Source organism: Cololabis saira, chromosome 4 (genome assembly GCF_033807715.1).
Source record: "Cololabis saira isolate AMF1-May2022 chromosome 4, fColSai1.1, whole genome shotgun sequence".
NCBI lineage: Eukaryota > Metazoa > Chordata > Actinopteri > Beloniformes > Belonidae > Cololabis > Cololabis saira.
Window position 1 is genome coordinate 16,533,155 of NC_084590.1, and position 72,089 is coordinate 16,605,243.

General features: G+C 40.0%; 4 protein-coding genes across 7 annotated transcripts in view; 3 read left to right on the forward strand and 1 right to left on the reverse strand.

The window, feature by feature from the left end:
* Nucleotides 1-19,310: 19,310 nt before the first annotated feature.
* dmac2 (distal membrane arm assembly component 2) lies at nucleotides 19,311-24,150 on the forward strand. Its single transcript, XM_061720242.1, has 6 exons — nucleotides 19,311-19,349; nucleotides 20,156-20,346; nucleotides 21,102-21,182; nucleotides 23,010-23,149; nucleotides 23,315-23,477; nucleotides 23,571-24,150. The coding sequence occupies exons 1-6, from the start codon at nucleotides 19,332-19,334 to the stop codon at nucleotides 23,731-23,733; spliced, it is 756 nt and encodes a 251-aa protein (XP_061576226.1). The 5' UTR covers nucleotides 19,311-19,331; the 3' UTR covers nucleotides 23,734-24,150.
* Nucleotides 24,151-25,034: 884 nt separating this feature from the next.
* sirt2 (sirtuin 2 (silent mating type information regulation 2, homolog) 2 (S. cerevisiae)) lies at nucleotides 25,035-37,437 on the forward strand. The gene is made up of 15 exons (XM_061719006.1): nucleotides 25,035-25,119; nucleotides 25,334-25,382; nucleotides 27,782-27,892; nucleotides 27,998-28,039; nucleotides 28,145-28,251; nucleotides 28,655-28,711; nucleotides 28,807-28,875; nucleotides 28,951-29,080; nucleotides 29,167-29,226; nucleotides 29,353-29,408; nucleotides 29,518-29,594; nucleotides 29,752-29,803; nucleotides 29,946-30,013; nucleotides 31,836-31,902; nucleotides 35,884-37,437. Coding segments are annotated over exons 2-15 (1,038 nt in total). The 5' UTR covers nucleotides 25,035-25,119; nucleotides 25,334-25,381; the 3' UTR covers nucleotides 36,025-37,437.
* Nucleotides 37,438-38,325: 888 nt separating this feature from the next.
* rinl (Ras and Rab interactor-like) lies at nucleotides 38,326-53,581 on the forward strand. Of its 2 annotated transcripts, none has more exons than XM_061719007.1 (11): nucleotides 38,326-38,555; nucleotides 40,713-40,878; nucleotides 44,321-44,432; nucleotides 44,906-44,978; nucleotides 45,124-45,206; nucleotides 45,305-45,387; nucleotides 47,040-47,253; nucleotides 49,714-50,379; nucleotides 51,294-51,611; nucleotides 51,705-51,839; nucleotides 52,690-53,581. In XM_061719007.1, coding segments are annotated over exons 1-11 (2,238 nt in total). In that variant the 5' UTR covers nucleotides 38,326-38,553; the 3' UTR covers nucleotides 53,076-53,581. The 2 variants fall into 2 exon arrangements, with proteins under 2 accessions (XP_061574991.1, XP_061574992.1); XM_061719008.1 differs by having other exon boundaries at nucleotides 51,708-51,839.
* A 15,272-nt stretch (nucleotides 53,582-68,853) lies between these two features.
* The window catches only part of meis3 (myeloid ecotropic viral integration site 3), a 14,164-nt gene continuing 10,928 nt past the window's right edge, over nucleotides 68,854-72,089 (reverse strand). For all 3 annotated transcript variants that reach the window (XM_061720245.1, XM_061720243.1, XM_061720244.1), the window contains 3 exons: nucleotides 71,345-71,403; nucleotides 71,181-71,267; nucleotides 68,854-70,096 (listed from right to left, as the gene is read on the reverse strand). In XM_061720245.1, the coding sequence (XP_061576229.1) occupies nucleotides 69,897-70,096; nucleotides 71,181-71,267; nucleotides 71,345-71,403 (346 nt within the window). In that variant the 3' untranslated portion in view covers nucleotides 68,854-69,896. The remainder of the gene's footprint in view (nucleotides 70,097-71,180; nucleotides 71,268-71,344; nucleotides 71,404-72,089) is intronic.

The following is a 72,089-nucleotide window of genomic DNA, read 5'->3' on the forward strand; positions in this document are numbered from 1 at the left end:
GAATCCTGAAGGGAAAATCAGCAAAGCAAGAATGATGCACACAATGTGGCATATTCACAATACAACAGACAGAAACAAAATATTTTTTAACCCACCTTCAGCTCAGACAATGTCTGCTGCCCATGTGAGCTAAAACACTTACACATGTTCTTTGTCTTTACTTTTTTAAATTTGTGTTCTGAACAAACTACTTACAATGTTTGTTTCCTCCCTTAAACCATTTTCAAATAATCAGTTGCGCATTGTTGTGCCTCATTTCCTGCATGTGTTTTAGACACCGGTCAAGTGGCGTTATTCTGTGTGAGCCTCCATTTGCTTTCAGTCACAAAATGTGAAAATAGGGAAATGACTGAAAGTCCCTATTATAAAACATTGAGTTGTGTAATTTGAACAGACCTAAGATCAGTAAACGCAGAAACCAGCTTTAAAGCTTTGTTGTGCACCTGAGATACAGAAAATTAACGATAAATTGAAATCAGAATTCGGTTTCGTGTAGAATAGTTTTGTGATTGTTGATGCCAAAGGTCATAGAGGAGGAAGAGGAGTTGTGGATCTAAATAACCTGCAGAATGTACTGAAGTCAAATACTAAATAAAGTACATACACTTTATCCAACTGTGTGGCCATGTTGTTTTCATTTCAACCAGCATAACAGTTGGTGGAGAAGATAAATTTGGGTTACTGAATAATTTTACTCTGATCTGGTTCTGTGATGTCACAGTCCTCTGCAAATCTGAGTGACTCAGTAATTGAGAAATATTCAATTTATTTCATAAAATGTTCTCTTTAATGTAATTTAAATTCTATTTCGTACAAAGAGCTTCTGCTCTCTTCTGTAGCGAGCCTGCTTAGTCTGCTATTAATTCTGATGGAAAAATTATTTCTGGTTTTGATCAAACTGATTCCAGAAGGTCTTGGGGAGTTTTCTGTGGATCTCATACAGCAATGAAGGTGGAGCAGTTGTCCTTGTATGTAAAAGTACAAATATGTAGTCCTGCAGATAACAAGGCTGCTGCAGGAGTGTATTCAATGTAGGATAAATAAATTAATAAAATAAAAAAAAGACACCAATAAGAGTGTCTTTTAGTACAACCAACTATTCGAAAAGCTTAATGCCATCACATGAACAGATAAATGACGCCATGTATCATGTCTGAAAATTACGGAAGAGTATAAGGGCCAGGCAGGAGAAAAATAAAAATGATATTTTAGAGGAGAAAGTTTTTTTTTCATTATGCACTTTGAGAAAAAAGTCGAAATGTCGAGAAAAAAGTCGAAATGTCGAGATTAATGTTGAAGTATAATTTCGAGAAAAAAGTCCAAATGTTGAGAAAAAAGTCAAGATTTTGTGAATAAAGTTAAAGTGTTGAGAAAAAACGCAAAATTTCGACTTTATTCTTGGAATCGTATTTCAACATTAATCTCGACATTTCAACTTTATTCTTGAAATTGTATTTCAACATTAATCTCGACATTTTGACTTTTTTCTCAAAGTGCACAATGAAAAAAATCTTCCCCTCTCAAATATTTTTTCTCCTGCATGGCCCTAATACTCTTCCGTAGAAAATGGAAAGTGTTTCTTTGTCTGAAAATGGCTTCTTTGTCAGGTCATGTTTAAAGGATTCAGATATGAAAGCAGATATTTCTTGTTTCTAGCATGAATTCCCACAGGCAAATCCCAACCTTGCTCTAGTTTTTTTAATGGTCCACATTGGTTGTGCTCATGCAGCTGGAGAGAACTGACATTTGCGTCCGTCCCTGCACATGCACGAGCCACCTACAGAGCCCACTGTGCCTGTTCAGTATCTCACGAAGATCTGAGTGAATAGCAGTGATTGTACACATATCAGCATTTTGCAGCTTTTATCCAATGGAATGCTTTGCTCAATTCATGCTATTTTTAGCTGATGTGCTATTCTGAGTTGCTGCTCCCGACAAGATAACGGTGCTGTATGCAGCTGAGGCTTTGCTGAGCAGGGTGTTCATCACCAAGAAAATTAATTATGTCATTGAAAATTCTGTGCAAATGTGTGGAAAAGAGAGATAACAAGATGATGATTACACACTCTTCTGCAGGCACACATTTAAACATACAAAGTACATAAGGTGCTAAAATGATAACTGAATGTACAAAAGAGGAACTACGTCAAATTAATAGACCAGCAAGGGCGTGCAGACTCTTAATATACTTTACAAAGGATGTGTATGTATGTGGGGTAAGCTCATTATACTGTGAGTAACTCAGCCTTCGGGAAAGGAAAATCAATTAAACTATGACAACACCATATCTTTTGATATAACTCATCAATCATCAACCAATTCAGCTTAAATCCTCTGACCAGAGGAGTCGCCACCTGCAAAACATAGTCCACACATCAATTTGGACCAATTTTACACCGGATGCCCTTCCTCACGCAACCCAACACATACATAAAATACCTTTTAATCCAACTAAATAGTGTAAATTTAAGACTGTATTTTCTTCCAGAGATCATTAAAATCAACATATATCATATATATGTTACAAAATATGAACTGTAAATATCTGAATTTCATTACAGACAGAAGCTTGTTTTTTTTTTTTTTTTTGTCATTGCACCCCCAATGATCTTCTATTCCCCTCAATCCTTCGGCTACTGTTTTTTTCTGTCAAGACTTTAGAGATTTACAGACTTATCCGACCTTATGGAAGCTTCTGAAAACAAACAAAAAACAAGGGAAAACACACGCACAGGCCTAAACAGTTTGTATAATGCTGCTGCACTCTGTGTTTGTGTGTGCATGCTGAAAAAGAAGAGAGGAGAAGTCAGGGATACAGAGTAAGAAACAAGAAGTTGCTAATGGCTTTTCCACAGAGTGGAAGTAGCCATGAGGAAACTTCATCTGCTTTCAAGACTGCTGAAGTTCTCCTGCCTGTACAAGTCAAATATAGTTTTCACAGTGACGGGAACGGAGTGAGTTAAAATTGTCTACTTGTAATTGGGATTCTGGTATTCTGCCCGAATGCTCATTGACAGTCGACCTATGAGGAGCGGGAATAGTGAATTTATTTCAGTGCAGCACTGCCTGACTTTCCAGCAGTGCTGCAAAATGAACTTGCTATTAATGGGATCATTATTTCGCAATGAATCATTTGATATCCTAAGATCTGGTTTCTCTGAGAGATTAAAACTTTCCTTATGGAGTTCCAGAAGAAGATAATACACACATTTAAGGTCAGTTACTATCTCGATATGCAGTCATGCGCATACATGACAGCATCATTTACTTGCAACTTCTGCCCTGCGGTACCAGTACTGTTTATGTTAACTGTATATTTCAATGCACTGAGGGCAGAGAGCTCATGATGAGCTCATTAGTTATCTCATACAAACGCAGATGAAAGCTTTGGCATACTGAAAATGTTAAAATCAGAAATAATTATGTAAATTAACAAAAATAGTATGATCATTAACAATTGTGAAAACTGTTTTGGTAAATTGTATAGAGCCTCATGTACATTTTCAACCATATTCATGTCATTATTGTCTTAATAACTTTGTTTACTTACCCATCAAATGCTCTACTTTATTACTTGTTTTGATTGTTTTTTTATTCTTTTTTATTTACTTTTTCTTTTATCTCTACATATTGTCCTTAATTTTTTATTTTAATTTCTTGTTTTCTTTGACGTATTCATTTCTATACATTATAATTTCATGATGCATTGAAATGCATGCATTTCTTCTTTGTATTTTTTTATTTTTATTAGTACATTATATTTAGCAGGTGTTTTTATCCAAAGAGACTAACTGTTATGGAAAATGTCCACTCAGGTCAGACCGGTACCGCATCTGTGCGGTTTGGGTTTAGTTGTCTGACACGGCTGCAAAGAGGCTGTTTTAAGATCTGCAGGTTATTTTGTCTAAAGAGCACCGAGCTCTGTTCTGTAAAACTGCTGTACTGATGTCTCTGTGTCACTACTGCATTGAAACTGGAGATGTAAGTTTTGACCCTTTTGCATGCAAAAGATAATGAAATAATTCACTGAGTCAAGCCATATAGCCACGTCTTTATTTTAGAGCGATTTAATATTATTTCAGTCTTACTCAGATATTGCTCTCACCTAGTGGATAAAATGTGTTTATACATCGGTATCGGATACCTTTTTCCACAACAGTAACAACAGGTAGAAACACTCAAGCCACACCGAACATGATAAATTGCAGAGTAAGTGCAGTTCAGTGGAAGTGGAAAGTTTATGCCACAAGGGAATTAGCCTTTGCAATTGAGTTCAAATAAGCAGGTGCAGGTGACAGTAAACATGGATGTATCGTTTAAAAATCTATTTATGACTTCACAACTGATTTCTGTAATCTCCACTTTATATCACTGAGGGTGTTTTATCTCCATTTCAGATTTCTGCATACTCTGTCTATGAAAGGAACCCTTTGTTATAGAGAACACAAACTCTATAATGCAGAGTTTGTGTTTCAGTCTATCACTCTCATGTACAAACGGCTTTAGTAGGGGCATGTGATGTGGAAAATGGTCGGGTTTATTTTAAAATACCATTAGATTGTAGCTGGGCCTGTAGGAGGTGAACAGAAACAAAAATTAGAAAAAAAATATAAATACATTATTCAGAGTCATCCAAAGCATTCACTTTCAGGTACTCACAGAGCTTGAACCATCCACTCATTCATAATCAGCCTATAATTAAATGTAAGAGGCAACATCTGATGAATGCCCTGTAATTTTGTTGGACTGGAGTCTTCTTTGTAATCCATAGAATCCATCCATAGGCAGAAAATCTTTGGGCAGCACATAGTTTGGGATGTCACGCCCTTGTGGGTCTTGACTGTATTGATATTTCATAATATAAGTATTGTGCCCTGTTCCTCTCTTTCAGGAAACAGGAGCTATAGACATAACATTTTGTTTTCCACCCACTGGTACTGTATTTTTACTTAGTTTCTGCTAAATAGATATTGATGCAGTGTAATGTGTATGTGTTCATCTGAGGGAATATTTATCCAGTTTTAAGAATACAAATTTGGCCCTGGATTCTGACCATTTTATTTGTTTCTCCTTTTCTTTTTCAACTTCCATCTTTAGGTCCTTGTTCATGCATGCAGGAGATACATTTTACCAAGCTCTGATGCTTGGCTATTACATTAAGAAAAAAAAGTATTGTGACATAAATGTGAGTTGTTGTTTCATTGTTTTTTTCCCTCACGGAATGCAACAACTGAATAAACATCCTCCAAGATCAGAGATTGATTTTTTTATAAAAAAAAATTCTCCCAGGGGTTGTAGAGTTGCTTTGGTAACTATTAACTTTAAGCTAATGTTTTATTCAAAAGTCTGGTAATGTCCAATCAAAAATTCATGAGTGTGAACAAACAGGCATAAACACAGCATATTAAACCACGTGTAAATGATACAAAAATCATATCAATAATACAGTAATGTGGGCACAAAGGAGAGAAGCCTTTGATCTGATTGCATGAATATTCTTTTGTGTTGATGTAAAAGTTAAACTCATAATGTTTATTGTGTTAGAGGCCTTAGCAATCAGAGGTACAGTACATGCAGATCACTTGTTTTCTGAAGCTCAAAGAAATAAGATTCTGACAATCAAGCTCAATGTAATCAAGAAAAACTTAAACACACACAACATTAAAAACAACCTGTTTTGAAGGAACCGTCGTCACAAGTGAATTTAAACATATTCAAGTTGCCTCCTATTTATGTCACGCAGTTTGTGAGAATTTGAGAAATAATTCAACATCTCATTGTTGTGTGTGCTGTGATTTTTGTCTCTCTGAATTGCTACCATGTTGCTGTTGTGTCACTTTCTAAATCAAGTGGTCTATTTGTTGGAACATTGGCCGTTGGAGATACCATTGCAGTGTATTTGTTTATAGAAAATCGTGGTAAAAAACAAGGATTTCGCTCTTTTTTTAAAGCCAGAAAGCCTTTGGATTACATGTTTGAGTCCTTGAGGAGAGAACAGAATTACAAGGATTACAGAACTCACATTCAGCATCGTCTCCCGGAGGTAACCGTAGCAACACTGGGTTGTCCTGGGTAAATTCAATCGGCCTATGCCCGTCCTCTTTTTAATTCCAATGCTACTTGTTTCAATTGTTGTTTTGGTGGCGATATCAGAAATCAATCCAAAGCTTTATTAATTAGATTCAATGAAATTTATTGGTCCCTGAGGAGCAATTTAAAAAAATCACACATACCGGGTCCATTGCATTAAATAAACGAACAGTAAAACTTACTTATAGAGCTGGTTTCTGGGTCTGCTCGTTCCTCCCAGCAAATGTGATTAAAATTCACTCAGTAATTGCTCTGGTTAAATGTATGCAAGTATGTATAATCATATCACATGATACAGACTACTCTTTAAATCAGACCCAGAAAAGATTTAGACTCCTTTATTGTCATTGCACCAAGTAACTTACAACAAAATTAGCTGTGCCCACCTACAAATACCAGACAAACACATTGAGCTCTTCATACACATGTAATGTGCTCATGTGCACACACACACATACACCTACACACAAACACACACTGAATTAGCACGCCCATATTACATATCTGAATGACAATAAAATCTTTCTATTCTCCTTCATGCATTGTTAGGTTCATACACTTAACATTCGTATCATCAAACTTTCTGGAGACAAAAGAGACACAAACACAATTAAAAATGGTTTGCGCAAGGAGAGCAGTGAGACGTGTAAAATCTCCAACCTACTCTAAATTCGTCTCTCTGCTTCCTTTGCTTTTATTCACTCTGGGTGTGCCCTAGGTTACATAGCTGACTGCGGCCCTAAAGGGGGGTGAAAGGGAATGGTCGCATATCAGTGGAAAGGTATAGATTTGTTCTTGTTCTTGTTTATTAGCAACAAGAAGTTTCCTCTTCTCTGGAGATATCTGCTTTATCCTGATAATCAGGAAACTTCTTGTGCAGCACTTTTTAATCTCTTAAAGGGATTGTGACATGAAAAACACATTTTTCTAGATTTTTTGTGTTTTGTTGGGTGTCTTGACATCAATTACACCCAAAAAACAACGAACTTTTAACATTCAGTGTATTGTGTGCTTTCTGGGATTTTCCGCATAACTATGCAAAAACGGCGCATGTGGTTTGGTGGCGGGCCGTGACGTCAGGGCCCGCTAAATCACCGCCCCCTCCACCCAGCTCCCTGCCTCCTCTCCTCTCCAGCGCACCATAAAGGCTGATTTATGGTTCCGCGTTACACCGACGCAGAGCTTACGGCGTGGGGTTACGCGGCGACGCGCACCATACGCTGAACCCTACGGCGTAAGCTCTGCGTCGATTTAACGCGGAACCATAAATGAGGCTTAACACGGAGCTGTTTAGAGCCTCTTTTGTTCTAATCACCGGAGGAAAACTGCTAAGAAGACCCGCGGCCACTGACTGGACTTAAGATAAGGGGACAGTGCTGCTTGCATGCCTTTATTTTTATGATTGTTTGCTGTGGTTCGCCCTCCTGCTTTTCCGTGCATGCTTCGCCTGTCGCTCCCGGCTTAACTCTCCGACGCCGCTGTGAGCGTATGGCTGGAGGAGGAGGAGGTTTGGAGGAGGAGCGGAGCAATGATTGACAGGAAAGGGGGGAAAGGAAGCATTTTTCACGGCGCAAAAAAACACTGTAATAAAAAGCCAGGAAAAGAGTACTAGAGTGAAGTTTTTCTTGTTACACTCTTTTAGACACATTTGAGGGATGTTGGCCAAGACTTTTAATAGTGTTAAAAGCATGTTAAAAATGATGTCACAATACCTTTAACACAGCATTGTTTTATCAGTGCGTCACAGGCGTAAGCAAATTATCATACGTTCTGTTAATAGCGAGCATAACTTACTACTTATTTACAATAATCCAACATGCATGCACATCAAAACACTACTAAATGATAAAAAAAAATAAAAAAATAAAAAGAAATTAATATAAGTGCATGTCCTCAGGCATTGTATAAATACAATATTACACAAGATTATTGAGCATTGATTTGGCACTGATTGAATATTTTAACATTCATGCATCCAGGTTATCACACAGTGTAGACGTTAGTTTGTATCATTTGATGATGCAGGCGGTGCCAGTAGAAGGTAGGGGTGGTTGCTAGATTTCAGTTTGTCGTCTGCTCTGTGGATGAAGCTGTGTTTCAACCTGCAGGTGGGGGCGGGGGGGCTGTAAAGGCCCTGCAGCCCCTGCCAGATGGCAAAAGCAAGGAGAGCTGATGAGCGCTGTGAGTTTCATCTTTCAGGGCGCTGCTGGCTCTGTGGGGTTGGTGTGTGTTCTGAAGATGATATCCAGTGCGGGCAATGACAGTCCAAAGACTTGTTGATGTTTTATTTCAAGCATTTGTGCAGTTTGTGTAATATGTTGCCATACATCACATCAGATATCGTCTCACAGCAAAGGAAAGAGCACCGAGGAGCTGGACTGGCACACTGGACTTACATCTGGATCTTAAGGCACAAATCTTGACTGATATCTGTCATATGACGCCCTCTGCCCCTCAACTGTAGCTTTTCTGTCTAATTAAATGTGAGCACAGAAAAAATGCCACGCATGATCTCATCTGCTAATTGTGTTTACCAGCAGGTGTAAGCAATCTGTCATATCACACTAATGGGACATGCGGGAACTCGATAACTTCTACGCATTGATGAGTGTGTGCGTGTGGTGTGTGGTGTTGGTATGCTTGTTTTTCAGCGATACCTCTGTCAGATTAATTATATTTCCAGCTGTTTGGTCCAATGTGGCGTTAGAGAAAATCCACAGAGTACTTGGAGAAAAACTGAATAATGAAGCCAAATTAATTCGGAGATGTGATGCAACATGCATGAGCAACAGCTGCAAACCTGGAGGTGGCGATTCGGCATGTCTATTTCTGTTTTCTGAAATCCCTACTTTCTATCCGAATGCAAGAAAAGAAACATTTTGAATAAGAAACAAACTAAATGATAAATAAATGGATTCAGTCAATATTCAATTAGTTTTACGAATCTAAACGGTGGTGTTTATGTTTGTTGTAGGGAGGTAATAGGTAAGGGATTTAATTGATGTATTCCTGCTTTAGTGAAATCGAAAGATTCACACTAGTTCTATCTCTGACTTCCCAGCCTATTTAAGTGTAAAATGGGTGACATCCGCTGCTGATCCAGGACACGAGAACACACATGGAGGCACACGTCGAGCACTGGAAATCTGCAAAAAAAAACAAAAACACAACAGACACGAAACAGGCACGGAACCGGCAGCAACACGAGCAGCAACCGTCCCAAGTCTCGAGATCCAATCACAACTAAGCTAAGCTTCCGCGATTAACTAACCCCAAAAACTACAGAGCAAGCATGCAGGTGAACAAGCCGATGTATATGTCTATATGAATGTGTGTATGTATATGCCTGTGTGGCTATGTGTGTGTGTGTGTGTGTGTGTGTGTGTACATGTCTGTGTGGCTATGTGTGTGTCAATCAACATTAAAATCCTCTTCTTTGCAAGACTGTTGTTGCATCTTCCCATTATATCTAGACTCACCAGCCACAATATATGGAAATATTCTTTAATTATATCAATACATTTTATTTAGCAGCGTCTTTCAAGGTAGTTTAACGACACTTTACAGCGAAATGAGAACATAAATAAAATAAATAAAAACAGACAGTTATGCTGTTTGAAACAGATGTGTTTTGAGTCTGGATAACACATATTTTTCCAACAGTCTCCTACATTTTCAAGTCACTTGAGTCTGAGTCTCGGCCAAATCTCTTCTAGTCTGTAAGGCTTTGGAACTCTAAGTGTTTTCCCTTGTGTGACTTCCTGTTGTTCCTGTCCAGGGGCCTCATTTATAAAAGAGTGCATAGGATTCATACTAAAAGTGTACGTGCGCTCAACAGCCGAAAATGGGGTGCGCACAAAAAAATCCTGATTTATAAAACCATGTGCACGCACATCTGCACACAATGTTCTCTTTATAAATCACAGTCCAGCTGGAAGGTTGCGCACGTGAATTCGCCTCATATCCCGCCCTCTACATGCCCACTTTCTACCATGAATGGTCAATGCAAAGTACTTGATGACTGTATTTGCATATAAATGAGCCTGCTGAGCATGTGCAGAGCTTTCCTGCAGTCTGTTTCTGCTGCGCGTCAGGATGAATGAATCATGTGTCGAGCCAGGCCACCGTGCCACTAAATTTCACGGAGACCAAGATTGACATGTTGTGGATGAGGCCAGGAAAACGACATTATTTGGTGGTCACAGTAGTGGCATCACTAACAAAAAGAAAGCGAGTGAGTGGCAGCACATCGTTGCTGCGCTAAACGCCGTGAGTGCCACGGACAGATCTGTTGCAGAAATAAAAAAGTGGTGTGATCTGAAGGTGGAGGCCAAGAGGAGTACTGGCCCGGCACTCATTTATTATGTCCTCAGTCACTCTACAGTTGGAAGCGGTGGGTGACGAGAAGGTTCCTGGCACGGCATGTCCTGCACCGCGGCTGCAGCACCAGCAGCACCAGAGCGTCCCAAGCGCATGGCGCACCTGGAAGTGGCCGTGTCCTGACTGATGCTGTGCTTCAAACACAGAGGGACACGATCAGTGCTATTATATTATAAGTCTGATATGTGATGACATTAAAGGTATGACTTCGTTTCACCACCTCACCGTCTGCGTCGCCAGTTCCCCATATCTTCAAAATGTTCGTGCGCTAGGATCAAAGTTTGTGTGTGTTTCCAGTTCTTTCTGTATACTGGTCTGACAATAGTTAGTATGTTGTACTGTATGATGCTGTAAAGCAACTACGCTACAGCACAAACCTGTCACAACCAGGCTTAGACACAGGACGCAGATGCAGGGTATCAGAGTCTTTAATAGTAATTCCAAGGCAGAGAAAAAGACTATGAAATATGATCTGTAACGTGCTTCTTCACGAATAAGCAGGGTTAATCTATACCAAAAATCAAAATCACTCCACGCGGAGGAAACAAAAGGCTATGCAAACATTAACTAGAAAATTCAACTAAGATATAAAACTTACAACCAAAAATCTCTCACTTGGAGGAAACCGATAAAAACTGTGGCAATGACTGTGATCCAAAACTGTGAAGACGTCTGGGGTGAACTCACATGAACAAAGAGGAACACACTGGCACAAGACAAGGGATGAGTGGAGGCGGGTGGAGGCGGGTGGAGGCGAGTGTAGGCGGGACGAGGCGGGACGAGGCGGGACGAGGCGGGACGAGGCGGGACGAGGCGGGACGAGGCGGGACAAGGCGGGACGAGGCGTGCCAAGTGGGGGAACGCTGAGTAGGTACTAGTGGATAAGCGCCATATATGAACACATGGGGGTAATGAGGAGCAGGTGAACACAATCAGGAATCAGGGAAGGCAATCAGACCGGTGACACATGAGGAAAGGCAAGTGACCTGAAACGAGAGGAGAGTTACTTCTTTCAAAATAAAAGAGGAAATGACAAGACAAAAAAGACCCAAGACAAGACAACCCCACCACGGTGTGACAGAACCAAAGCTGTTCATGTAGCAGATTGATCACAGTGTTCATGTGATCAATCTGGCCATCTCCTGTTGTCATGATGTATTAAGGAATATAGTATATTAGAAATAGAAATATTCCCAGCAGAAACAAACTATACCAGTACTTCTTGCATACGGCATGCAATTGTTCACATACTGCTTTGTATATCAGTACAGTAAAATGGTGCAAAAAGAACTATTGTCTTGCTTTTCCTTAATTCAGTCCTGATCTGCTGTGTCTCTTTTTATCCTTCAACCCATCTCTCTTTCTCTCGCTCTCTCTCTGGCCATCGTTCAGCCCTCTACCTGTTACACCTTGTGTCGCTTGTCAGTTTATGATCTTGCTCTCTGGTTATCCAGCTGCTTTTTATGCTTTCGGGTTGAAATAAAATGGCTTTGTTTATTACCCCACCTCTAGTATTCCGCAATTAGGTCCTAGGCCGTTTGTTTTTTGTTGTTGTTTTTTGTCTTACAAACAATTTTCAACCTTTACAATCTAAACCTATTCTGCAGTTTAGGTGTTTGAAAATGAGTTAATTCCCTTCACAGTGCAGTGAAATTATTGACTATATTCTATAAGAAATAGTTAAGTAACTTTAAAGGTAAAAAACAACCGTTTTCAGTCACAATGTTGTGTTTAGTTTTTTCTGTTTATTTGTAGATACCCAGAGAGCAAGCCAGTAAGATTAAACCATCTTCCTGTTGCCTGCTGTCCACTCTTGTGAGTCTACACAGATATACAAGTTATCACATTGCTATGGCAGGTTCAACTTGTATGGGTAAACAAGCATATTAAGCACCTTCAGCGTTTGTCTAACATCTTTTTAACCAGATTGATCAGCTGTTTCTTGACCTTGCTTGTAAATGAGAACTCTGCTCCTATCAGAGACAATAACTAAACCATGTGGAATTTTACTTTTATAGCTGTTGACATGAATGAAAGAAAATGTATGTTCTTAGCATCGAGTACATCTGGAGCTTCTCCTGCGCGGAACCTCCAGGAATCAGCTGCAGACAGAAGATGGTGAAGTGAAGTCAGCCTGTATGATGGAGTGAGCGCCACATCTGAATACTAAATACACTAAATGTAAACAGGAATTCTGCTAGTAACTACATGTGACCGAGCAGAGCGTCTGTGCCAGTACAGTTGTAGAGCGGTGTGTAAAACTTGGTTAGTGTCAACAACTAGAAAATAAATGCCATGACACTAGAGCAAAACAGTGACATGTTTAAATGACAAGGTGTTTATATAGTAAAAGACTCACTTTGATGCCATTATCCAATTTTCCTGAGCCTGGGTGGAGAGAATCCTCTTGAACCTCACAAGAGTCTGAAGTTTGGGGTCTGTGAGATCTTCCAATGTCCACATGTGGAGGAAAACTTCAGCTGGCTTATTTTGGTTTACAGCATTGTTGAGAGACTTGAGGGTATCTGTGTTGTGTGTCGCTGCTGTACATCGTCGGCTGAGCCTCAGGGCAAAGGCTCAGCATGTCCTCCTGGGATCTGACGTCATCTATAAACTCTGACTGTCAGCAGGCTCTGCAGGAGTTCATGTAGCAGATCTAGGCCTGACACACAAGCACAAGTCATGTGACACGTCAGCGTCACCGTCACAATCCTCTATGACAATTCAATCAGTGGAAACCAGATTCATGTGGATTGTATGTGATTTAATCTACGACAAGTGAAAATCTGAAAGATTAATCATCTTGTCGGTTTCCTGCGATCGCGTGTGTGGGAACATATGTGTGGAGATTTGTTCCTACTGGTGTGTGTGTGTGTGTGTGTGTGTGTGTGTGTGTGTGTGTGTGTGTGTGTGTGTGTGTGTGTGTGTGTGTGTGTGTGTGTGTGTGTGTGTGTGTGTGTGTGTGTGTGTGTGTGTGTGTGTGTGTGTGTGGCGGGGGGGTACATATCCTCTTGGTCCTGGTGAAACAAAAACACATCAATCAGCATAAGACATCTGTGTCTGGATCACAGCCGTAGTGGAAGCTAATCTGAAGTTATGCCTGTTGTGTTTTTTCACTTCTTTTTGCGGATTTTGATTGGAGGAAAGAAATCAGAGATCATATATCACTGCAGCAAAAAAGGAATGTGTTTACCTATAGTTTATGAACCTCATAATCTCAATGTTTTCTCTGTTGGACAAAGCAAATTAATTTGAATATTACACAACAGCAGCAAAGATGCACCAGCATGAACTCTTCATGAGAAAACATTCAAGTACAGTATTGACATTTATGAAAAATACTCTGAAGCTGTTCAGCAGTCTCCGTCAGCTGCCCTTTTTGTTCTTCTGCTTGGTCCTGTCAGGTTCACTTGTACCATCTGGCGCTCTACGGACCAACAGAGCCGGTTATTCTGCTCTAGAATTAGTTGATAAATCATCTAAAGTGATTGTTATACATGTCGACTCTATAATCTGCCGTTTGACCCAAATGACCAGAATACAGACATGAGTTCACAAGCAGAACTGCAGGTTTTCTTACCTCTGTTGCTGGTCTGAGCGCTTGGTCTGACTCTTTACAGAAACTTTTCTATCTTCCATTGAGTGAAGACCAAAACGGTTGGAAACACAAAACTACTCCAAGATTTTTCTGATTCCAAACACACATTGATTACCAGTTTCCAAGCAAACAGCATCTACAGCCAAAGAATCATCCTTTCAGTGTTTGTCAGAAATAAAATGATCACTTTGATCAACAACTGTTTAAATAAACACTTCGTCACTTTTTGACCAAAAACAGTTGACAACAGAGTTGTGAAGTCCTCCTAAAATCAAACAGCTTATTTTTCCTTTTGGATTTTTTTGCAAATTACAATTTTTACTGTATATCAGTTGGGAAATGTATCAGTCAGTGTGTTACGGTAGTCAGTAAGTTAGTGAAGATTCCAAAAGCAGATTTTACTGTCATGCTGCCAGTCTCTAAAAATATTGACCGAAAATGAATACTTGACCTTTATGGTTGAGGAAACACATAAATAACAATTTGGAAGCATCAATAATTCATGGCAATAGTCCATTAATAAGAATAATGTCCCAGTGGTTATCTAACGCTCTTAATTTGTTATCATTGTCATATCAGTTTGGATTTTACTCTTTGGTCACTCTGGTTCTTAACAAATAATATTGAAATTATATATATATATATATATATATATATATATATATATATATATATATATATATATATATATATATATATATATATATATATATATATATATATAAACAGAAAAACATTTATCTTTTATCTTAAACTTTTTTACTGATAAACACTTTTATCAGTGTATTATTGTAGTATATTACATCTATAAACGGCGTATCATTAAGGTGGAGCTTATTTCTTGTCAAGAGGTTTATTGCATTTATGATCAACATTTACTTTTTGTCTTTAAAAGAATTAAATGTTTCTGTGTAGAAAAACTAAAAGAGGGAAAATACATAATTTTAAATGAGAATGCAAATCCCCCAATAAATTGCAATACAGTTACTGATTTTTAAAACGGAAAACCAAACTTTGCCCAACCTCAATCGCTTTCTCTCATTGATGAAACATTGAATTTATTCCCTCTTGCATGTACAAAAAACAGTATATGAACACAGATATTTCAACAAACTACATTCAAAAAGATTTTTCAGTAATTTGAAATTCAAACAGTTTGTTTCCCTTCACACCCACCTATCTACATACAATATTCCACAATGACTAAGTGACTATATGTCTTTGGTGTTTTGAGTTCGTGCAAATTTAGCCTAAATAAGATGTCTTTTCTATGTCTTCAAAATTCACCTTTCACTTTTCAACCAAATTACTACTTGTTTTAGATGTATACTATCTCAAAGTTGTATTTTATGTGTAATTTCAACTAGATTTTACCACGAGGGAAGAGACAAAAAAATCCAGTAGATATAAGAATTCAGACCCTTTGTCACGAACAATGAATTGTTGTCTTTGTTGGGAGTACACTCTACATTTATCAGACTTAATCTGGGTACACATTTCTATAAATAGCATATCTGACTTGTTGTTAATCCATGACATCAAGAGAATTATTGGACCAGGCCAAGAAAAATATGTTTGAAACCACAAACAATCTTAAAGGATTTGGGTGCTTTGTTATGTAAGGGTCTTGTCAAAACAGCAGTTTGTGATTTGTTTGAAGTGAGATTGGAGTACCATTCAACTGCCTCTCACATATAAATATATATCCTTCCATCCATTTTCCTCCACTTATCCAAGGTTGGGTTGCAGGGCAGTAGCCTAAGCAGGGTAGCCCAGACTTTCCTCTCCCTGGCCACTTCTTCCAGCTCAACTGGGGAGATCCCAAGGCGTTCCCAGGCCAGGTGAGAGACATTCCCCAGGGTCTGCTCCCAGTGGGACATGCCTGAAAATCCTCACCAGGGAAGTGTCCAGGAGGCATCCTCACCAGATGCCCAAGCCACTTCATCTGGCTCCTCTCGATACAGAGGAGCAGCCGCTCTACTCTGAGACCCTTCCGGATGACCAAGCTTCTCTAAAGGAGAGCCCGGTCGCCCTGTGGAGGGAACGAATTTCAGTGGCTTGTATCTGTGATCTCCTTCTTTCGGTCACTACCCACAACCCGTGGCCATAGATGAGGGTAGGAACATAGCCCAACTGGTAAATCAAAATTGTACTGTATACTACGATGGGCCGATGCAAAGTCCACATCATTTGGGACACCACACCTAATCGCCTATCGATCTCCCGCTCCATTCTTCCCTCACTGGTGAACAAAACCCCGAAATACTTAAACTCCTCCACTTGAGGCAGTATCTGATCCCCAACCTGAAAGGGGCATTCCACCCTTTTCCAACCAAAGACTATGATCTTGGATTTAGAGGTGCGCATTTTCATGCCAGCCGCTTCACATTCAGCTGTGAACCGCTCCAGAGAGACTTTAAGGTCTTGTCCTGATGAAGCCAACAGAACCACATCATCTGCAAAAAATCGGTTACAAATGACAGCCTTGGCAGAGCCCAACCTCCACTGAAAACAAATCCAACTTACAGCAATGCGGAACAAGCTCTGACAGTGGGTGTAGAGAGACCGGACAACCCATATAAGGGATTCCAGCACCCCATTCTCCTGGTGAACCCCCCACAGGAGTGCCAGAGGGACATGGTTGAATGCCATCTCCAAGTCCACAAAGCACATGTAGACTGGTTGGGCAAACTCCCATAGCCCTTCCAGGTCCCTGCTGAGGTGATCCACCGTTCCACAGCCAGGACGAAAACCACAGTGCTCCTCTTGATTCCGAGATTTGTCTCTCCAGCCGACCCTCCTCTCCAGGACCCCTGAATAGATCATATATGGGATCTCAAAAGAACCCATATGATTAACAGAAACAGTGGTTACCATCTGCCCTTACTCTGACATAGGCCTCTTTCTGGAGCTAGGTTTGAGGGCGGGCTCGATGATGACCGCCTGGTGGCCAGGCCTGGACTCATGGAGCCCAGCCAGGCACAGCCTTTAAAGGTAACATGGGCCTCCGTTCCTTCTGGTAGCCATACTTGCCCCCTGGCTCAGTTCCTGTACATTGGGGTTCACACCGGTGAAAAAGAGGGTAGCCTCCGTTCATATGGGGGGGACAGGACCTGACATTTGTTTGTGGTTACTCACCAAACAGCAGTTCAGAATACCCACCCTTTTTGTAGTCCTTGGGTGGTGTGCTGGAGAGTGGCCCTGCAGGGGACTCTCAGTTCTGCTTAGGGGACTTTAATGCTCACGTGGGCAATGACAGTGAGAGTTGGAAGGGTGTGATTGGGAGAAATGGCCCATCTCATCTGAATCAGGGTGGTGTTTTGTTATTTGACTTTTGTGCTCATCACGGATTGTCCATTACAAACACCATGTTCAAGCATAATTGTGCAGTTCTTCAATGATCGACTTCAGTTGTGTCATTGGAGTTGCAGGCACATGTCTTGGACACTTGGTAAAGAGAAGAGCGGCGCTGTCAGCTGATCCCCACCTGAAGGTGAGGTACTTCTGATGGTGGGAGAGGATGCCAGTGAGATCTGGTAAGCCCAAAGATATTGTGAGGTTCGGCTGGGAGCGTTTGGGGAAGTCTCTTGTTAGAGAGAGCTTCAACTACCACCTCCAACAGAGCTTCAGCCATGAACCAGGGGGGACATTGTGTCTGAGTGGACCATTTTCCAAACCTGTCGTGTACGGTAATCCCCGAACACGTTGGGGGACACTAGTGGCTAGGGATGTGTTAAGCTGAAAAAGGAGTCCTTTAGGGCCTTTTTGGCCTGTGGGACTCCAGAGGCAGCTGATGGGTACCAGCAGACCAAGCAGAATACAGCTACGGCGGTTTCCGAGGCGGAGTTCCATAAAGCATTGGATGTTGTGGGGCTATCTGGGTTGAGACTCTTGTGCAACATTGTGTGAACATTGGGGACATTGCCTCTGGATATAAATATATAATGTTTTGTTAGAAAATGAATAAAGAAAGAAAAAAAGAAAACTTTTTTCTACATTTATGAGTTCGGAAACACAGTGAAACCTCAGTGTGTGTGTTGAAAAGTAGTGAACCACTCTGGCTGTTTAAAGATTGATGATATGAGTCAGGAGCAGTTTTTGATTTTACAGCCAGATGTCAAGAGGTGCACTGGGCCAGGAACTAACTTCTCAGTCTGACTCAGAGGGAAGGCTGAATGTAATACAGAGGCTGCCTTAACCGAAGCTTACTACACTAAACAGGTAGACATTTAAGAACCACAGCTTCTCTCATCACTCTGCTTTTTACTCATACAACACTGTAAATACAAAGTGCACAGATTAATACAGTTTTCAAAATGTCCCATTTGAAATATAACTCACACTTATACTGTGGAATCATTTGACTTGACACTAATGCTTATATCCCCAGAGACTATGTCTCAGGGGATCTCTAAGTCACCTGAGAGAATATTAAACTGGTGATATATAAGGAAAGTACCTCCTTTTTTCATCTTCATTTTCAAAAACCAGGAACTTTTTGTTTTGAAGCTAAGTTTGATTTGTTGTTGTTCTTGAGTTGAAGCATTACCAGTACCCAACAATTTTTCCTCTTTAACAGTATTGAATACTGGTCCATGTCAATCACAATGCCATTCAGTAAAATAATACAGAGCTACCAACCATGGACTTACAGTGACTATTTATTTAGTTGAATAACTTTCAACATTAATTTAAATTGAGATGTTGGTGAGGGTCCTAAATTTCAAATATTTTTGTAACACCCGTTGTTTTTTTCAGACTCCTTATTTAGGTTTAAACGGCGGAGGTTGTCAAAAGAAATGAAAGAGTTGTTGAACTTCTAATAAGAATCAAAAAAGTAATATCTACCACAACAATAAGATGTTGCTTACATATTAATATTATTCCAGTATTTCATCATATATATTATATAATATATGGAGTGCTGCGTGAATACTTCTCATCATCCATGATTTCTTTCTTTACTCACATACAGTTTTAAACACATGAGTTCTACTTGTTGTCACATATTTTTATCTGTGCAAGAGTAATTTTACAATTTTACATGAGTAAAGGATTGAGATGTTTTTACCTTTATTTTTATGTTTTTATCCTTTCCCTTCTTGTGTTTATGGTTGTATGACCAAACTATGTCTCAGGCTCCACCTCAGTGTCAGAGACGAGCTTTGAGCGCCACTCTGTGGTGGAGATGCGAACTGCAACTAAACCGCCGGAGGCGAAAGCACAAGATTTGTCCCACACGGCTTCCGTCCACGCTGCTGTCATGTCAGCCCCCTTGATGGTAAGTTATCCTTCAAATTCAACAACAATCTGAGAATAACAGATGGCTGAAATTATTGTTAGACACTTTTTAGGTACACTAGCAAACGTATCTAATTCGACAGGCTCATAACGTTTGTTATAGCGAGGATTTCTACAGAGAGCTGAATACTTTGAGCTAGTATGTTAGTTTAAATATATTCACATGTCTGTCTCGATATATAATATGTGTGTTTCTCTCTAGGTGTGCCGTAGGTGTGGTAATACATTGTTCAGGGATATAACGTTCACAAAAGTTCTTTATTTCAATGTACATTGGAAAACGTTGTGGCCTACTGTGCAATATTATTCACTGCAACCTGCAATTATGTAAATATCCGTCTGTTATCTATTTTATATACCAGTATTTTTTATTATTATTATTATTATTATTATTATTATTATTATTATTATTATTATTGTATATACCAGTACTGTTTATAGTGTGTCATACTCTGATATTATTGTATTATTATTATTATTTTTATTGATGCCTCTTGTTTTGCACTATCCCCGTTGCTGCTGTACACTGCGAATTTCCCCGCTTCGGGACTAATAAAGGAATATTTTATCTTATCTTATCTTATCTTATCTTATCTTATCTTATCTTATCTTGTCTTATTTTATCTTACATGAGATAAGGGGGGAAATAAAAAAGTGAGACATGAAAGCTTTCATGACGATCGCTTTTTCCCTTTTTTGCTGATATTTTCCATTTAACTACGTATTCATTAAGTACTGAAGAACAATAATCACGATTCCCATCCTCTGTTGTGTGTCTGTGCTCAGTCTCTACACAGATGCTGCCAGCGGTCAGCTCGCCTCCTTGTTGCTAGGCGACAGCTGGGCTCCAGCTCAGCATCTCCCTCTTCTCTTCCTTCAAGGCTCCTGCAGTTCCTCAGTCGGCGTTTCTATGATGTAGAAATGCTTCTCAAATGGGGGTCTCAGCTGAGCCGAAAACAGCTCCGGAAGAAGAATCTGTAAGAAAGAGATACAGCAGCAGCACTGCTGTTGGCAGAATACAGGACTGTCTCAGAAAATTAGAATATTGTGATAAAGTTCTTTATTTTCTGTAATGCAATTTAAAAAAAAACTAAAATGTCATACATTCTGGATTCATTACAAATCAACTGAAATATTGCAAGCCTTTTATTATTTTAATATTGCTGATTATGGCTTACAGTTTAAGATTAAGATTCCCAGAATATTCAAATTTTTTTAGATAGGATATTTGAGTTTTCTTAAGCTGTAAGCCATGATCAGCAATATTAAAATAATAAAAGGCTTGCAATATTTCAGTTGATTTGTAATGAATCCAGAATGTATGACATTTTTGCATTACAGAAAATAAAGGACTTTATCACAATATTCTAATTTTCTGAGACAGTCCTGTAGACCCTGAAAAGGAAAAACTAAATGTTACTGTTTGAAAAAACAAAACAAAACAAAACGAGACACCCATTTTCTTCATTAAAGCTCGGTTGCACAGCAGTGACATAAAGTTACCGCTGACTAAACTGATCCCAAAAAGTACACGTTGGATTAAAATGACTTAATGTATTAACATTGATGGATCAAATCATTTAAGTTCTTAGAATTGCCTGGTGTCTCTTTTCAAATTAAAATAAAAAATACAAATTAATATGTATTTGAATTGATTTTATGTTGCAGTTTGTCCGAGTGTAGTTCATGCTTGACATCAATTACTTTGTTTCTTTTTCTTGCTCTGTTTCAGTTACTATGGCTACACCGAGAGCTTTTACGGTCCAAATGTAGCATGTGCACATTATATCTTGAGTCTGGGGGGAGGATTTCGGTAAGTGAAGCTTCCCTTTTCCTTTACCAGTGCACTGTACATCATTTGTAGATACTCTCTTCATACTTTTGTATTATTGTGTATTCCATTAACAATTGTATTTATTCATATATATTTATCCATATATCCACAACAATGCATCTGCATTTGTCAATATGTATTCTGACTTCTACTTTTTTTGTAAATATCTGCTTATAGCAGAAATCTTCTATATGCAGAATATGGCCTGGACTGCCAATAATTTTTTTCTTCTCAGAATAGGTTTTTTTATTAGTATCAATATTATTTGAATCCTAAAACATGCCTTTGTTATTTAGTATGTTTTATATATGTTGCATATTAGTCTGAAAGTATCAAGGTCAAATCAAGAACAAATCCCTTGTGTGCAAGCAGACTTGGCAAAAAGTCTGTTTGCAAACACAAGGAAAGAAAGTTTACAGCTTATCTGAATCTGATTCTGAGATGGTGCAACCCCAAATATAAAAAAATCAGGGCTATAAAAAGAATGTCTCCAATAAATGGATTCTTACAACTTCTTTTAACCCAAGATATTTCTTTTTTTTTTCTTCCTTCACTGCTCATTTAATTTGTTAAATTACTTCAGTTTTAGCATTTCAGGCCTGCAAAATATGCCAACAAAAATAAATTTGATTTAGGAGTCATTTGGTGCTTGTTAGGAGTTAAAACAGATCATGACAACGGTGATTGTAATAAGGCTTAGTTGGGAAAAAAAACAGTATTGAAGTATACACAAAAGTCTTTGAGGGGCAACGGTGGGCAGAGGATCTCTAGTTTGTCAACAAATGCATGAAACATTTATTAAATTCTTTAAAAACAACAATACTTCCAGAAATGATTGAAAGAGGTTTGCATATTTCTCTTTTCTACAGTGTATAAATGTCATTAAATGATTCAGGGAATTTGGCTGACTTTTACCGGTAAAGTCTGTATGTTCTAATCCTCTGATGGCACTGCAACAGAAAACATTATTCATTCTTCATCAACAGCTGAAATAACTAGATGTGCCAGGCTTTGTCAACTAAACTTTACTTTTAAAAATAAGAAGCATTATATTAACCTAACCCAGAGGTGGCAGCAACATCTCTGGGCTCAGAGGCACCTGAGATGGACCTTCACACAGTGAAAGGTGAATTGCGATCTTTCAGATCAATATTCCAGATCTGTTTTGGAAAAAAAGGGCACCAGGTGCTCCTGACCAAAGACAAAAGAGACCTTTCAGAATGTTATCAGCAACAAGTTCAAAAGTCAGGCTTTGTGTTGGGTAATGTAGTGCCCTTACTTGTACTTTTGTGGTGGCAGCATTAATGTAGAAAGGTACACTGGGATTTTACAGCATCAAATGCTGCCTTCAAGATGCAACCTGACAAGAAAAGCTACGTCTCTTTGATTTTTCTAAATTATGAAAAATGTGACCATCTTCAAAACTGAAAAATACTTTAATATTAAGAGATCAACTTCAAATCTTTATCATATTTGTTTAGTTTATTCCCTAATTATCTGTGTTTTATCTATTTTTGCTTTTCAATCTTCAGTATTTTCCCATATCATCAGGATAATGTCTCTTCGATTTCTGCTTAGCTCTTGTTAAATCTTGTGTTGCACATGTATGAAAAGTGCAAACAAATTAAGTTGGATGGAATTCGGATGCTTTTGTGATTTAACCCATTTTTATTTAACAAAAGTCTTCAAAATAAGTTCAAATGGCCTCAACACTTCCATCATCTCTTTTCCGTCTCAGTTTGTAGTGTCTGTTTGTGTCCTCACCACTGTGATCCAGGTGTAATGTGGTATGTGTTGCATCCTCAGGTATGCTGGCCAGTCACAGTGGTTCCGTGCAGACCAGAGGGGGAGGTTCTCATGGGATTTCTTGAATCACAAAGATTCACCTCTAGAGGAAGTAGACATGAGCCACACAGTCATCAATTACACAGGAGTGCTTAATTTGGGTACTAAGCTTCAACTTTTGACTCCTCCCACTTCTTTTTCTTTCATCTTTTTCTCTATGTCAACCTTATTTTTAAGTCAATTGAATGTTTTCATATATTCTGGTATATTATTTAAGAAAACAAGATTCAGCATAATGGAGCAGTGTTTTTTTTGTCTCCCTTCAGCGGAACAACAGTCGTTGCGAACTCTGAAATTACAAGGGTGTCCTGAGGTGGATGACTGGTTCTTGGCAAGGCTCCATGTGTTCCAGGAGTCACTGGAGGAGCTGGACATCTCTGACTGTCCACGCATCACCACAGGGGGCCTACCTACTCTCAGGAATCTCAAGTAATAATGCAAAATGCTCATCATAGGCTAGTTAAAGATAACATTTCCAATGCTCTGACAAAGTTGTCCTGTTTTTCTGTTTGTTTGCTGAAGGAGACTTAAGCGTCTGAACGTGTCTTCCCTTCCTGGGATTTCGAGTCCCGGATTGGTGATCATCTTGCTGGAGGAGCTGTTACCACAGTGTCACATCACAGCTGATGGCTATGACCTCAACCTGAAAGAGGCAGGAGAAGAGGCCATGGATGGCCCAAGGTAGTCCAAGAACAGCACCAGCGCAGACAGAAAAAAAGTCTTCTGGGAGAGCTCTGTTTTCAGTTCATGTTTTTTTTCCTCAACTTTTGAGTTTTGCACATGTACCTTTTGTATGAATGGCTATATTACTATGAGAGAAGACAACATCATCTTAAAAAGAAAACAAAAGAGAGAAAAAATATGCTAACTCAATTATGTTGTATTACTTGGTACTAAATTTAGATATATGTTATCACAGTCTGTGTTTAAAATGATTTGCTTCACCCCTGAGGGTTTGTGTGTTGGTTGTATGCATTTGTAATGTAAACTGAACAGTAGCAATTTCTTGTCCCTTCTCAATTAGCTTGTACATTTTGCAAATACTTTATTTGTCGCTGAGTGAAAACATGATTGTAAATTTGCTTAATAAAGATTGTATTATTCTAAATCTATATTATTGTAAATGTTCAATGTTAAATTATCTTGTAAATGTAACAGACAATGCAAACCACTTGGCCACACATATAGTCTGCCTGTATGTATTTCTAATCTTCACTGAGGGAGCTTATGTGAGAAAACTAAACCCGCTAATCCAGCGTCACAGCGTGAGCCATGTTCCAGTAGCAGTTTTACACCCCACAGTGGGTTCAAGAAGACACTTGTAAGACTGTAACACAATAATGACTGCAGCTGAAAAAAGCACTGCTACTTTTCTATGTGAAGATTCCTTCTACGGTGATTTAGACCGGTTTGATGAGAGCAGATCATGATATATGTCTACCGGTAATATAATTTAGTTATTCCTCGTTTTCATTCTTGTTGGTTTGGGTTGTGACCTTGGTCAAATCTTTGTGTTTTTTTTAATGGTGATGGAGATGAGTATGCTAGCTTTTTGTAATTGTTTATTAGAGAAATCGGTCTCGAGCAGTGGGAACGAATTGTTTGTCGTGACCATGTCACGTGTAACACGGACGGTGTTTTTTGACGGACAACAACAAGACGGAACAGCTGAGACTCGCTGTCACATTTTATTTTAAATAAGAAAAGAAAAGGCGTCATTATAACCAATTGTCACCTGGACCCTAGTAGTGAAGGGCTCTGAGAAGACGGATAGATGTCTGATGCAGCAGGTATGAAGGCTGCCCGAGCCGTAACAGTCGCAGCGTGTTGGCTCCGCCGCGGTCGTGAGCTTTAAAAGCCTGATTTATGGTTCCGCGTTAAATCGACGCAGAGCTTACGCAGTAGGCTCTGCGTCGATTTAACGCAGAGCCTACTTCGATTTAACGCGGAACCATAAATCAGGCTTTAGCTGGGCAGTATCATCTTTCTGCTTTTGACGTGAATATTTGTGTCCGCAGAGCTTCCAAAACAACAACAAGAAGAAGAAGAAGTGGTCGCGCCTGAAACAGAAGTGAGATTAACTATTTGTTCAAAGTTAGTGAGTGTTAACACATTTTGATCAAGGTGCTTTTTAGCTAAAATAGAAACAAACGTCCGTCTGAACAGGGTTAGATGAGCAGCTAAGATAAATAAAGACAGCCAACTTGGTGTTATATTAATTGTATATACATATATTTATGTTTCTAAATGTATTAAAGCAGGTGATTTTATTATTTGTTCGGCAGGATCCGTCTGACGACAGCAGTGAGGACGAGGCTGCAGGAGACGCAGAAAGTACGTCAGAGTCAGAGCCAGGGTCGACCCCGTCCCTTAAAATACGGAATTGTTACGTAATTGGGAATTAAAAGTTGCGTTCCATATTGAACCAATACAGACACATATTATGCTCTTATTTATTAATGTCATCATATACAGGTGAAGGTCAGAAAATTTCAATATATTGCAAAACTTCATTACCGCGGTTGAATTGGTTTGATATTGGATATTATGAATTCAACACCCATAAAACTTGTGATACATACCACTGATTTTGGTCAAACCACTTGTGATGTGTTCATGGTCATCTAGACTAGGCCCTATATATCACAAGAGAGTAATTATTAAAAAATCATATTATGGGCTGATTTAATGAGGTTTAATGAATTCAACACCCATCAAACTTGTGATACATAACACCGATCTTTTTTCATTAAACCTCATTAAATCAGCCCATAATATGATTTTATAATAATTACTCTCTTGTGATATATAGTCTAGATGCCCATGAACACATCACAAGCAATATGACCAAAATCAGTGGTATGTATCACAAGTTTTATGGGTGTTGAATTCATTAAACCACATTAAATCAGCCCATATATATGATTTTTGAATCAGCCCATATATATGATTTTTATAATAATTACTCTCTTGTGATATATAGTCTAGATGACCATGAACACATCACAAGTGGTTTGACCAAAATCAGTGGTATGTATCACAAGTTTTATGGGTGTTGAATTCATAATATCCAATATCCAATATCAAACCAATTCAACCGCGGTAACTTCATTCTTAGTAAATTCAACTAAAGGTGAAACAAATATATTATTTCCCCTACATTCAAAGTGAAATATTTCAAGCCTTTAATTGTTATAATTTTGGTAATTATGACTCACAGTTTATGAAAACCCCAAATGAAAATATCTCTATATTATGAAATCAATAAAAAATTCAATCATCAAAATAATAACAAATAAAGGTTTAACACATCTTGCTTTGCGTGTAACTAGACTATGTAATATATTAGTTTCACCTTTTAAGTTGAATTATTGAAATAAATTAACTTTTACACCATATTCTAATGTTCTGACCTTCACCTGTAGGTTATATTCTACATCTGGGCTGATGGACGTACACATCATGGGAGGTTATTTCAGTTGCTAGTATGGTTGGCTGTCTGTACAGTCATGCAAGTTAAATGCTATTAAATAACTTTAAACTTTAAACCAAAGCATTTAGTTTTTTCATATAAAATAAATACATTTCTATGCAGTTTAGAAGTTTTGGGGATGTCCCTTTTTTTGGCGCCTGCGCTGCTGAAATCGGGGTGTCCCTTATTTCTATTTCTAAAAAGGTGGCAACCCTAGTCAGAGCAAACCGTGAAGCTTTCAGCCTTGTAGACGTGCTGTGTGCACAGATACCTGTGTGAACCCCTGTATTTATTTATTTTTCAAAAACAAAATTTTGCTATCATTGTGGCCCCGTAATATAACACAAATACACCATCAACAACAATATGCGAAGGTTTTTCATCATGACATTTATCTAAAAATGAACCAAAAGACAACACTTTTGGTGACCTATCCAGTGATTGTTAATATAACAACATGGAGGAAAGACATCAGCAATGGCCTTAGATAAATAATTCTATCTGCACATCAGCTTCGAAAGGGTTATAAAACGTGTGTGTGTGTGTGTGTGTGTGTGTGTGTGTGTGTGTGTGTGTGTGTGTGTGTGTGTGTGTGTGTGTGTGTGTGTGTGTGTGTGTGTGTGTGTGTGTGTGTGTGTGTGTGTGTGTGTGTGTGTGTGTGTGTGTGTGTGTGTGTGTGTGTGTGTGTGTGTGTGTGTGTGTGTGTGTGTGTGTGTGTGTGTGTGTATTTGTAATTGAAGACTTCATGAAAGTAGGTGCAATATATAAATATAATGGGCTATGTTATCTGAAAGAACAAAAATGCAATATATTTTGAATGAAGAGGCAGTATTAACTAAAAAAATCCACATTGCCAATACACAATTTTTTATTTTTTTTTATGTAGCGCCCTTCAAGGCACCCAGAGCGCTTTACAGAGACCATTATTCATTCATACACATTCTCACTGGTGGTGGTAAGCTACGTTTGTAGCCACAGCTGCCCTGGGGCAGACTGACGGAAGCGTGGCTGCCATGACGCACCAAACGGCCCCTCCGACCACCACCAAACATTCTGTCATTAACACGATGACACAATTTATGCAGCTACAAACAAATCTGTTCTTTGTCAGCTTCCACCAACCCGCTATCACTGTGCACAGCCACTGTCTTGGGGGGGGGGGGGGGGGGGGGGGTTAAGGGGGGGTTAAGCCTAAATAAGTGTACATATTGATCTTGTTTTGAAATTTTACCGTAACCTCATTCTGCTGGGTTTTTTTTAGTGGACTTCCTGCGCAACCTATTCTCCAGCACTCTAGGTCTCGGCTCAGCAGAAAAAGTCCTTGATGAACTCACCCTGGATGGAGTTGCACAATACATAAAGAGCGGCAAATGTGAATATTTACCAGATTAAATTTCCTCTAGCGGATTGATTTATTAATTACAAGGTTCAGCTATTTTTCTATGGAGTCACCAGCTTTTTCTCTGCATCCACGCAGGTAAAAATATCATCTGCATGGTTGGAGCAGGAATATCCACATGTTAGTACTTCAATTTTAACATCACAGAATAAGCGTTTAAATTTATTCCAAATTCTTTATTGATGGATTTTAATATATTTTTGTTTAATTGTACTCCCTCCACAGCTGCTGGTATCCCAGATTTCCGCTCGCCTGGAACTGGCCTGTATGCAAATCTGCAAAAGTATAACCTGCCGTATCCAGAGGCCATCTTCCAGATTGATTACTTTAAGGTTTGGTTATGTTCACACAAAGCCACCCAAAGACTGTAAGCTTGGAATTTCAGTTTGATTTTTTTTTCTCCCCTAAGGATGCTAATACAAAAAAAAAGAAAGGAAAAAAATAACATGCAAGAAACCTTTTACTTAAAAAGGGTGCAGGGTAACTAAAGTTGCTTCTTAGTGATTAATGAATATAACCTATGCCCATGAATATTGTCAAACAAATAAAACTGTAGTTGCTTGGCTTCTATGATCAATTAACCTCCTGGAGTCATCTTATATATATATATATATATATATATATATATATATATATATATATAGCAGTTGTTTATTTACAGTATTTGGCTTCAGAAAAATGTATCTACTTCACAGTTACAACAAAAAGTTATGTTTTCTCAATGTTTAATTTCAGAAACATCCAGAGCCGTTCTTTGCCTTGGCAAGGGAGCTTTACCCAGGACAGTTTAAGGTACAACACAAAACTTTTATTCCTTATCCGTCTGTTAGTTACCTTCCTATATGGAAATTCTTCAGAGTGGTCTCTACCCTTGTGTTTGACTTCAGCCGACAATCTGTCACTACTTCATCAAGATGTTGAAGGACAATGGGCTCCTGAAACGCTGCTACACGCAGGTACAGCTAACTTTTGGTCCACTTACTGAAGTCACTGTTATCTCCGTATTTACGCTGCTGTGTTTGGTCATGCAGAACATCGACACCCTGGAACGAGTTGCAGGACTTGAAGGAGACGACCTTATCGAGGCTCATGGAACGTTCTACACTTCCCACTGTGTCAGCTTCTGCTGCCGTAAAGAGTACAACCTGGACTGGATGAAAGGTAGCTTGTTGTTTGTGATTATTGTTATATTGTATTTGATCGGTTTTAGAAATTTGGGAATTTAACTTTCCCCCTTTGCTTTTTAGAAAAAATCTTCTCTGATGCCATTCCCAGGTGTGACAAGTGTAGCAGTTTAGTTAAACCAGGTTGGTGGATCCTGTCATTTCATTTTTTTCTCATATTAGTCCAGACCTCATATCATTTCCTCATTATCAAATCTAATCCGTATTAAATATTATTCAATTGTTTTGTATGTCCTTGTCTTTATCCAGATATAGTTTTCTTTGGAGAGAACCTGCCCGTCCGTTTCTTCACTTCAATGAAGATGGTGAGAGCACATCACATTTGTGAAACCTTTGGAGTGAATTTTGATGTCTCCACCTTACATAACTAACAGAATCTATCTAGAATCTAAAACGTATTACCTTTTCGGCCAGGACTTTCCCCGCTGCGATCTTCTCATCATTATGGGGACATCTCTGCAGGTCCAGCCGTTTGCAAGCTTAGTCAGCAGGTGTGAGACCAGAAAATAAACATTGCTGCAGTAATAAGTTGACTGTGTACCGTCATCTAGCAGTGAATCAGATGTTCCTGCGTTATGAAAGTCCTTTGTCCGGTCCACTTGGCAGATTGCTTTGGTGAAGAGGTTTTCTTGTGCTTTTGTCATTTAGGGTTCCAAAAAGTTGCCCCCGACTGCTCATTAACATGGAGAAAACAGGGCAGGTGAGCCTTAGTTTGCTCCATTACCCTTTGCACTTATTTTATCCTCATTAGCTTGTTTGTGTTAAATTCTCAGTGCAGCATTATAAGTGGCCACTTCTCTGTCTCTGTCTCTATCTCTATCTGTATCTCTCTCTATCTCTAGGCTGACCCGATGTTGGGGTTGCTTGGTTTTGGAGGGGGAATGGACTTTGACTCAAACAAAGCCTACAGGTAATACAGAGATTTGTTTCTACTTCTTTTTAATTGTTTAAGCACAGGAAGACATTTTCTGTGGTGTGTGTTTGTGTGTGTGTGTGTGTGTGTGTGTATGTATACACTGTATTTTGAGTGTAAGGCAAGGCAAGGCAAGGCAAATGTATTTATATAGCACAATTCAACACAAGGTAATTCAAAGTGCTTTACATTGACATTAAAAGCGGCAAGACATAATGACAAAGAGGTAAGAATAAGAAAAGAAGTAAAATAATAAAAAGCACAAGATGTTAAAAAAATAAAATAAGGGCAGTAGAGTACAGCAGGTTTAACTTAAGAGTACACTTCAGTAAACAGTAATGTTTTTAACCCTGATTTGAAGGAGCTGACAGTTGGAGCAGACCTCAGGTCTACAGGAAGTTTGTTCCACCGTTGAGGAGCAGAATAACTGAACGCTGCCTCACCTTGCTTGGTTCTGGTGTAAAGTGTAAACACTTACATGTTATGCCAGAATTTTGAACAACTATCTGTTCTTGTCTTGACAACACTGATTACATGTTTTTATCCATTCCACAAATTTTGACTAGTATAAAGTATAAAAACCTGTTAAATTACTCTTTGTACTATGAGATTGTGCATTCTGTTTTTGAACACTAGAGGGCGGCAGAGTTTCATGAAAAATACTGATTCAAGAATCCACAGTCTTCTTCCTCTTCTGCTCCCAGTTTTTCCCTGCAGGAGTCACCACAGTGAATCATTCTCTTCCATCTGACCCTATCCTCCCTATCTCCCACTAACCCAACTAACTGCATGTCCTCTTTCACCACATCCATACATTTCCTCTTTGGTCTTTCTCTTTGCCTCCATTTCCAACATCCTTCTACCAATATATCCACTGTCGCACCTCTGCACATGTCCGAACCATCTTAATCCAGTTTGTCCAACTTTTCACCAAAACAGCCAATCTGAGATGTGCTAGAAAAAATCTCATAGATCATTTTTAGGTAAATGTTTTAGTAGATGCCTTTTTATTCCACCTAATTCTGAATTTAAGGATAATTTAAGAAATATATGTTTAATGTAGTTACTGGGTATGACACAAACTCAGTAATCACCCACTCACGTAGTAGTCTCTTTTCACTCTGATGTCATTGGACATTCATTGTAGCTGTTTAGTCATCTCTGGTAATCACACTTAGCAGTTTCAATCCTAGTAGTAGCTGGGAGTAATAATGGTTTGGTACACAATATGTTCAATGTCATTCACACTTGTAGAAGAATCTATTCCATAGCATTTTGTTATATTTAATTGGTTTGTTATTTTTATTTGACCAGAAGAGCAAATAGTAACCAAACTAGGAGAGGTAGAGTTGGTCAATGATACTGGAACCTGAATGGTTAGAAATATCTATCATAGAAGGTTTATATCTATTTACTTGTGCATTTTTATTGACTACAAGTGATCTTAGCTGAAGGCATCGTATTCACTTGTATCCATGTTAGAATTCACTTTGGATATTTTTTTTCTTGGAAGCTACTAACATTGTGCCGTAACTTCCAGTGGTTTCTTTAGGCTGCATATTCAGGCTTTAAATATTGGTTTCTTACATCATAAACAACATAAACTGAACTGAACTGAAGGACTGAAGCCAAAAGTTGTATTAATTGATAAGCTGTGCACTATATATTCTTAGTTTACTTTCTTTAACTACATGCATCTTATAAGGATATTAAATTATTGTCAGTATTTAGAAGTGATATGTTTCATTGGCATGGGAAATAAAAACCTGCTTTAAAGTCAACTCCAGATTCTAATATGATGACTTTTACACCTCCCCAGAGATGTGGCTCAAATTAGTACATGTGATGACGGCTGCTTGGCTTTAGCTGACCTGCTGGGATGGAAGGTAAGTTCCATGTTTTTTTTACTCTCAGAAATATAGTGTTCATCTGTGGCGTCTTTGTATATTTGATTAAATTTTATATGTATATATATAAATTTGATTAAATGGACCGTGGTGGGACTGTTGTAGAAACACCTTTGTAGCATGGGTGACTATCTGGGCTGCATTAAGTTATCAAGAATAAAGACGTGACATGGTCCAGTTCAGTAGATCTAATACATCATTTGCATTGTCAACAAAAATCGATAATAAAAATAGTCGCCAACTAATTTTATTGTCGGCAAAAAAAATCGAAGGGTGAGGGATCTTTTCCTTTCCTAGCTCTGCTGAGAATTGCGCATGTACAATAGCGTTCAGCACCAGGTAAACAATATGGCGGCGGCCGATGCAACACCACGGTGACTGGCAGCGAAGTTCAATAAAAGACGTATTTTTGAAGTGTCCATTTTTGATGTCTTTAATTTGCACATCATTAAAACAACCTCAAAATGTAAAAGCTGGCAGCTACATAAGAGCCATTTAATAATTATGAGATTCATAATCCGATTAGTCGTTTTATCGTTTCAATAGTTGATGACTAATCGACTGTCAGGATAGTCATTAGTTGCAGCCATAATTTGCATGCAAGCAGGTCAAAACGTACATCAGGAGCCTCGATGCAGAAGTGACACAGAGAAATACAACACATAGTAATTTGAACAACAAGAATGATTAAGACTAAATACTAAATGTTTATCATCATCGGCCATCGCAACTGTGTCTGACAGCTGAGCCAAAATATGAAATATGAGTCTGCATGAGCTGTACTCATAAGGACGGTCACAGAATGGCTACGACTAAAATTTCCATCCATCCTTTAATTTGACTCAGTTGTGTACTTTGTTTGTTGGTAAGTGTACTTCTCCTTCCAAGTGTACCCCTCCTGTATCCCGTCTTTATGTTCAAGCCATAGCAGATACCTACTTTCTTTTCTATTGACTGCTATGGTTGAGTATCAGATCATACTTTCACAGATCAATCTAGAACCTGGCTTCTCAAAGTCCAGACTATGGTCTGCATGCAGGTCAATCTAGATCCTGCCTTACTGTCCAGATTCATTTTATGAATACATAATACCGTATAAGGAAGTGTGGTATTTTTATTCTTAAAGCAACAGTGTTGATGATGCTGAATATGCAACGTAGCTGTAGTTTACACCTGCAGCTGAGGTCACATTGAAACTTATTGCCCTGTTATTGACATCACCGTGGCGTGACAGGCTGACAGGAAGGAATTTAATTGGGCTTTCTTGCAGCTAGGTTCTTGTAGCTCACGTCAGGGTTGTTTTAAAAATATTTACACATGGCCAACACCACACCGCTCAATGTTTCAAGATTCAAGAAGCTTTATTTATCCCGAGGGAAATGATTGTGCAACAGTTGCAATATAAAGGTGGGAAAGTAAAACAGGGTTACAGTAAAAATACAAATAATAATAATAGTAAGCTAACATAAGATAAAATGGGGGCAAATGATAGAATAAGGCTTAACATAAGTCCAACTATTGACTAATTGTGACAAAAAAAAATTGCAGATAAATGTAGGTACAGTATATACAATATCAGGGTTTCCGCGGGGTTTTAAAAAGTATTAAAAAGTGATAAATGAAAATGGCCAAATTTAAGGCCATTAAAAGTGTTAAATTAACTGTCAGAGGTATTATTTTCTTTAAAATTGGTATTATTTTTGACCTTTTACATTTTAAGCAGTCTATTTTATTGTCATTCACAAAGTGAAATAAATGTGAAACATCTGGTCAACATCAATGAGTCTATAAATCTGTTCTGTGTTCTATAGGTCAAAATCTGTATTAATGTTAAAAGGTCCGTGATTAATAATTAATGTTGTCACAATCTGAAGGTAGTGAAAAAGGTATTAAATTGGTATTAAATTTAACATAAGGATTGCTGTATAAACCCTGAATATACATCAATACGAGCAGTGCAGTTCAGCAGCATGACTTGAAGTAAAATAAGTACAAACTGAATAAGTGATAAGGAGCGACTGGATGAGGTGGAACGGTGGTAAGTGATAAGCAGCATAAATTAACAGTATAACAAAGTAAAGTGATGAAGTTAAAAATGGTTATAACGTGATAGAGAGACATTTTCTCGTTGGATCAGTGAGCCACAATCAGGATGTCTTGAACATAGTAACCATGGCATCTGTAGTTCTGCCTCTACCTTCACTCCACTTATCTTCCTTCTTCTCAGACTACAGTTTAGTTTTATAAGTTAATCGGGATACATTTGGTTGAGTGAGAGAGGGAGAGGGGAAAAAAAGAGACCACAGGAGGTGATGATGAGAAGAGATGTCAGTTTACTTTACTGAACTCTAAATTTGTGTTTATTATTAATAACTTAGTTGGTTAAGTGACTTCTCGCTTTTTAAGTCAACTCACGTTTAAAGACTTAACAAGTTCTCTTGATGTGTTCTCCACAGAGAAGTAGGCGAGGAGCCGTGCACGTACCAGAACCAACTTGTTGTACATTTTTTCCTTTAATATTATTTGCTCCAATCACCACAACAAATTCTTTGTGTGTGTTAAACTACTTGGCAATAAACTTCTTTCTGATTCTGTACACAACCTAATATATTAGGCCTCTAACTCGTATAGACAGCCCCCTCCCCCCCAACTTTAACATCTAGATTTCTGTCTTTTGGTTGTAGTATTTTTTTAGCTCAGTGCACCTCAGTGTTGTTCTGCAACACAAGATCAACAAACAACAGCAGTTGTCCTGTTTGATTTTTGTCTTTGTGTCACATGTTCGGAACTACCAGAGAACGTGAATGTTGACGTGTTTAAAAGCCGACTCAAGACCTGCCTTTTAAAACTTTTAATCAATGTCCCCATTGTTTTAATCCTGTTTTAGACTTTTTATCTTAGATTTTCTGGTTAGCCCAGTTTTTATTATTGCGGATGTCTTATTTATTTATTTATTTAGTTATTTGTCTGTTTCTATTACTTTTATTATTATTTTTAAATCTATCTTTTGTTTATTTTTACATTTATTTATCAAACTTCTTAGTATTTGACTCCAGCGTGTCCTCAGTGCGAGTCCTCTGCATCGGGAGGGCTGTTGACTCTGGTTGCCGTAGCGATGGCCGGAGGTCGGCTCGTCCCTGGGCTGTGGGGGGTCCAGACATCCGCTACCCTGCCCACTAGCCTTGCCCCCACGTGTAGCAGCCACCTCCCAGTGTAGACGGCTACCTGCGATGGTGTGATAGTGGTTCAGTAATGTTTTCCATGTTATCATTTTTTTAAATCTTTGATCATTTTTTTTTTTTTTTATCATTAATAGGGATTAGAGTTTTTAGTGGAAACAAGTGGGTGGATGGACGTGATCAACATTGTTTTTACTGTTAAGCTCTTTATGCTGCATTTTATTGTACAAAAAGTGCCACGTAAATAAAGTTCGATTTGATTTGAAGAACATGGACACGTCAGACTACGTACATTCATGAGACCAGTGCACCACACACAAGAGGTCACACGTGAGATAGCTTATCAGCTACCAGAACAAACTAGCGAGTAAACGTGTCTGCAAATGTTTGAACAGCAGAGTTGAGACAGAGAAGCTGTTTTATATCACTGACTACATGGTTTGGACATGATATCCTGATAACAGCACAAACATGTGTCAAACGCAGACACCAAGCCCTCCAGTCAGCTACACAGGTGTTTTTCTCCATGCTTTCAGTATTAATGCTGCATTTAAAAGAAAAGTAATATTATCTCTGAACGTCTTAATGAATCTGTATTATTGAGCTTAAATGACAAACTGTTTACAACCATTGGGTGTCAAAGCTGCAGAAGTGTGAGCGTGCACGTGAGACACAAGTCCCGAGCAGGGTTTCCTGTGTTTTTGCTTTTTCTGCCTCACTTTGTTGTCTCTCTGTTCTCCGTCACTTCATGCACCCTTGTTTTGCTTCCACATCTCTCCAGGCGGACCTGGAGAACCTGGTGAAGCAGGAGCACGCGAAGATCGACAGTCAGGACAAGAAAGAGAAGGTCGGGGAAAGCAAAGGAGATGCTGCCAAGGCAAGCTCTGCTTCGGCGGGACCGCAGCCCAAAGCAGAGGAGTAGCGCACTAACGAGGCCCCTTACTGAATAGAAGCTAATGAAGCTACATGTGACACGTCACCGTTGACCCTTAAAGGGGGAGATGGGTACCGGGGTTTGGGAATGAAGCTTTGATGAAGGTGTCTGTCATGCTCTAATCTTTTATCTAAGAACATGTGATTCTTCTGGGGACACCCGATATCCCTTTGCTTCGTGTTGCTCATTATAAATATCATTTGCACTTTACTGACATTACCATTCTTTCTCTGAGCTCACATCTCTCTCAGCTGTACACAGCTTTCTCAGCAGCACGGCTCCAACCTTAACGCCTGTATATTGTTGCCACACGTTTGCATATGTGTGAAAGGTGATTGATGGCTTTGCCACGCTACACAAGAGCTGAAGTGGACGGGGCTGACATGCTCCGGCGCACTTCATTTCTCTTGAGAGTCTAGTTTAGATCAAAGATTTAAATAAGTCTGTATATTTTAGGTGTCAGTTTTCTGCCAAGCTCAAATGATTGGCCTGATGAAAAGTGTCAACCTAGTCCTGAGTGAAAACTAACTTCCTGATATGTGAGCTTAGTTGTACTTGTACATTTAATAACAACATAACTGCTTTTGTGGGCTGTTTAAACAGTCTTGATTATTTTAAAATGTTTTTCACATGAACCTTTTTGAGTTTCTGTATTTTATTTTGAATAATTTGTGAAACTAATCATGTAGAAATTAGTCAGTCTGTTCAGTCTCTCTTTTCCCTGATCAGTCGACGCCCTCGCTGCTTCTTCGATATGTTTTTTTTTTTTCATTATAAATCTTTAGGAGCAGCCAAAGTGCTGTGTGGAAACAGTGAGAAGAACAGAAAACAGGTGGAATTTAACACAGAAAACAGTTTCAATGCTAAACTGGGTGAGGTGTCAGAATATGAATGCTTATGTCACGGATTAAAAACTGTTGAGGTGGAAACTATACCTTGATTGTGTCTAACAGCTCTGGAAACCCATGCATAACTGCAATAAGATTTATAACTGATCATATTCAGTTTTGTCTGTGTTTTTGTCAACCTTATTATCTGTCACACATTCATGCTTGTGAACACATTAAGAGTGATAAATATATCCGAGGCTTCATACTGACGCGACAGGAACATGTCATACATATATGTCACATGTCGCACCTTGAGCTCCTTGCACCGTTTTCTCTAATGAAAAACAAGTTCCCAGAAATTGCGTTAATGGCCATAAAAGTAATGTGTTGACATTAGGAGGTTTTTTGTAACTTATTGCTAAATGATGTGAATGCAACACTTTGAAAGTCCTTGTGGTCATGAAGTCCTAAAGGTGGCTTCTTTGTCCACCTGGCAATGTTCAGCAAATGAAGTTTAGCTTCGATAACTCAGAGTTTCTGAGTCCTGCACAAATGTTGTCCTGAGGAATCCTTCTTTGCATGAGATGTAACTGTGTGTTTACGAAACTTAAAGCTGTTTGGTCTTTTTTCACTCTCTTAGCTTAGTTATAGGTAGAATCATATGCCAGTCAGCCAGCGAGTGATGCAGGAAAACCATCAGTAAATCTATAATCACCCCCCCAAAAGACATTTTTATTTGAACACAATCCGTCAAACAGTTTATTTTGAAAGGAAATTAAAGTCCGGACCAACAAAATGTGCTAGGAAACAGCAGAGAGCAGGTGCTTGTCTTCAGCAGCCACAGCTCAGGAAGAACTCTGTGGTAACAAGAATAATTTTCAAATTGCTCAAATGAGGCCGCACCTTCTTCAATTGGACAATAAAAGGAGATTCAACAGTGAACTTTGGCCAATGTGCTGCTGTGCTTGTAGCATTGTGCAGGAAACTGATGGCACCGGTGATACGACCATGCCTCATTTGATACAACAATGATTCCTCTCCCCACAGAAATGGTGACTGATCAATGACACCTCAGGCTTCGGTTTCCGTCACAGGCAGAAGTGTTGAAAAGCAAGCCATGCTGCATGTTCACGACAGAAAATAGCAGCAAAACGCCCTGAGCTGCCAAAAAGTCATGCGTCTTCTATGATAAGAACAGGTTCAACTTATTTATTGTTCTATGAGTTACTTCTGCAGGATCAAATGTTACATCTCAGACCAAAGACAATCTCTCCCCTGCCTTGTCTAAAGTTTGAAGATTATAGACGGTTTTATATGGAGAGTTAAAATAGTCACACAGCGTTTCAGAGAACATGCAATGTGCGCCGAGGTGGGTTAACCACGACTTGAGATCAGGGGAGGGCAGAGGCTGCTGTCATTGTTCATGTGGAAACTGAAAGTGCATTAAACATCAGCTTTGTGCAGGAGACAGAAGACACGTCGGCATCAGGCCCAATACCAGAATTTGGAAATGCAGAAAATTTGCCACCCTGCATTAGGAAACGTCTTTGGGAGCTATTTTGAAAACCAACTTCCTATTTTAGCCCGTATAGTATTTTGAGTGCTGCGCGGAAAGGAAGAGCTTAAGGGAGGGAACAGTGCAATATGTGCAGAAATTGCTAAAAGAGTGTCTAAGGAAGGAAGACGCATGTGAGTATCTTCTACTTTCATACCATATATAAGCTCATGTTAATGTGTAGTTGTAAACATTTTCCACATTTTAATATGTCGTTTTTGAATATTGTTGAATTTGATACTGAAATACTGAAAAATCTTTAACTTAGATGGATAGATGTTCTATTTTAGTTGAAGATTTTTTAGTATCTGAAAGATGTCATAAATTTATGTTTGTGTAAGCACTATAGAATAGACCCATTTTCTTTGTATGTATGTATATATATATATATATATATATATATATACACACAGTTGAGGACGATTTTATTAGCCCCCTTACAAAATAGTGCTTGTTTTCTAAGTGTTTTCCAAGTGATATTAACCAGAGCAAAATAAACTGAACACAGCTTTTTGTAGACTTCGTAGTTTTATTTTGGATGCTTACACTATTTTATATTCCACTCAGAAATGAAGATATTGTACAAAACACAAAAACTACCAGGGTCAAAATTATTAGCCCCCCACACCCTAATAGTCAATTGTGTATCCTTTTTGCTGTATTACTGCCTGCAGACGTTTGTTGTAGTTTACAACAAGTCTCTCACACTTCACTTGAGGAATCCTGGCCCATTCTTCTTTGGCAAATCTCTCCAGTTCCTCTAGATTTGATGGGTGCCTGGCATGGACATGTTTCTTTAGGTCACTCCACAGATTTTCTATTGGATTTAAGTCAGGGCTTTGTGCAGGCCATTCAATGACATTCACTTTGGTCGTCTGGAGATAGTTCTTCACCAAGAGGGAGGTGTGTTTAGGATCCTTGTCATGTTGGAAGATGAAGTGACGTCTCAGACCCAGTTTCACAGCATACTGCCTAAGGTTCTCTTTCAAAATAGCCAAATATTTTTCTTTATTCATGATTCCATCCACCTTGACAAGATTTCCTGTTCCAGATGCACTGAAGCATCCCCACAGCATAATACTCCCACCACCATGCTTCACTGTGGGGATGGTGTTCTTTGGGTTGAATGCCTGTCCTTTTTTTCTCCAAACGTAAGCAGTGTCCCTGTGGCCAAAGAGCTCTAGTTTAGTCTTGTCAGACCATAAGACACGCTTCCAGTATGAATAATGTTTCTCCAGGTTGTCTCGAGCATACTGAAGTCTGGCTTGAAGGTGCCTCTTCCTCAAAAGTGGGGTTTTTCTTGGTCTGCACCCTTGTAGGTCATTCCTGTGCAGAGCTCTAGTTATGGTCTTCTTCGAGACAATGATTCCTGATGTGGCCAAGTCATTTGCCAGCGCCTTGGAAGTTAATCTGGGGTCTCTAGACACGTCTCTCACCAGTTTCCTCTCCAGTCTCTCTGAAATCTTTCTCTTTCTACCTCTGCCAGGCTTGTTCTGCACTGTGTTGCTGTCTTTGGAGCGTTGAATGATGCCTCTCACTCCAGTCCTTGACACCTGGAAACGGTTGGATATCTTCGTATATCCCTCCCCTGCTTTGTGGGCATCTATAATTCTTATTCTGAGGTCCACACTGATCTCCTTTGTTTTTGGCATGTTGCTTCCTCAACTGCCAGCTCCATAATGAGGCTTTTATACCATGTTTTGGCTTGAGTTAATTAACTTAACTGAATTGAGTGCAATCACCTGTTTGACCTGATTCCCTTTATGCACATCACCTGTGAAGGTTAAGCACATCACTGCACAAAAGTGGCTTGTGTGATGACTTAATAAATGGTAATTTCTTAAAGGGGGTTAATAATAATAATGTCCCTGGTCATTTTAGCTTTTTCTTACATAATAATGTTTTGGTGCACAAATATAAATGTTTTGGCCCTTATAATGACAAATTGTATGTTCAGGAATGCTCTGTTAGAACCGCCTTGCTCTGCTAAAAAGGATCTTGCCAGAAACTTGAAAAAACTTAAAATTCCATAGGGGGGCTAATAATATCGTCCTCAACTGTGTGTGTATATATATATATATATATTTATGTTCATGTTCTGGATCTCTGGAAAGCGTCTAGAGACAACATCTGTTGTATTAGACGCTATATAAATAAAATTGAATTGAATTGAATATATATATATATACACACACATACTGTCCATACCTGTAAGTGAGTTTCCCCATTGAGGGAGAAATAAAGGATCATCTAATCTAATCTAATCTAATCTAATCTACGCTGCTGTCCAGGGCCGTTCACAGCTCAATCAATGGGACAACAGCCATCCCCTGGAGGAGCAGCAGGAGGAGGCTGACGCTCCTGGAGCAGCTGAGCAGGTGTCAGGATGCCTGGTCCCCCGGTGCTCCCTGGGACCGGGGGATGGCCCACGCTGCTGTCTCTGGGTCTCCTGCTGGCGTAAGTCTGACAAAGTCTTTCTTGCTTTCCTTCAAACTGAAGAACTTGTCATTTGAAATTGAAATCATTCTTCACGTTTCTGCATTTCGCTGACTGAAAAACTCCTGAAGATTTCAGGAGACTTTAAAACTACTCAACCTCAATGGTCACACGAATGCGGCCGATTGATCCATAAATTTAATGGGTCCGTCTTTATTTGTTTCTCAGTTTGCCAGATTGTTATGGGCCTCACCACAAACAACAGATTTTATGTAAATAGTCTGCACGATTATTACGCCAGCTGCTGCTCACTCAGTTAATTCAGCTTCACAACTTAGAGAAAGTTTAACTAAGTTAGTGATTTTTCCCTTCCTTTTGATTACTCGCAAACATCAGTGTGCAGTTAACAGACAATTAATTTAAAAAGAAAAATGATCAAACTCTTGATTATTCATGTTTTAGGTTTTTGAGAAAGTTTACTTAAAAAGCAACTCAAGCTTTTGTGTCCATCAGCTTTTGCTTTGGCAGCAAAGGTTTACTTTGTCTTTCTGGAAGTACAGTCTTGTGTCTGACAGACCAGCGAGGTCTGCCGAGTCGGGGTTAGTGGAAGAGGGACAGGGTGTGGATGTGTGTGCTGGAGCACCTTGGTTGTCATGTTGACCAGTGGAAGTGGAAGTATCCTCCAGAAATGATCAGCAGCCCATCGACAACATGACAAAGGTCCAACTAGCTCAACCTTAAAGACGAGCCCGTACCAGCACATCTCCTCCACCGTGGCCTGACCTTAAATTGTGCCCAGGGTTGTGATCGTGCATGAGTCCCTCCACCTGCTCCATCATGACCCCCTCTCATTTCATACGAGCGCTGATATTTGTTGACTCAGTCTTGATGCTTCAGCTTGAGAAACGTTATTTTTTTTTTACCTCGACTGACGTCTTTCTGGTGTTCCTGGACGCTCCGGGGAGGGTGCAGCTTTGGGATACGGTGGCATCGGTCCAGGCTAGGTTAGGATGGATTTTTTTCAGTTTGGAGGTCTTTTGTTTGGTGTGTGAATGTGCATTCATCAATCACCCCATGATTCCATGTGCGGTCCCTCTTTCTGATCCTCTTTATTACTTCCTCTATGCTGCTCTCATTTTCTACAGTGTACGTGACTCAGCGCCCACTAGTGCATGATGTGAACTCTTGGCGAGTGTGCTGCTCATCTTTTCACTCGGTCTAAATTTTAAAAGCCGGTTCTGTGTGCACCAAACGGACAGAGAAAAAATGCTGTTTATTTCAGACACAATGACATTTTTTGTTACAACAGAGGTGCTCTCAGCCTCTATCTCTGTGCTATTGGAGAAGTTCCTTTTTCTCTTTGACATCTTTTAACACACCGTGATGCTTTTGCACTGAATGCAGAAGTAGTGTTGAATAAAAGCATGAACATACCAGGGAAATGACACTACAAAATGGATATGTCTGCTGCAGAGAGAGACTGTGAGTAGCAAATCTATATTTGTTGGTTGTTTTAGAGCATGAAATGCAGATAAATGCCAAAAAATGCAGAATCTTTTCTGGCAGCATCAAATTACTGAGCCGTGATGGTGGATGAGCATCTTTTTGTTTCTGTAACAGAGAAGCTCTTGAAGTGTAAAATGATGTTGCAAAGACTTCAGTCTGACGAGTATTGCTGATACAAGTCTTTAACAAAACAAAAAGCAGAAAAAACATTTTTTTTGTTAGTTTCTTTTTACTGCTTTCATGAAAGATACACCGTACAGAGACTGTGGTGAGTGATAAACTTGTCTTTATTTTCTTTGCACACCGAGCCTGAAGCCTGAAAGCCACTTCCTGTGTGAGAGCATCTTTGAGTTCGGTTGTGTTGTTGCCACACAACTGGTTTACACAAGCTCAATGTGACTCAACCAACAGCTCAGTCTCCTTTTGCCTCCAGAAACGGCAGAAATGATCAGACTTGGTCTTTAAAAGCAGCATCTCAGTGTACAGATGAAATGTAAGATCCTCATTGGTGTGCAAAAAAAAAAGCAACTTCACCCTTTTGTTGCAGCAGACTTCTAAGTGAGCCGACTACCAAGAACAAGATTAGACCTACATAAACTTTATGTGTGAAGCTACAGCCTTAGCATTTGATGATGAAAATTAACTTAATCTCGGCATGTCCTGCTTTTTTGACTGAAAACTTTTTGGGGAGGGGGGTTGCGAGCAAGTCACTGCATCTTAATGATACAGTGACACCTTTCATGAGAGTGAAATAATCTTTATGAATAGACAGGAACGCGGTGCATGGAGTGCTGCTTGGGTATTGCAAAAAAGTGTATCCCTCAGGTGCTCTTCATTCGGGGAGATCCATAAAATGTTGTAGACAGAGAACTGAGGCACTCGTGAGGGTAAGATTAATTAAAATGCCTTTATTGGTGCATGGCTAATCTATTAAAAGCGTGTCAAAATCTTTATGAATGTTTGCAACATTAACTGTCATTAGTAAGAACGCCTGAATGCTGTGTGATTATAAAACGCTTACTTTTTTTTTTTTTTCAAGTGTCCTGCTTTAGTCAGGCCTGTATGAGAGCTGCGTCAGCTGTGAGAAGCAGAACCATCTTACCAGGAATATGCAAACTAAAAAAGTTCAAATACATAGCATGCAAACATTACATAGATTGCAGTGGAATATATATATATATATATATATATATATATATATATATATATATATATATGGACACACTTCCCAATTTGTTGAATGAGAAGGTGTGTCCAAATGTTTGGTCTGCACTGTATGTATGTATGTATATGTATATGTATATGTATATGTATATGTGTGTATATATATATATATATATATATATATATATATATATATATAACATCACATATTTTGGGGTAAGGTTTAACAGAGCTGAGGTTTAAGGTCAGGACTGGGGTGTAAAGTCTTCTCCCAACAGGAGGTTGTAACAGTTCATGTCAGGTCAGGCTGTTTTTAATCATGATTTTTAAAGTGGTTTTCAAGCATGTGATATATTTCTTCAGAGGGCGGAGTTGGCGTGTTTTACACTGAAATGAATGAATGGATCTATCCTGCTGGGGGATGCTGCTAACACTACAGAGTGGAAATGATGAGAGGTCCTGAGACAGAAATATCCCGGCTCGATAGACTCATACCAGTGTCATGAGGGGGCAGCGGCAATTAGCAAACCTCAGAAATGAGTTGTATGACTTCCTCTATCAAGATCAAACTAATACAGCCTTGTCAAGGAAATTCCGACACACGCTTAACAAAGAGCTCCCTGAACTTGTCAGATTTGTTTCATGTACCACTACGTGCATCTCTACTGGCTGCCTGGTTGCCATGGGACACCGCTGCATAACCTGCCAGCGAGAATGTATTTGTCTTCCTGCTCAACAGGCTTCTGACTGTCACACTTGTTCTGGTAAAATGAGTCACTGTGTTTCCCTGCAGAGTTTCCTGGTTGTGCGAGACTCCGTGACTTCGCAGCCCAGCCTGCTGTGTGTGTCTGCGGGGGGACAGAATGACCAGGTCCTTGACTACGGTATCAAGTGCACAGGCACAGGTATGCAAACGTGAACGTGCGTGACCCAGTCCATCCCAGTTCCCCCAGTGCCACTTTCGGTGGTTATCTCACTGTGCACCACTTCTGCTAAACTTGATATATCAGGTCAATAAGCAGTTTAAATGAGACAATAACATGCTGAGACAGATAGTCTCACTTCCTGCAGTCGGATTTATCTACCGTACTTTGTACCGTGGATGATTGACATGGTAAAGATGTTGGAGCAAGTCCAAGATGTATCTGCTAGAGACTAGAAAAAGAAAAGTAATCCAGTTTACTGTTTTGATGAGAACTCTGTTCAATATCGACAGCACAAGCAAACATTGTTGTCAGTGTAGCATGGTGGTAGTCACTCATCTGTAAAAGTCCCATCTCTGGGCTTCCTGTTTAAAGCCTCAGCACAGGAATGTGTTTTAACAAAGCGTGTAATGAGACTAATGATACTTCCCACTCCGTCTCCGTTCTCTCTGCAGTGCTCCAGCTGTCTGACTCTCATCTGTCCTTCTCCGACTTGCCCCAGCTGGTGTTTTTCTACTCTCTGACCAGGTAGGAAGTCGCTCCATCACTCACGTCCCCTGACATGTGCGTGTTTGACTTAACAACTCTATCGTAACTCTTTGTCAGTCGCTTCCAAGTCAAATCAGCAAGTGCGCTGACATAATCTATGTAAACGATGTAACAATGTGTACAGGGATGTGTTGGATGTCTGTCTGTCCGTCCCACACTGGATCTACAGCATGACCGATACGAATCGTCTCTCTCAGCTTGAACCCGGTGAGTATCTGCCTCTCTGAGTTTGACCCTTCGTCAGAAATATAAAGGCAGAGACGTGTTTGAAGACCGGTTTTGTCTTGTTTGATTGATTCCTGCAGAAACTTGGCTTTCCACACCGACCGAGCAGCAGACCGAAGAGATTAGCCACATGGAGCCGAACACCATGATGTGTTCAATACAGGTATGCTGCTTTGTGTCTGTCACAGCGAGATGGATGTGTTTTTGGAGACAAAGGAATTAAGTCCTTGTTTCATTTACTGAGGAACTGTTTTACATATTTTTTATAATACTCTAAAGAGAGATTATTGTTAGGTTTAGGCACTTTTGTATCATCAAACTTTCTGGAGACAAAGAAAGACACAAACACAATTAGAATTTGCTTGCAAGGAGAGCAGTCGGGACGTGTAAAATCTCCAACATACTCTGATTTGTCTCAGCTGCTTCCTTGCTTTTATTCACTCTGGGTGTACCCTAGATCACAAAGCTAACTGCGCCCCTAAAGGGAGGGGAAAAATGAGTGGTCGCAGTTAGCGGAAAGGTATTGATTTGTTCTTGTTCTCATTTGTTTAGCAACAAGAAGTTTCCTCTTCTCTGCAGATATCTGCTTTATGCTGATATCAGGAAACTTCTTGTGCAGTACTTTTTAATCACTTAACACAGCATTGTTTTATCAGTTCGTCACAGGCGTAAGCAAATTATCATACGTTCTGTTAATAGCAAGCATGATAACTTACTACTTATTTACAATAGTTCCAACAATTATATTGTTAAGTATAAAATGAGCAGAGACATGTTCCTGCAGCCACTTCTATATGAAAAACATAATTAATTCCTGACAGTCCTGATTTTCCCATATCGGGGCTCCAACTCCTCCCTTAAAGGAGCTTGAGGCTCCTTTTAAGAAATGAGACTCTCTAGCGCCACCCTTCACCACGACGGCCGTTGGGGGTACTGCAGCCAACAGTGAAGCCGGCACGGGAGAACGGGGAGAACGTGCATGCAGCGTCATGTGACGTCACATCCGCAGGACAGAGCGGGAAATTCGGGACCGAATTGCAGCACATTTTGCAGCACACAGCCTGTTCAAGGCAAAGGAGAGATACACTAGAGGAATCATTCTTTTGGGTTTGGAACGCTTCATCTGACATTATTACTAGAAAACTTAAAATGTATACAAATTTTTTTCATAAATCTTGCCACAATCCGGCCTCAAGCTCCTTTAAGTACTAGTGATCTCATATTTTCCATGACAACTAAGAGAAGAAATTGTTCAAACTTACACATCCTTGTTGTCTCCTGCTCAGCTTCTTCAGTGGCTCGTCTTTAACCTTTCTAGATTCTGGCTTTTTTTTCATCCATGAAACATATAATAACCTTTGCCAAGGGTCATTAAACTCTATTTTAGGGCCTGGGTGCAGCTGGAAAGCCCCGCGAGTGCTCTTATCCTTACCTCATGGTAATATATTCAAACGGACACATCCGGAGCTGATGTGGAATAGCTGGAATCGCTCGCTCGGGCCTATCAGACCAATCAGAGAAGACCTTTAGAAGACTGCTTATTTTGAGGAAACACAATCAAGGCAGAAAGCACACAGCAGCTCTCATCATTTCTTGGGAATTTAGCGTTGCTTCATGTCAACTGCAGTGCTATGTTGTCCCCAGTACCTTGCTCTCATAGTGTGGTCCCATTTAAAAGCAGGTAACATTCCAGTTAATACTTCAGAGTGGAAGCATGCATATAATTATTGTCAGAATTTCTACATGTATTGTGTAAGTTTATTGATCAGGGTGTCCCACCGTCCTGATCCTCGTTCGTGTCTATGTTTTTCTCAGCTGACCTCCACCAGTGGTGCCCTGTGCATCATCAATCCTCTCTACCTGCGTGAACACGGAGACGAGTGGCTGACCCACAGGACCGCCCAGCCTCCGACTTACAGACGAGAGCGACGTCTCAGCAGCACCCGGACATGGGCCGGGGCGGGCGTGCAGAGCAAACGGACCATCTCCCTGGACCAGGAAAGCTCCGCCGCCTGGACAGAAAGCTCCGGTCAGAACTTGATTTTTTTTTTTTTAACAATATCTTTATTGATTTTTTTATTCACACAAAGGATATTATTATAAAGGACATTTCACAACTTTTGACTTAACAGTCTTAACCCCCCCCCCCCCCCTCCATCTCAACCCACATCCATTCTCTCTTTACATCTCTCTTGTTATAAGATCCAAAATTTGTACAAAGTAACATATGACAGTATTGTAAGTGCAGTCCAATGGTAGCTCTAGCAAATTAAAGATAAACATAAACAAAAATTACACTTTTGCTGTCGCCCTCCAAGACCCTTCCCCTTCTGAGGTTCACCACTACTTTGATGTTTAGGTATCCTGCTCTGCATTTTCCTCCCGTAGAAGCCTATATCTCCTTTTTAAATTAATTGATTAAAAGGTTTCCAGATTTCCTCATACATCCCAAGTTTGTTTTTTAATGTATATAGTGCCTTGCGAAAGTATTCGGCCCCCTTGAACTTTGTGACCTTTTGCTACATTTCAGGCTTCAAACATAAAGATATAAAACTGTAATTTTTTGTGAAGAATCAACAACAAGTGGGACACAATCATGAAGTGGAACGAAATTTATTGGATATTTCAAACTTTAACAAATAAAAAACTGAAAAATTGGGCGTGCAAAATTATTCAGCCCCCTTAAGTTAATACTTTGTAGCACCACCTTTTGCTGCGATTACAGCTGTAAGTCGCTTGGGGTTTGTCTCAGTTTTGCACATCGAGAGACTGAAATTTTTGCCCATTCCTCCTTGCAAAACAGCTGGAGCTCAGTGAGGTTGGATGGAGAGCGTTTGTGAACAACAGGTTTCAGTTCTTTCCACAAATTCTCGATTGGATTCAGGTCTAGACTTTCACTTGGCCATTCTAACACCTGGATATGTTTTTTTTGTGAACCATTCCATTGTAGATTTTGCTTTATGTTTTTGCAGACTCCATCAGGTTTTCTTCCAGAGTGATCCTGTATTTGGCTCCATCCATCTTCCCATCAATTTTAACCATCTTCCCTGTCCCTGCTGAAGAAAAGCAGGCCCAAACCATGATGCTGCCACCACCATGTTTGACGGTGGGGATGGTGTGTTGAGGGTGATGAGCTGTGTTGCTTTTACGCCAAACATAACTGTAGCAAGGCTCGCTGCTACGGGGTCACCAGACAGGACAGCAGACACTGGGTTTCGAGGAGAAATTCTTATTTTATTTTCAATCACACAGACGTGCACTCGGACTCGGCCACAGATCTGCCCACAGCACTTTCAGCTCTGTCCTCGCAGCAGAGCTCCACTCTGCGTCCTTCCTCTCCTGTCTCCAGGGCCCGCACACTACTGAAATACACAGAGAATGATTAGACACACCTGTGCGCCACTCCCTCGCACTCCCTCTCTCCCCTGCAGACCACGCCCCAATCCTGCACCCTGCCACAATAACGTCTTGCATTGTTGCCAAAAAGTTTGATTTCGGTCTCAACTGACCAGAGCACCTTCTTCCACGTGTTTGGTGTGTCTCCCAGGTGGCTTGTGGCAAACTTTAAACAACACTTTATATGGATACCTTTAAGAAATGGCTTTCTTCTTGCCACTCTTCCATAAAGGCCAGAATTGTGCAGTATACGACTGATTGTTGTCGTATGGACAGAGTCTCCCACCTCAGCTGTAGGTGACCTCTGACCTCTGACCTCTGCAGTTCATCCAGAGTGATCATGGGCCTCTTGGCTGCATCTCTGATCAGTCTTCTCCTTGTATGAGCTGAAAGTGTAGAGGGACGGCCAGGTCTTGGTAGATTTGCAGTGGTCTGATACTCCTTCCATTTCAATATTATCGCTTGCACAGTGCTCCTTGGGATGTTTAAAGCTTGGGAAATCTTTTTGTATCCAAATCCAGCTTTAAACTTCTCCACAACAGTATCTGGGACCTGCCTGGTGTGTTCCTTGTTCTTCATGATGCTCTCTGCGCTTTAAACGGACCTCTGAGACGATCACGGTGCAGGTGCATTTATACGGAGACGTGATTACACACAGGTGGATTCCATTTATCATCATTAGTCATTTAGGTCAACACTGGATCATTCAGAGATCCTCACTGAACTTCTGGACAGAGTTTGCTGCACTGAAAGTAAAGGGGCTGAATAATTTTGCACGCCCACTTTTTCAGTTTTTTATTTGTTAAAAAAAGTTTGAAATATCCAATAAATTTCGTTCCACTTCATGATTGTGTCCCACTTGTTGTTGATTCTTCACAAAAAATTACAGTTTTATATCTTTATGTTTGAAGCCTGAAATGTGGCAAAAGGTCACAAAGTTCAAGGGGGCCAAATACTTTCGCAAGGCACTGTATGTTATTCTCTCCATTGACACACGGTCAGAACTTGATACTATTATTATTTACTTTGGAAACCGGTTCAGTCCAAATAGAAAAATAAAAAACTGTTTGGGCCTCATGTTTTACTGTTCTAGGTCTAACTCGAGCCAGGTCAGCTGATTCTTCCACCACCCCGAACACCCCGGTAGGGGTGGTCCTCCGGAGGCCCAGCCGGGACCTTGCCATGAACCCCCCCCAGAGAGCGACAGGGAGCCGGTCCACGCCCTCCAGCCCCCGGAGCGTCACGCCCGAGCCGCAGCGCCACAGCAGCCCCATGCCCACGTCTCCTCACAGGGTGTCCTGGATCGAAGATGGATTCTGGCTGCCCCCCCCCAGGCCGTCCTCCCTGCTCCAGCCCCCGGAGCTCGACTCGCTGTCCGTCAGCAGCATGGAGGACGAGCCGGACTCGCTGGTCCCCGGCCCCGCACCCCACCACACGTCGGCCAACCGCCTGGCCGATAAGCTGAAACACCGGATCTCGGCGGTGGGCCAGGCACTTGGTGGACTGGTGTGCCAGAAGAAAAAACTGACCAATCGTGTTAAGGAGTTGAGTGAGAAGAAAGGCGGGGCATTCGCAGAAGCTGTGAAAGCTTTTGTGGACTCGATGCTGAAGGCGGGGAGCGACCCCAGCGGGGTGACCGTGTCTGAGTTCCTACAGGACCTGAGGTCGTCGCTGACGTCGCTGAGGGAGACGCTGCTGGACACTACAGACTTCCAGGCATTACTGGACAGCATTACTGACTTCAATGACTCTGAGATCGGTACGTGAGCTGACGGTTAGCTATCACACTATACCAGGGGTCGGCAACCTGCCAATACCAGGGCTCTTTAGCGCCGCCCTAGTGGCTCCTGGAGCTTTTTCAAAAAAAAAAAGATTCCTTTTTTTTTTTTTTTTTTTTCCTTGTTTTCTCTTTTTTCCTCTTTTTTTCTTTTTTTTCTTCTTTTTTCCATTTTTCTCTCTTTTTTCCTTTTTCTTTTCCTTTTTAATCTAGACATTTCGACTTTTTTCTCGAAATTTTGACTTTTTTCTCAAAATTTTGACTTTTTTCTCAACATTTCGACTTTTTTCTCGAAATTTTGACTTTTTTCTCGACATTTCGACTTTTTTCTCGACATTTCGACTTTTTTCTCCACATTTCGACTTTTTTCTCGAAATTTTGACTTTTTTCTCAACATTTCGACTTTTTTCTCGACATTTCGACTTTTTTCTCAACATTTCGACTTTTTTCTCGAAATTTTGACTTTTTTCTCGACATTTCAACTTTTTTCTCGACATTTCAACTTTTTTCTCCAAATTTTGACTTTTTTTTCTCAACATTTCGACTTTTTTTTCTCGAAATTCTGACTTTTTTTTCGACATTTCAACTTTTTTCTCAACATTTCAACTTTTTTCTCGAACTGCATAATGAAAAAAAAAAATCTTCCCCCAGTTCTAACTAATATAGAAACATGCAGCATGTGTTGCCTTCATTCTAAGGCTTATACAAGACTTTTCATTTTTTTGCGGCTCCAGACATATTTGTTTTTTGTGTTTTTGGTCCAATATGGCTCTTTCAACATTTTGGGTTGCCGACCCCTGCACTATACAAACTGGATGCCAAGAACATCATTTATGTTCTTGCAGTCTATGGTCTGGTGTTAATCTCTCCTCACCTGTCTCTTGACCCTCTTGTAGACTACTTCGTGGAGCTCTCCCTCCATAAAGTAGCTCTGAAGCCCATCGCTGCACACCTCTACACCTGCATCCACAACTTACGGACCAAAGACAACACCTTTGAGCATCTCACGAGCAACCAGCGGGTGTTGGAGAAGAAAGGGGTGGAGGAGCTCGGGGGAACAGCCGGCGCTGGAGTACCTGATCCCGTCACCCTCGAGCGGATACATCACAAATGGACTAGTATGCATGAGACCTACTCCCCAAGCAAGAAGGTCCAGATTGTGCTCAAAGTGTGCAAGACGATTTATCACAGCATGAGTGCCAATGCCAGCTCAGGTAAGGTTGCTGCTTGTTCTCAGTTGTTTCCAGCCCGGCTGAAGTCGTCCATCTTGGATGGGGCTGGGGCTTTGCTCATACTCTCCTCTTCAGCAGGTACAGCTTTTGGAGCGGATGACTTCCTGCCCTGTTTGACGTGGGTGCTGCTCCGTAGCAACTTGGTCACCTTGCAGGTGGATACAGACTACATGATGGAGCTGCTGGACCCCACACAGCTGCAGGGAGAGGGTGAGGCACACACACTCACACTCACACACACACACACACACACACACACACACACACACACACACACACACACACACACTCACAAATTACAGCCCAAACGCGCTCCGGTGACCTAACCTTTTCTGCAGAGGTGTCAAAAGTATTCACATTCATTACTCAGGCAGAAGTATAGATACTAGAGTTTAAAAATACTCCTGTAGAACTTGAAGTATCAACTCAAGTTTTTTACTCAAGTAAAAGTATAAAAGTACTGGTTTCAAAACTACTTCAAGTATAAAAGTAAAAGTAATGTAAGTAAGGGGGAAAAAAGCCATTGAAAATGAATGCATCTTAGTATAATGCAAATATATTAAAGAACCATATATGTGTACTATTGAGCATTAACATGTGTTTCAGAGAGCAGAAGATATGATGACTAGTTGACTATAAGTATTGTAATGGTGCAAAAAGTCAAACTTCAGAGGCATGTTATCATTTATCCTAACCTTTATTGGAATGTACATCCAAGTTTAGTTGCAGGAATCTGAGGGAACGGATGTAAGAACAAAACTGGACAAGAACATCTGAAACAACCACAACCAAATTCACTCTATCCGGATGGAGCAATTTAACTGGATAGTTTTTTTTTAAAGGCCAAAATGAAATAGAGTAACAAGGTTGTTTTTAAAATGTAAGGAGTAAAAAGTACAGATAATTGCGTGAAAATGTAAGGAGTAAAAGTAAAAAGTGGTCTGAAAAATAATTACTCCATTGAAGTATAGATAACCACAATTTCTACATAAGTAAGGTAACAAAGTATTTGTACTTTGTTACTTGACACCTCTGCTTTTTTGGATTCCCTTTCCCGCAGGTGGCTACTACCTTACAACCCTATACGCCTCTCTCTACTACATCAGCAGTTTCCAGCCGCGAGTGGCCGCCCGTCAGCTCAGCGTGGAGGCCCAGAAGTCCATCAACCAGTGGCATCGCAGGCGCACCCTGCACTGCAACCAGTCCCGTCGCAGCAAGAACCGGCGGACGATTCGCAGGCTCTGCCGGGAAGCTGCAGTGCACAAGTCTGAGACAGAAACTGGGAATAAAGAAAACGCCACTGACGATGTTGACACGGTAGAGCAGCCGACAGGACGCACCACAGAGGATCTGTCGGTGTGTGAGGAGGAGACGGAGAGCGAACAAGAACTCAACAGCCAAACAGACACCACTGATGGTCTTAATGCAGCTGCGGGAGAGGACTAGTGAGGATTGTAATGAAGAGGAAACAGAGGGTTTAAGCTGGAGAGCATAGCTGCCTGTCAGTCACACGCATGGAGAATTCATCAAAGCATTTCCACTGAGTCAAGGAAAAACAACTGAAACTGTTCAAGTCCTCCCAATGTGAAGTTTTTAACACACTCATGTGGGCGTGAGGGCTGGGGTCTATCGGAAACCTGAGCTTGCCTTTACTATCATATATGGAGCTCCATAAACATGGTGTTTATGCAAATACATATTTAAGTGGTGCATATTTAAGCACCATATGAGCTTGGTAATTGATCACATTGATCAATCAGTATGTCGCCAGTTATTGGCTATGAATCCAATCTTATTTCAGCAAATATAAACATGCTTATATGTTACATCTGATGCAGGAAATGGTGATTAACTTAGAGCTTTTTTTTTTTTTTAATGGTAAAGTAAAATTGTATTTGTGCCAGAATAGATAATATGAAATTCATATTCTGTAATGAGAGTACGATAATAAAACTGCTTGTGTTTACTTTGAAGATCACTCCAAATTCTGTCAGCATAATTTCTAGCAGTCTGGCTAAAATTATCCAAAAAATGCAGCATTATTATTATTATTATTATTATTATTATTATTATTATTATTATTATTATTGTTATTATTATTATTGTTATTGTTATTTTTATTATTATTATTATCATTTTTAGTATTATTATTATTATTATTATTATTATTATTATTATTATTATTATTATTGTGATTATTATTAGTAGTAGTAGTAGTAGTAGTAGTATTATATCGTTATTGACAAGAAGATCAAACGTTTTCATGAAGACACTTGTCATATCACGGTTCTGGTATTGGCCTGCTGTAAAGTCAGCATTAACACCGTTATGGTAAACATTTTTGAATGAAAAAGTAACAATTAAATTAATGTATTTATTCTTAAAAACATTTCACTCAGCTGACCTGCCTGTCGTCAACACTGATTCACTGCAGTATACTCGTCTGTCATCTATTTTGCATATGTACTGTAGCTTCACTTAATCAGATGTTACATGCTGTCAGCCCTCGACATCATCTCCACTAGAGGGCAGCATTTAACTTCCTCTCACACCCTCAAACGGCACATGGCTTACATCAAGTATGTAATGCCTTACAGATTTGAATTGGCATTGATGTGCCAGCTGAATGTGAAGCAGACTACAGAAGTTAAAGGTATTTCACTACATTGACAAGATGACATAGCAACAGCAGTTGCTGAAACAGAAGCTGAAGTTAACACTAACCAGGATTGCACATGGAGCGATTCCAGCAACATTACATGTGTGAAGGTAGCTACAGAGACCAAGTGGAAACAACTGGGAGAGCCATGCAATAAACACAGTTAGTGAAGGCTGGAGTTGCAGACAAGTGAAGTTGCAGCAGAAGGTAGAATGCTAAAACATTAAATGAAAATGTGACTAATGAGAAGGCGTCTTTGTAAATCTGAAGGTTAAACATCTAAAGTTGCAGATGAAGTGAGAGGTCGGAGCAGAAGCTGAAGCATCTGCTTCAAATTCTGCTCATGAAGTGAAAGTGAAAACTGAGGTACTTAAAGCATATGGAGTGTAAAGTACAGTCATCAATACAGTCGTATAGGTTAGAAATCTGAAGTCGTTAACACAGAAAGAACTTGAAGTGACAATTTAATTTATTACTGGTGGTGAAACTGCAAAATTTAGATGTTTTTTTTTTCCATCAGTTTACAATCACATTGAGTGTGCAGCTTTTGTTGTCATTACTTCAAATTATCAGTCATAACTTGAACATTTTGCAGCAGTAGTTAATAAATGCACATATACCGAGAATGTACACATGTAAATAGTTATCAGGGGGCCCCATATGTAAATGTACACACACAGCATCATGTATGCACACATATGGAAGCTTCTCATCCCTGTATCCTAACCGACGGAGCCAATCAAATTTGCCTAATGAGACATCTGGCATTCTGCCTGCATGTGGATGTCAAGCCCAGAAACAGCTGGGCCCTTACACACACACACACACACACACACACACACACACACACACACACACACACACACACACACACACACACACACACACACACACACACACACACACACACACACACACACACACACACACATCAAGATATTCCCCTCTCTTCAGACATTTTGTGTGTGCTGCTGGAGCCAGTGGAAGAATTACAAAGAAATGCAGTAATAAACATTGACTCACTCATATTTGGAATATGCAAACACACAGACTTGCACAGAAAGATTTCAGCAACGCACTAAAGGAAAGAGTTGTGGTCCAGACTGTCGTGGCCAGTAGTTAATATCACACACAGACTCTCGCACATGCATTTCTTTCACACATGTGATATATTATGCATACATGAGTGTGTGTAACGCACTCAGCAAAGCCATAAATTAGATATATGGCAGTGGATGCAGTGGAGGAGGGGGTGCACAGAATAGAGGAGAGTGTATGTGAAATGGGGGCGGAGGGGGGCACAGATGGCCACGGCCTGAGGCATTTGAGGTACTGCAACAAACACATGCATGCATAAGTCTGTGTACGTGCGTGTGTGTGTGCGTGTTGGGAGGAAGGCCACATATGAAAAGACATGCACACATAAATGATATGTTCAATTGGAGGCATATACAGTACAAATGCGCAGCGGCTGGATTTCCAAAGTCCACAATTACACCGAGCAGTAAAATAATTACAAGAAACTATCAAGATCTGGAAATGAAAAAGAATACTGGGATTGAATTAAGCACTTTTGCCGTCCCTGAATGTTTAACTTCAGTCTTACCTAATGCTGCTATATGCTAATCCAGCTGCAAAGTTAAATATGCCATTATAGGCTGCACCAGCAGGCAAAAGGTCGTAAAATTATGTTGTTTTGAATTGTTAAGTGAATAGAAAGTGAAATGATTCACTTACGTTAGATGTGAAGCACTGTTTGTAGTTAGGTGTGTTTATTTTTATTTATGTCTTTGTTAACTCGGAGTGAAAAAAGCAATAAAAGCACCATGAAAAAGTTAAAGATTTGACCTTAGATAGTTGAGACTCATAAAGCCATGATAAGACGATCCAACTGGTAGCATTGTTAGACTGTGTTGTGTTTTTCTCATGATCAGGAGTTTTCACACTACAGTACTAATGAAGGAGAAGCTTTCACACAGCCAACACACCTGACACAGCTCCGGATCCATCCTACTCGTCTTCATCAAGCACTTGCACTCGCATAAATACTGCTCGCATAAAGCCTACAAAGTTCAACAACATTGTGCTCTGGTTTAATACTTGCGGAGTGGATTTGGCTTTGAGGCCATGTTCTTTGGGCTGATGGTATGGAAAGGTCATAATACACATTTTGAAGTCACATAAATACTTATGTCAAGGTATGTAAAGTTTAATAACCGAACACATAACGAAAAAACAAACAACTAATCTAATCCTTGCAAGGTCTTAACATTAGGCAAATATAACTTCAGACGAAAAACACATAAAACTGTTAAACTTGTCATTTAGTCAACAAAACACTGAGCCAAAATGCAGAAGCCATCTGTGAAAAATGTATGAAAATAATCCAATAAGGAACTTTTATGAACAGATGCCTGAAGGGTCTGAAACAGCATTTTCATGCTAACAATGTTTTTTACGGAGCAGAGCCTTTCTGTTGGCAACCCTGCCAAAACAGCCATATTTGTTCAATCTGGATTTTTATGGCCCTATTATGAACTTTAACATTTAAGATGTGAACTGAAGTCTGATGAGTCTGAGCTTTTTGAGGTTCTGAATATTTCCAACCTCAGATGAATCTTTCTCATAATAAAATTATGGATTTTTTTGTAAATGGTCTTATCACCCAGATTGATGGGCAGTGGGTGCATTTCCATTAAGCTTTTTGGCAAAACAAAGGCAAAAACTTGTGATAAAGGTAGCGCTGCAGGGCTCTGTGCTTCCAGTAGACAGTGTTATTCTCTGTATGAGCAGAACTCTCTGGACCGCCGTAACTCGTATCTCTTCCTGGAAGACTTTTCTTCAAAACAACAAAAAAATAAAATTTTAAAGCTGAAGATGATGGACAAAAACAACTTAAGTGTTTGGCAAATGCAATTGCTTCTATCGCTGTTGAGAAAATAGTTAGAAGAAGACGGCAGCAGATAATTTTTTAAATGAATACTCAGAGGTAAAGCCCTTATGTAATGCAGGCATACGTAATGATTAAGTAGTGTTACAGCACAACTACATCATATTAATGAGGCCAAAAACAGCTGGAAACTCGATTTTGATGACTTCATATTGACTTCACATCCAGAGATTTGCAAATGTGCAAAAAGCGTTTTCATTACACTTTCCTGATAAACTGGATTATCGAAATGACTGAAAAACCACTTTGTGAAAGCGGTAAAAGGCTTTTGCGATAGTTGGGAGTTTTTTCTAATTAGAGCCGTTTCCATTACAGGTTGTTTTGTTTTTATACATATTTGGGTTTTGTACAAATCTCGGTTTGATTCAAATGCAACAAGGGACAGTAGTTTCTATAAGACAGCTACTGGTGTCTTTCCTCCTTGGCGTTGCGTTAACAAACACCTGACTTATCCACACTGTCCCAAAATGTCTGCATCTCTAGGCAGGCTCACATTTGCCGAAGGCCCCTTTATCAAGTGCATTTGAGCAGTCTTCTTAATCCCCATGGGATCGGTCAGACAACACTTTCACATCCTGCATCTGCGTTTTGGTTTTGGTTTTGTTACATAACGATGTGTACTATGAAGTTCTTTTTTTCATTCGAAACTGCAGGTACCTAGTCTTAAGACGTAGTCGGGAAGAAATTACCCTTTTCTGATATGCATCACATTAAAATGTCAGGAAAGCAGACTGCAGCGGCCCTGCACAGCTCAGTGGGTTGAGCAGGCACCGTTTCCAGAGGCTACCGCCCTCGTGCAGGCAGCGCCGCTTCCAGCAGCCTGTCGCGCTGTGCTGCGTGTCTTCCCCCTTCTTTCCTACCATTTCCTGTCTCCCTACTTTCCCAATAAAGGCCACTAGTGCCACACAAAAATAGAGGTGACAGTATATCCTGCCTGGTTCAGCCATTCTCCATCATGTGTGTTTGGTTGCTATTTCCCTTGGTTTTGGTCTTGTATCTTTCCCTCCATCTCTTCAGTGCCTTTACTTCTGTTCATTTAGTTCTTGAAGTTCCTTTTAAACTTTTTACCAACAATCAGCAGCCATGGAGTCATGGTAGTAGCTGTTGAGCACTCGATAAATCAAAATAATTAATGCCCAAAGGAAGAGATGAGTATATGTAGTTTCAGTTCAGTTCAATTTCATTTATATAGCATGTATTACAACAGAAATTGTCTATATGCACTTTCCAGAGAGCCAGAAGCCCTCAAGCAATTATTACATAAACAATGGCAGGTAAAAACCTTCAGCCATGAACAAAAGTAGCATTAGTAGAGGTCACATTGAAGTGTAAGAGATTAAAAAACATTCTGCAATAAAAAGTCCCGTCGCTTGCAGAAGAGTCTTGGAAAGGTCCACCGGACTGATGTGATGGTTCATGATTTTATTCCGCAGCCACACTGCATAGATATCTCTCTCGCACTCATTTAGAAGAAAAGGGGCGCTCACCACAACCTGTTGTCTTTTTACTTCAGGTTTCATAAAAAAAAATAAACATTTGTACAACAGTGTTTTGGCTTTTGTTGATGCTGGAGAACGTTTCAGTATTAAAGAGTAATATCAAATGAAAAAACAATCTTCTGGATCTTCTGGACAGAGTTTCTATTTGGGATGCAGACCCCCACTATACTTTTAATATTAGCCTTAAAACATTTCCCTTAAACAAAATATATATTTAGCCCTTTCCAAATTTCCATTCATTATTTAATGCTGCGACAGGTTAAAGCTTCAGGTGGAGCTGGATTAACTGGGACCTGTCCCCATGTGGCTCTCTTTTAACTTTGTCATGTATGAATATACCAGAATTACTGATATAACACCCGTGTTTCTCTTTTTAACCTCTAATTTTGTTTTGTTGACATTTTCATTCCCACTGTTGCCTCCTGCGAGTTCAGGGGAACACAGGAAGATAGAGACTCTCTTCAGTCTGCTCGGCTTCTTAGAAAGGCTGTATTATTTATTTATTGTTATTTTGTTTCTTTTTTTCAGTTGCTATTAAAAGGAGTTTGAGTGAATTGTATAGGACAGGGGTCGGCAACCCGCGGCTCTTTAACGCCGCCCTAGTGGCTCCTGGAGCTTTTTCAAAAATGTTTGACTTTTTTTTCCTTTTTTCTCTTTATTTCTTCTTTTTTTCCTTTTTTTCTTTTTTCTTCTTTTTTTCTCTTTTTTATTCCTTTTTCCTTTCCTTTTCAATCTCGACATTTCGACTTTTTTCTCGAAATTTTTACTTTTTTCTCACCATTTCGACTTTTTTCTCAACATTTCGACTTTTTTCTCGAGATTGTACTTCAACATTAATCTCAACATTTAGACTTTTTTCTCGACATTTAGACTTTTTTCACGAAATTTTGTCTATTTCCTCGACATTTTGACTTTTTTCTCAACATTTCGACTTTTGTCTTGAAATTTTGACTTTTTTCTCGACATTTCGACTTTTTTTTTCCAAAGTGCATAATGAAAAAAAAAATCTTCCCCCAGTTATAACTAATATAGATACATGCAGATGTGTTGCCTACATTTTAAGGTTTATACAAGACTTTTCATTTTTTGCGGCTCCAGACATATTTGTTTTTTGTGTTTTTGGTCCAATATGGCTCTTTCAACAGTTTGGGTTGCTGACCCCTGGTATTGGATAACACATTGATGAGGATTAATTTGTTTTAATTAGAATATAACTGGAACACAGTTGGACTAAAGTGGGCAGTATTTAGTTGGACTACGCTGAGGCTTTTGTGCCTTGAGATTATTTTGGTTGTGGACTAGTGCGACACAAATAACTGAACTGAAGTGAACTTGCATTGAACTGAATTAGCTGTGCATGTTTGAGTGTGCAGCTTCTGTCTAATCTCTCCATCAAGCTGTCGGTGTGTACTGTTGTCGTACAGCCAGACATGCACAGCTCTGTCTCCGCTCGGCAACCGTCTTGAGTCAGTTGGGACATCTTGCAGAGTCGGCCTGCACGTCCACTGTGCTGCCCCGCTTTGTCTTCGTCTGTCAGTGGTTCCCTTATAATGCATGTTTGTGTCTTTGTCTTTACTGTGGCCTTTCAGCGCTTGTCACCATCCAGCAGCTTGCCTCTGTCACGCCTCATTCACACACCCCCAATAAAACGTCCTCATTCTCATTCTCCTTTCAGCCCTCGCCCAGCTTCTACATTCCCTCTAAAGTCATTCAGTTCCTCTCCGCTCTCTTCCTCTTTTCCCCTCTGCATTCCTCTACTCCTTTCTCTATTGCCACCCCTACCTCTCCTTTACTCCCACCCTCTTTCCCTCCCTCTGTCCCCTTTCCCTTCCCTCCCACTTGTCTGAACTCTGACAGGTGTGTAATTGGATGATTAATGACCGCCAGAGTAACCCCCTCCACCCCCCCACCCCCCCACCCCTGCCAAACACATACACAGTTTATGTTAACAAGTGATTCTGCATATCTATATGCACACACACACCCACGTTCAAAGGCTTACACACACACACACACAGGTGTGCACATTTGCACATTACACACGTGTTCATTTTGACACAAAAGCCCACAAATTCAGATCAGCGGGAGCCTAGAAATGATGGAAACATCAGGGAAGCAGCGATGTGCTGACTGAATACATGTGAAGACACGCCGCACCGCTGACGTAGAGGCAGTGGCAGCGCAGCTCACCTGAAATAACAGCCAGTCAGTAACATTTACACAATTAAAGATTAAAGTTCTGTTTGCACCAATGGTTTTGAAGGAGCTCCTGTGTGATTTGTGAAACAGCAGCTGAACCCTGTACAGCCGGGCCACACACAGCATCCACCTGCAGCACGTATCCAACTACACAACACACGGGGGCCTAATTCACTCAGACACAGTTTGTCTCTCTGTTTTACTCTATTTGTCAGTAAAAGGTGTAATTCTCACCCTCTAATGGAGTTTGTGGTGGTGAGGGAGGAAACTGAGCCTACCTGAGCCAATCACAAGCGCCAACTTTGAATGATGCTGGAGATTGCATCCATTTTCAGAAAAAACACATTTAGGAAACAAAAAATACTGAGAAAAACACAACAAAGGTGAAAACAAAAGAGCATTTCATAAAAATGAAATGTAAAAATGAAACAGGAAAGACGACAAATATGAACTGAAGTAGCAATGCATTATATTGAACTGGATTTAGCTGTTTCTGTTTTGTAGTTTTATCCAGATATGTAGTTTTGTGTACGCTTGGCCAGCAGAAAATGTTTTGAGTAAAGTCATATTGTAAGAGAAAGCACTATTTCAGAGCTGATGAGCTGGTTGAGCTGAAACGACTGTAGATCAATGCCAATATCAACATTTCCTACAGCTTTCCCTTCTCCTACATCAGGGTGGAACAGTTTGTCATGAGCTTGTATGGATCAGTTGTACTTCAGGACCACCAGGGATGTTGTTTTAACTGGGTTTAGATCTTGTTCGTAAGCTAAGTTAACCCTTTACAAGTCACCATATTTGGACACTTCAGTAAACATACACCCAATAATTATTCTTTTTTTTTTTTTTTTTAAGTTTCAAACTAACAGCGGTCCTTTAATGTTCTTCAACGGCCAGAGTCGGCCGTCAGTTTTTAATTTACTGCCCTATAAAAGGTTAACCCATTCTGGTAATGGTTTCATCTAGTCGGCACAAAATAAGAACATATTTTCACAATGATTTAATTACAGTTTTGACCAGAACTTGTATATGAACCAGTATGTTTTCAGAGGAGTGTGGTCTTTTTTTCTTTCCCTTTAAAAATGGCCGTTACAAGTACAGTATCTAATATCAACTCGAACATTAAACTTAATTTGCCGTATAAAAACGACCTGCTGGAGAAAAAAAAAAGAATAACTGAAGAGATCTTAAATGAGTCATCCCTTACTTTTTGCTGTGAGTTAAAGCAACATGGTTAATGGCTTGAATTAACTGAATTAGGCACAATATCAAGCTTCCCTCCAGTAGAATGGGTGATTACTTTTTCATACGAACTTCAACAGGCGGTTTTGTCTTCAGAGAGATGAAAAATAAAGATAAATGCCATGATTTTCCCACAAGACGTTCTGCGGCAAAACAGAGTTTTCAGATGCTGATTCTTCTTTGGGGTCACGCTGAAACAAAAGCATCACTGCTTTACATGACAGTGTGGTGGAAAAGATCATCAGACAAACAAGCCCATGAGGAGGTGAAAGAGTAAAAGTGAGGCCAACATGGCGGAGGAGTGAGCGTGTGAAGGGACAAAGAAAAGAAAAGTAGAGGGGTGCTGAGGTCAGGACCTGGGTGCCAGGGAGAACAGCCATTTCCTGTTGACCTCCATGTGAACTCTGGCCCCTGACCCCCCCCCCCCATGCTCCAGGCAGAATGGGGGTAGGGTGAGGGTGTGGTGTCCTGGGTCTGCAGTGCGCTCGTGCTGCCGTGGACGGACGAGAGGTGGCGAAAGATGGAAATTTTATATGATGCTTGATGGCAAAAGTAAGGCCGAGCTGGAAGGCGGTGAGCATTATGGAAACAACATGTTCATCACCGGCTGGGAGGACAAGATTTACCTCCTGCAAAAATGCAGAAGTAGTTTTATGTGTTTGCACTTGTTGACGTCCCACTTTTGCCTCAATTAAAGTGATAAATGCAAACCCTAAGAAGGATGTGAGCGGTGGTCTGGGTTTTAAAGCATCCGAGGAAAAAAAAAACCCTAACTTCTTTCTGTGCTGTGATAATCCAGACTGTGACAGATCACCGCAGCTGCAGCCCGCGGCCGCCATCAGAGATAAACAGATCACAGAGGATAGAATGACATGACTTATGATTGTGAAAAAGGGGGAAGATTACACTATTTTTCAAGAGAAGGTCCTACTGAAGTTAATGGTGGAGATGGTTGTTATGAATGTTTGAATAGCTCCAGAGTCAAACACTTTACGAATGGTATGGAGAATTGTAAATCAGGAGCACGAAGAGCAAACGGTGAAAGGTGTCCCAGATGTTTGTTCATTTTAGTGTATATGAGATATGCATTGTTTGTGTTGCATGTATTGTTTGTAAAGTTGCTCCTCTACAGCAGCTGCTTATATGATACTGGTCATGGAGTTCCACATGTAAACTCCAACTTGTACTCTCACAAAAACAATTAGTTAAATACTAACTATATACACATCACAGTAAGCAAACTGAAATAATACAATCTTTTAAATATCTGGGTCAGATCATGGTTTACATTTTAAATTCAACAGCTGGTTCATATCCTTCAGACAAACGTGTGTTACAGATGGTTTTGCCTCTTAGGCACCAGGTGACGTGTACAACCAGCCGGCCGTGCGGCACTTTGATAAAATGACAAATGCCGTCATGCGGTTCTCGCCGTCGTACAGTAATTAGATGAAACAACGCTGTGCATATACCAGCACAGACACGTGTTTTGTTTGTGATAGCCTCTTGCTGACGCTGCCTCCTGCCTCCTCACTCATGTAAAACTGCTCTGCAACCCACAAGAGTGACGAGCCAGCGTGGACGTTCAGAACTCAGCTGTTTTACAAGCTCATACTTTAAAGTTTAATGTTTTAAGAGAATAGTTGTGTATATGATGCTGTTTAAATGTGCATGATGACAGTCTGATCGTTGGTCAAAGAAATCAAAAGCTACCAGGCCACATTTCATGAGTCACAACAGACTGAGGAAAGAAAACATTTGATCCAAATAGCTTTTTTTTTCTTTCTTTTTATGAATCCTAAAAAGAAGCTTTGGTATTTGTGGAGGATTAGTAGATGAGACACTGCAGGCAAAACCAGTGTTTTGGTGCGTAGGATTATGAGTGAGAGGGGGTGATGAGTATGTCTGGAGGGGACGTCTTGTCTGTCAAATACATTGTATTTATTAGTAGTTTTGTTCCTTTTATTTATTTTAAAGCACTGATCAGAGTGGCACCTTATATTTTATTGTGTTGTATTGATACACAATGACAAATAAAGCTTCTATTCTATTCTATTAGAGGATACTGTTTTTATAGCACGCCTTCCTTCTTCTGTGGAAAGATTTGGGTCTCGGATATTTTGTGTAAATGAGAAGTTATTTGATAAAATGTTATCGAATAACTTCTAAATAACAAGCAAACTTAAATCTGTCACATTTCAGTTTGCTTGTGATGAAAATAAACCCTTTTCCCAATATAAATTCCCAAAACGTATAGTTAACCAACAGCTGCTTTTATAATCTACATTGTTTAAAGATTGTCTTCAGAAATGTCTGTCCGTCTGCTGGATTTACACGCACACTTTTCCAGTCACGGTAGCGGACCCAGCAGCTACTGGAGCTTTTCTTCTTCTATAATCAGATTATCTGGACATGTGTCACAAAAAACAGACTTTCTATTGGTTGCTTTCTAGTGTTACACAGAGAATAGGATTTCTTTTTTTTATTTCTTAAAGTTTAATAATATTGAAATCGGAATAAATTATTTTCAATAATAGAGTTAGTAATTTTTATATGATATTGGTAAAAAAGTGAAATAAGTTGTTGATGAATTATTGAATGTATCTATCTTACCTTTCCTGCTTGTACACAAATAGCCAAATGGTTTTACTTTTATTTTATTCTGGAGATTTCTATGTTATGGTTGTTGAGTTCTTTTTTGTGTTTTTTTTTATTTTTTATCAACAGCAAATGTCCTGTTTTGTGGTGCTTCAGTATGTCTTTTGTTCCCATGGAAGATTACTCATCAGAGCTTTTGGATAAAGAAACCATGTAATTGATAATACATCTATTATACAAGAATACAACTTTAAAATCTAGAGAAATGAACTGAATTTGAAAATGCATTCAGGAAATTCATTTTGTTCTCAGGCATTTAAAAAGGTGATTCTGTTTTCCATCTTCTTTGCCCGTCGACATTTTCAAATCATTTTCAAAACGTCATTTTCTAAATCCATTACCTTCTCCATTCAGCTTCTCCTTTCCTCTTTTCTGTGGCACTTTTGGCCTTCGAGCAAAGAAAAGCTGGTCTGTTGTGAGAGGGAAAGGAATCATTATAAAGTGGTGGATGTTAACTTTCTCTATTTTTTCATTTTTAACTCCAATTCAAATTCAGATTGAAAAATACTTTATCAATCTCCAAAGGGATATTAATTCTTCATTTGTTTATATCAAATGTTCATATTCTCTGATTTGCGTGGTTGCAAAGTCCTTAGATTACTGTGTTACTTAGATCAATCGTTAGTGTTTGCCCCCTAACAGATTTCTTGTTTTTGCTTCTTTGTCTCACTTACATGTTTCAGAACATCAAACTATTCAGTATCAATGATAACATGAGTGAATACAAAGTTTTTAAACGATAGTTTCATTCATCAAGGGGTAACAGCGATCATTAATCTGGGGGATGGCTGTTGAAACGCCTGTAGAGGGATGGGATCATGTCTGCTCTGCTCTGGAGGGGCCCCAGGGTAACATATGTCAGTTTCAGCCCTCTACCACGCCAGGGGGAAACAAAATATCGCCAAAATCCCTTAAAAGCAGTTCTGATTTGTAAAGCCCTTCGGACCATAATCAGGAATTGGGGTCGTTTTGAATGGAAGTGAAATGGAGACGTGAACATTTGTTCACTTCAAATACCTCAACATAAATGATATCACTGAATTTGGTGGTAATTTTGGGGTCCTGGAAAGGTTGTAGAGCAAACGAAGATCATCTGATTCATCAGGAGCTCGTCTTTGCAGCCATGTTGACCAGAGCTGCTCCTGGCTGCAAAGGCCTCGCCAACAATTACTTTCAATGGACTGGAACAGCAGGTGGACATTGGGGGGCATTTTAAGGATCTTGACCAGGTTGAGCACCATATTTGTATTGGTTGAATGTACCTTTCACAGTCACGCCAGTTCTGGTCACCAAAACCCATTGCACAACGACACAATGTCCACACATTGACGTTGCCGGTGTACAGTGGTACCTTCAGATGGTGAACAAAGGTGGCTCATTTAAGTACCCGTGACACAGTAATCAGGTCCTTGAGGTGTACACCACAACCTTTAAATGGTGTCCAGTTCAAATACCTTTCCACCGCGGTATGTGAAATGAACAACTCCAAATAACTTTACAAGGCTTCCACTTTTAACACTTAACATTCAATGTAAACCTGTGATGAACGACAGCGTCCATGTGAAATATCTTACCTTTGGAACTTCACGTTTTCAGGATGGCAGGGCTCATGCTCAGTTATATCTTATTAGGAGGATGGCACTTGGGAAACGTCACTCCCTTTTTAAATACGTTTCCATCTAAAGCCGTTGTCTACTCCCAACACCCTGCCAAAGGTATGCACGAGCAAATCAAAGCACTTAGAAAATGTTGACCTTCTTACATGTATAAATGAGCAACCTTTTAATCGCTCTGCAACTACAGGACCAAAGTCTGTGAAGGTTCTCAAAAATCCCTCTTCTTCAAGGCAACTGGACCGCAGAATTGTTTCTTTTTTTCTGAAGACATTTCGCTTCTCATCCGAGTAGCTTCATCAGTTCTGAGAACTAAAGATTCCTCAAACTTGAAATGTTAGTATTTTCCTCTTCTCCTGAGTACCTGGAGGACCAGGTGAGTCATGCAAATGGTAATAAGGCATTTTATTAACGGGGAAATGAAAATAAATTTGATTGCAAATGAGTTACTTTTGAGCAAAAAGCAGAAGGTTTAACAGCATATCAATTTTCTGACCAATCGGAGAGCTTTGTTGTATTTTTTTAACCTGCTTTTCTTTGCTCAAAGCCCAAGGTGCCATGAAAAAACATAAAAGGAGAAGCTTAATGAAGATGGTAATTGGCTTAGAAAATTCAATTTTAAAAATGGAAAACCAAATTCATATTTAAATGCAGAAAATCTGTTTATTTTTCCATTTAAAAATGCATTTTCTAATTACATTATTTTATCATTAATTCATTAATAATCATGTAATTCCTTTTTTTGAAACTCAATAAAATGTTCAGTAAGAAAACACTTTATAAATTAGGTTATTTCCCAACTGAGGAACAAAATGTCTCATTACCATCTGCTGGTCCTCCCTAGCGGGCATCAGTCGTTCCCTCAAAATATGTGGAATTCTGATTTTACACGTTTCCACTATCGGTGCCGGTTCATCCCAGATTCCTTCTTCAACATCTCTGGACAAGGTTACCATAAGGCCTGTTTTTCTAACACTAATGTTTTAAATGTTGTTGGCCCAAGTAACTCCATGCAGTGCTTGACAAAGGTGATGTAGTGGCGTCTGAGCAATGAGAGACAAAGAGTCTGCAGCTCTGTCTACGCTCTGCATGCACTGACAAGGCTCCAGATTCCTTGAATATTACACCATATTATACAGAGTGAAAACATGCAAATCCATCGTTCTTTGGGGAACCTTGTTTGAAAACATTTCAATAGTTTCCAGAAGCAGTTGGTGACAACGCTGAGATCCTATGTCCATCTTTGCTTCTCAAAGTGTCATAATCAATTGTTTAAAATATCATCACTATTGTGTTTTTATATTTTCATTGCCAATGTGTTAAAGGCCCTAAATGCAATGAATGGGTGTGTATTATCAAATGACATTAAGTAGTTGAGGGTTTGTTTCCTGCAATAAAATAAAAGTATCACAATGTTTTTCTTCTTTCTTTCTTTATAAATACTATTTTTCATAATATAAATTTAAAAAAAAAGTTTTATGAAGGTCTACCCTTTGGAGAAAGTTTTATTTGACCGTTGTTTCACCGTAAGCACATAAAACTGAAGATGAATCTGAGTTATATGCTGTATCACTTGGGAGAACAGGCTGACTGATGTGCAGACTGAAGTAGGTGGATGAAATGATCAGTACCTTCCATTAAAGAAAGAAAGCCCCACTATTTTCTGACACTGGGCAGCACTTTTCACGCGAGAAAGCCTTGATAGTCTTGAGATTTCCTCGTACCCTGAGACTGAAGACACCCCTGTTACAGAGCCTGTGATCACAGAGCTGATGTGACTGAGTTTTGTCTCATCTGTCCGAAAGACATTCTCACAGAAGCTTTGTGGCTTGTAAAAATGCATTTTGACAAATTCCAGCCTGGCTTTTCTATGAAGTCCAGCAGTGGAGTCGTCCTCAGTCGTCCGTGAGCAGCGGATGGTGCGACCTGACACTGATAAACCTCAGAGTTCACCATGAATCTGCTTCGGACGTTTGGACGTCCTGGCTCTCTGGTTACCAGTCACATTATTCTCCTCTTCAATTGGTCATGGACACAGTTCATTTTTACACGTCAATATTGTCAACTTGTTGTTCTGCAGTAGTACTAACTAATTTCTCCAGTATTATTTAATTATTTTTTAATAATCCTGTTGAACCACAAAGCAAAAGCAGTGTCTGATCTTATTTGGTCAATTTTCAGTAACTTCTCATTTATTATAACGTTTGTCAGTGTCAAGTTACTTGGCTTCTGGGTATTTCTTTCTTTAATGAAAGGGAACCAACAACTGTCATCATCCAGCTGCAATTGACTTGATACATTTAAATTGATCGTAGTTTCTTTTAGAAATGAGAAATACCGTCTGACGAGATAAGATCCTTTGAAACCTGAGCTGTACGTACAAATAAATGAAATGGGACAAGTCTTACAAAAACATTTTAATATTTGACTTGTATTTCCCATCGTTATCATTCAGAAAAACGTCAGCGGTCCAGTCAGGGTGCGCGGGGAGCCGAATGTTTCGAGAGTCCTTTGGCTGCAGCTCCCCTCACGCGCCACTGCGACAGTCAACAATGCACTGGAAACACTAACGGGAGTTTGTGTGTGTGCATGTCTGTTGAAATGGCTTTCTCTGTGTTGCTTGTGTGCTGTGTGTGTGTGTGTGTGTGTGTGTGTAAGGTCTTAATGTAACGGGCGCCTGTTGCCATCTTAAGGAGGTCAGTGGTACAAGAGCGAGGCAGACTGGAAGTCATTCAGAGTTTGTAGCTTCATGCTGAGGAAGAGCACTAACATTTCAACAAGCTCACGTGAAGCTGCATCCGCCTGAAGTGGCACGCATAAATATAAAAATAGAATAAGAAAAACTCAGAAAAGCTTTAAATAAAGTTTGTGTCAGGTTGTGTGTGTTTCTTTTGACAGTCAACGTGTGCAGGAAGACAGGGAGAGGTAAAGATGGAGCCCCCGCCCCCAGTAACGTCCATAAGGAAGGGAGTCTGCGGATGAGCCTTCATCCGTCTCTCTGATCCGACTGGGGGTCCTCCCGGCTTTACAAGGGGCATGATGGGAAGTGGAGTTTAAAGCAAGTGTCTCGCCCACAGGACACAAAGGAGACATTTTTGGAGGAGGAAGCACTTCTACTCTGAAAGAGGTATGGCTTAAACCTGTGGGTCCCGACGGAGGGGTGTGAAGGTTAAATGCTTACATGTTGTCTGTTTGTATGTGTGTGTCAACAATGAGAACAGCTACATTAAGGTCAGTGTCTTCAGTGGGGAATGTAAACTTTAGGAGTTACGTGTCTTTCTCTTTTGTCTTTAAATAGTGTACCATATGAATCACTACACACACGAAGCCAGACACACTCGCACACACGTCTCCCCACATGCACATTCATACTGGGATTCTCTCTCACACACACACACTCACATACACACTCACACACACACGCAGACGCGCCGACTGAGCCCAGAACTAGTGCGCGTGTATGTCAAGTCCTTGGGCGAGGAGCGGCTCTGCGGGGTGTGCGTGTGGCGGAGGGTGGAGCAGCATGGCGGGGTGAGGGTGTGGGCCCGGGTACGAGTGCAGGGAGGGTCCGGGGTGCGGAGGGTAACCTGGCTGCGGCAGCAGAGTGCCCGGGTAGTCGCCCTGCAGAGAGGACACTCCCTGGAGACCTGGGGGGAAGAAAAAATGTCAATAAAGTGGCTCATTTTGAGGATGCAGCTCATCTGATGTGCAGAATTACAGCCTTTTGCAGAATGCACGTGTTAAATGTGGAAGACAGACTGGAGGGATTTTCTTTCTCAAATCTGTAATTTTGCTCTATAATATCATACTTTGACCGGCGCTGCAGCGCTCAGACCTTTAACATCTTCCACGCACTTTACACTAAAATACTGCTCAGAAAAACCAGAATTTCGTCTATAATCAACTTTAAATGTAATTTCAACTGTCGACATCATCATCATTGTATAGTTTTAAATGTACTGCACTGGCTTTCATCTTTGTTTCCATCTAAACCGACACATTTAAGACTCCACACATCATCTTCTGTAGAACTTTACCCAAAACTGAATATTCAAGGACAAATCCTTGTTAGTCATTTTATAGATCTCTTGAATACAAACAACTCTGCACACTTTGGATGGAGGTAGAATATAACTGGCCATGACTGGAGCACTGGAGGACTGCTGCTTTTTAAGCTTTTGTTTTCATTGATATAATGGATTTATACCACTTTACAATGATAAATCATTAAGTGTCCACCCAAAATTACCATCAGTGGTTTCAAAAACATGAGCAGAGATCTGCTCTTAACACATTAATAAACTGGTTGTGGGTCATTCTTTATTTATACAATTTAATGAAAACAATTATTAAACATATTTAGCATTTCCCCCTCTGGCTCCTACGAGAGCTATAACACCGTAAAACTTCAAATGTTTAACCCTAGTTTCCTCCAAAAATGTAAGTAGAACAGGAGTAAAGTAGAGTAAAGCACTGCATGTGCTGGAAACTATTTGCAGCCGTGGGTGATTCCCCGTGCTGTGGGCTGATGAGGGTTTCTACAGCAGGGTGGTGCTTTGTGGGGTCTGAGGGACAGTAAACTACAGTGTTTGTGTTTATGGTAATGACAGGATGAGGCCATTCTTAAACAGCCCAGTTCATCTCTGTTTATTTAATACCCTGGGAAAAGAAAAAAGAGGAATAAGATAGAGGAATAAGATAGAGGAATAAGATGGACTCGTGCTGCCGTACCTGCTGTCCGGAGGCCCAGGTGGGCCTGGCCATCAAGCCCGTAACCCCCGAGAGCTGCCCCCTCCGGGCTGTAGGGACCACCCTGACCTGCGGGACACCAACACACACTCAGATACGCACTCACAACAGACAGCAGATCATCTCCCCGACTAACCAACACCAACCTGAGCGGTTTGACTGGTCGATCATCGGCTGAACTATTCTCCTCCTGGCGTTGATGAACCTGGTGGCAGGGGCGAGAGACAGAGAGAAAACTGCTGTTAAGAGAGGGAGGCAAGGCCAACCAGCAGACTATTAACCTTTTCCCTTTTACAAGCACTTAACCCCTTCAGAGGGCAGAGTAAATCAACGTTTGGACAGAGCACATATTGATCACCCCTGTGATAATTGATTGATCTGCATTGATTGGGGCAGGAGTGTGTGCTACTGAAGGAACACACACAAAAAAAACATGTAAACTATGAAGTGGCCAGACTTCCTGTTTTAATATGCAACACTCGCAGAAAGTTGGAGGGAAATGTGTCAATGAAAGACTGATCAAGTCACACTAACTGGAGAGCAACTGTGCACGTGTATTTGTACGGCAAGCGCAGGTAAGTAATCCGATTACTGGACATTGATTTGCACTTGCGTGTAACGAGCGTGCACGAGCCACTGGGTTTTGCTGGGCTGCAACTGGAGGTAAGATGCTTCGCAGGCTCTTTCTTCCCTTGATGAGATGTTCCCACATGAATGAGATTATAATCCTCCCACAGTTGAGTTAGTATCTATTCACACTAAATGTGCTCAATAAATATGACACAAAGGATGTCTGAACCAGGCAATCACCCCGACAACCGACCGCCACGCCTAGACGCAGCCGTGACGTTAATTTGAGAGTTGATGCTTTTCATTTAAACAAGACAGCTT

Coding starts and splice junctions, on each gene's coding strand:
- dmac2 (XM_061720242.1), top strand. Junction 20,347..21,101: donor CAGCTCCGGAAGAAGAATCT/GTAAGAAAGAGA, acceptor GCTCTGTTTCAG/TTACTATGGCTACACCGAGA. Junction 21,183..23,009: donor AGTCTGGGGGGAGGATTTCG/GTAAGTGAAGCT, acceptor TTGCATCCTCAG/GTATGCTGGCCAGTCACAGT.
- sirt2 (XM_061719006.1), top strand. Junction 29,081..29,166: donor CAACCTGGACTGGATGAAAG/GTAGCTTGTTGT, acceptor TTTGCTTTTTAG/AAAAAATCTTCTCTGATGCC. Junction 29,409..29,517: donor TCTTCACTTCAATGAAGATG/GTGAGAGCACAT, acceptor CTTTTCGGCCAG/GACTTTCCCCGCTGCGATCT.
- rinl (XM_061719007.1), top strand. Junction 45,207..45,304: donor TCTCTCTCAGCTTGAACCCG/GTGAGTATCTGC, acceptor TGATTCCTGCAG/AAACTTGGCTTTCCACACCG. Junction 50,380..51,293: donor CTTCAATGACTCTGAGATCG/GTACGTGAGCTG, acceptor ACCCTCTTGTAG/ACTACTTCGTGGAGCTCTCC.